Source organism: Dipteris shenzhenensis, chromosome 33, assembly GCF_047967505.1.
Source record: "Dipteris shenzhenensis isolate YYH24624 ecotype China chromosome 33, Dip_SZ_1.0, whole genome shotgun sequence".
NCBI lineage: Eukaryota > Viridiplantae > Streptophyta > Polypodiopsida > Gleicheniales > Dipteridaceae > Dipteris > Dipteris shenzhenensis.
The window spans coordinates 14,384,090-14,456,178 of record NC_141628.1 but is presented as its reverse complement, the minus strand read 5'-3'; the positions used below and the strand labels follow the sequence as shown (position 1 = coordinate 14,456,178).

At 44.3% G+C, this 72,089-nt stretch overlaps 1 protein-coding gene across 1 annotated transcript; it reads right to left on the bottom strand.

Annotated features, from left to right (window-relative positions):
• Positions 1–29,216: 29,216 nt before the first annotated feature.
• LOC147879729 (putative methionine--tRNA ligase) lies at positions 29,217–64,711 on the bottom strand. The gene is made up of 17 exons (XM_087371580.1): positions 64,512–64,711; positions 64,113–64,257; positions 63,869–64,022; positions 63,570–63,725; positions 47,182–47,412; positions 44,875–45,018; positions 40,321–40,411; positions 39,957–40,063; positions 39,264–39,378; positions 34,177–34,295; positions 33,893–33,958; positions 33,297–33,425; positions 33,027–33,167; positions 32,819–32,939; positions 32,491–32,732; positions 30,122–30,223; positions 29,217–30,013 (listed from the first exon to the last, which is right to left on the bottom strand). Exons 1-17 carry the CDS (start codon positions 64,618–64,620, stop codon positions 29,783–29,785), a joined length of 2,403 nt encoding a protein of 800 aa, XP_087227706.1. The 5' UTR covers positions 64,621–64,711; the 3' UTR covers positions 29,217–29,782.
• Between the last annotated feature and the right edge of the window lie 7,378 nt (positions 64,712–72,089).

Sequence of the window (72,089 nt, the reverse complement as noted above, 5' to 3'; positions counted from 1 at the left end):
CTTTAAAGAGAGTCGCTAGATAGCGACACTTACTAGACTTGTGAATGGTCATTGTATAGCGACACTGAGATAGTTTCCTATAGTGACATTTTACAAAGAGTGTTTTTTCCCATACCGACCTTTAAAGATAGTTTTTCCCAATGACAAATTTTTTTTCCTTTTCATACATGTTTGATCCTTTGAGAATAAAAGTACAATAGCATGTACATCAAGTTTGAAACTCATATATTCATGTCCAAGTTTGAGATGAAAAAAGTCAATGAAGAGCATTTACATCAATGGCTTCATCATGAGCCAAGTCTAACATGCCAAACAAGTCTATCTCTAACTCTATATCGAGTTTATCTCCTATATCATCATCGTACTCCAGCATCATACATTCACCTAAGACTTGATCATCTTCTTCAATAAAGTGTGGTGATTCTCGATCGTCATCTTCTTCCTCAATATCATGATCTCCATCTTCCTCCTGTATGATGTCATTATGCGCATCTTCCTCTTGGCTCATACTGTAATCTTCATCTTCTTCGCTAGATCCATTTGGATCAATTGGATCCGGCATCGATAGTGGCATATCCATATCCACATCTCTATCTTTAAAAATTTGCTTACTTGGTGGTGCAACTTGGATCACATACCACCATCTTGGATCAGAACGATCCGGATGGAAAACCACCTATATTGAAGATGGATGCCAAATGCCATCAATTATATACATGAAATTATGCTTCAGTACATGTATCAATGGATCTTTAAAAATGAAACCTTCAATTAATTAAATCATTAGTATGCACATGCTCACAATGCTTGGGAAGAACAAAAGTATCACCTTCATTGGTCCAAAGTTTGGTGGAGTCTATTGCAAAGAAACTGCTACCATCTTTTCTCACTATTGCATGGGGACCATTGTAAATAGCTCTAAACCATTTTACATCAAGAATGAAAATACTAAATCATCTGAAATCAATTTCATAGATTTCACGTATGGTCCCACAATAATCCAACTACGAGGAGAGAAGATTGGTATCCGAAGCACTTGCTCGGCTATCTTTTGTGAAGTTAGCCACCCGGGGGGTCCACTAGGGTTTATCATATGGTACCATGTGAGTCTAAGGGAGGGGGGTTATATAAGGAAAGGAAGGTACATTTTATAAGGTAAGGTCTCGTAAATAGGGGGTAGATAAGGAGAATTTTCATATATTTATTGCACGCAGGTGATGTCTTCTTATTACTACTAGTGAATCCCCTGTGGTTAGCCATGACTCCACAATCATACATGACTCTCTTTGAATCGATGCGTTCCACGTGAAAATGTCATCCATATGATCATATGCATTGTACTTTTTGTACTGCAAAAGAGCATCATTAAAACAATGAAGATGCATCTATTTTATAGCGTATATTGCCACAAATAATTACTTAATTAAGTCAAGAGGTAAGAAACTTACATGCATCATACATCCAGATGATAACTCTCACTCGCACTTGTTTATTGTCTCTCCATCACGTTCGGCTTTATGTAGAGCCAATTGTAGCCAATCAAGTGACATGTGAGTGGGGAGAAGAGCGAGATCCCATGGATATGGTTGCAATCACCTATAATTTACTCTAAATCTCTTTCTTGCAACTATTCTTTCTTCTTTGGCTGCTTCATATCTCTCAATCCACTTCTACATCTCCTTGCTATTGAGGATACAAAACTTATTGAATTTCTCCATTTGCTCTTCGCTCATCTTTCTTTCAATCCCTTTTCCTTGGGGAACCTCACCAATGATGCAATCATCATCCTTGTTATGCCAAGCCTGCAGCATATCGGGTGTTGTGGATGCAAGAAACTCCGTGATATATACTAATGACTCTTACACAAGCCATCCCTTTGCCATGCTTGCTTCTGGTCTTGCTCTTTGCCTTACAAATCCCTTCAAAGTTTTCATAAACTGTTCAAGAAAAAATATCCACCGACAATGAATGGTACTTGCAATGGCCACCTCATTAACTATGTGCACAAGCAAGTGCACTTGAGTTGTCATAATGCTCGAGGGAAAGTGCTTCTCAAGCAAGCATACATCTTCGATGTTGCTTTTGGGAGGACAACTTTTCTCGAAGCACGCACTTGGGGCCACAAAAACGACATCCTATTCATATCACGCAAGTTTTCTCGCACTCCTCTCGAGTCTTTGGAACCAACCAAATGTGCCCAAATAGTAGCCCCCACATTCTTAAAGATATGCATGGGATCCAAGAGATGATTGATTTGTAACTGACCCCAATAAGGAAGCTCATGAAAGATAGATAGCCTCTTCATACCATGAGGAGGTTCCTCTCCATTCTCCCTCTAAGCCTGAATCCAGTCACTTGCCTTCAAATATGGTGGTGCTGGATTGAGTTGACCTCCATGCGTGAGATGGTCCAATGGAAGGTATCGAGCATGACCTTCATAAACATTTTTCCTCATATATTTGGAGTATCATGCAAGCGGTTTTTGGTCCACAAATAGGACAAGCATAGTACCCACTTGTAACAAGTCCTGTACTTGTGCATGAATGTGTTAGTATAAGACATGCGTGCAAAAGAGAGTCATAAAATCATAATCCTATATTATACATGTAAAGACACAACCACGTACCTATGCACTCTATATATCCTGGGTAGTCATGCATGGTCCACATCAAGATACCCCTAACCAAAATACCATTGGTATGTCTAAGCTCTTGAAATATCAAAGACCCGGACTCCTCTCCATAAGATCTGTAACTCCTCTATCAAAGGTGCCATGTACACGTCCATATTTTTTGCCTTGTACTTCCATGGCACAAGTAGTGCAAGCATGAGGTGTCCCTTCTTTATTGTTAGCCATGGTGGGATATTGTAATTCACCAAGTCTATGGGCCATGTCGACCAAGATGTCAAGCGTAACCTGAAAGGATTCATGCTATCCAAGCCCCAGATGTAAGTTGTGTGGCTCCCTCGCAAAGTCTGACCATTGATTGTCTATGTGCTTCCAAGCTACACAATTTGTGGGAATCCTCAATGTGTCATCAATGGACCAATGAGATGCATGCGAAGTCATCATCTCCGCTATGGATTTGCATCGGAATATGTAATGTATTCCTGCAATGATGGGAAAGTGTCTCAAGACCTTTACCAGGATCTGGTTACCCTACAAGTCATCTCTATATCATTGTTCCCCACACTTCGAACAACTAGCCAAATGTCCATGCTCATGACCAAAGAGAATACAGTCATTACGACAAGCATGGGTGGTATTATAATCCATACCCACCGTTGTTAGCATCTTCTTCACTTCATCTCTTGATGAGGGCATGGTATTTGGTGCATGCAACATCTTCTGGAGCAACCTCATTAAGGCCAAGACACTTGTATTTGACCACCCATACTTTCCTTGCAGATTCAAGATTGAGAGACAAGCCCGTAGTTTAGACATCCTAGCACCCTCGTACAATTGTGTTGATTGCAAATCTCATATATTAACCTCAGACTCGGACATCACGTGTCCATGTGATGTAGTGCCCCTAAAAATAGAATCCATCATGTCCACCATACCCTCGTCATTATCTGGAACATCCGGGAGACTATAGTCTTGCTCAAAGTGTGAAGGTATATGCACACCCTCGCCACCCTCCTCATCCCATCTCAAGATTTTGGTAAAATAAGATCTTGTCTCAAGGTTTCGTGTCATAATGGTATGCAATATTAATCACAAACTCAAATAGCATTGACTTACCGATGATCCATTACCATGTACAACACCAATGGTGGGTACTGGTTCGGGTTCCTCCCCATACATCCGCAAGTGGCACATGACAATATGATGATGTTGTACTTCTCGCTTTTAATGAGTGCAATGACAATTCAACCTCTTTGTAAGCCACTCTGCGCTCCTAAGCATTGGCGCATCATCTAATGAGCTTCCACTCGCCCTTCCATCTATACATCTCCAAAATCACAACATGAGCTACAAGGAAATCTATTAAGATCCAAAAAATAGCCACCTATGAGCTCCTTTCCTCCCTTCTAGCAATAAGTGCCTTGAATGGTCTAGTGACGCTTTATCCTACTCCTTCACTATATAGTGACGATTTTAGGATATAAATGTCACTATATAGTGACTGACCAATGTCGCTATATAGCGACGCTGGGGGGCTAAAAATCAAAACCCCGTGCGATGCTTGTTGAGATATCGAGTTCCACTCGTGATATACCAGGGTGACCATTGTGCATTTATGTCTTGACTTGTTATCTACAGATGTGGTTGGTACACTGCCCACGAATAATAGCTGGATGATAGCAATCCTTATGTACTCTAGTTCGTGGCTCAGTTAGTATGCCACCTTAGTTAGTTGAGTTTGGTTTGAGACCCACATATAGGATTATTCTATTTCTTTGTATTAGAGTTCTTTTGTCTTACACAACTAAGAAGAGGAAAACTATTTTCAGCCTCTACCTTTGTGTGTATTCCCCCATTATGTATGTGAGAAAGCCGCAAGTGAGACTCCTTCCCTCTCTCCCACTATCTTCACATGGTATCAGAGCCTGGTTCGTGGTAAGGAGCTCAAGAAAGCAAACCAAGTTCGCAGTGTCCTGGTAAGAGGACCAGTGTTGCTTTTCTTTTTTGAGTTTGGGAGCAAATCTCTGTAGGTAGCACAGTCGGGAGTGCAAGAGTGCACTATCTCAGATTGAGATGCCCTTCGCGATATGGTGAGAGGGCAGTATGATTTCAGGGCCCGTTTTGAAGGCGGAAGTTCTTCACAAGCACTCAGAAAAAGGCCTTGTTTTTGCTGTGCGACCACTGCTCTGCAGGTCAGTGAAAAGTTGCTGCAGAAATTGCATCGTATGCCTGTGCATAAAGGTAGACCCTTCCATTTTCCAATTGAGGTCTATGATTAGACTACTAACATCTGGAGTGGTGCATTTGCTAAGTTGAATTTCCCTTCAAATGCAAGGTAGGAGGTAGCCCAAAAAAAATAGGGCTACTACTAGAGCAAAAATTTGGATAGGATACAGATCACTCATAAGGAAGATGAATCAAAAGATGGGCAAGGGGATGTGGATGCAGAAGAAGCACTCACTACTAGAGCCAAAAGGAAATTTAGGATACAAGACTGGATCATGCTAAGAAGACAAACTCTACTTCAAAGAATGGTGGACATGGAAACTTGATAAACCTTCCAAGGATACATTTAAACTCATCAAGAGAAAGAGGGCAAAGGAAAAAATCCCCCTCCTCATAAAAGAGGACAACACTTATGTAGTATTTATTAAGGAAACCTAAAGACGCGCTCCCATTTTATAGAGATTATTGTCTACCTCTATTGAGGTTAATGAGGAGGTGCTACAAGAAGGAAGTGCCAACAAGCTAGGGAAAGGACTATAATTTTTTTTTGTCCAAGCCTTTTTAGAAAAACCCCTCACCATTGAGGAGCTAAATGATGCTGTAAATGCAATGGCTAATGGCTAAACCCCACGTGAAGATAGACTTTCAATTGAATTTCATAAATCCTTTTGGAATTTTGTGGGCCTTGCCTTGCTTAAAGTTTGGCATGAAAATTTATGTCAATACACTTAGTTTACAGGTAGCTATATCGTGTGCACTCCTCTCTCTCTCCCTCTCTCACGTCTGCTATCATGGTAGGTGCTCCCACTCCTTCGTGAGTGTCAAGCCCTCTTTTGCGGGAGACATCTTCCATTGAGAGAGATTTCGGTGAGAGATAGTGAAAGCCCTTGCTTCATCAAGGTGTAAGCCCTTACTTCATCAAGGCATAAGCCCTTCCTTCCATCAAGGCATAAACCCTCCTTTCAAGGCATCTTCTTCACTTATTCTCCTCTTTGTGAGCTCATTATCATCTTTGATTTGAGATGGAAAGCTTAGAATTTTACTTCCTAGAGCCCAAGATATGCTCTTTTGAGTGTGCTCATATGTTTTTGTGTTGAGTGTTTAAGGCTATTTGAGAGATTTATTCCTTGTCCTTGTAAGAGTTTGAGAGACTAGTTCTCCCTCGACTATCTTGCTGTTGGTTGCCATCTTCTTTCTCTCAATTTGACAAAGACCTCCTAGAATCTAGGCGTCACAAGAAGCAACTCTATGACCGCAACCACTGGTTCCTTCACCTCCAAAGTCTCAACCAATGCAGTTGCACAATCTGGACCTATAGAGAACACTTCAACACTGGTGGAAGCTAGTCAAGGCATTTTGTTGTGATGCCAGGCAACTTTCTGTCTCCGTCAATGTACTGGGCAAGCATCTATGTTTCCCTCGTTGCCACGGAGGAGTAATATACATGGATTTGCGCATCATCCCTCTGCCCCTAAGGGCACTGAAGAAGCTGTCAGCCACGACGTTTGATGGGAAAGGAGGAAGGGGATGAGCTAGAGGTGAGGGAGGGGACTACTGATTGGAGAAGACACATACAAATGATGCAAAGGCCTACTCCTTCATCAAGCCCCTCCACACGTAGATAGTGCCGAAGACATGGCCAGCATAAACGACCAACCGCACAACTCCCAAGCAATCCTACAACCGAACTAGTAGCAACAAGCAATAGAGATACTCCATGCCTTCTTCTACAAGCCAATGAGACAAGCCCCTGAGAGCTTCTCCTACACTCTACATGCAGCCGATCATCAAGCAGAGCTCCTCAGCTGACCAATGTGCAACCAACGAACTACAGCCGCCATCTACAACAAAGAGCCCTAGCTCCCACAGCTTTGGCACTTCAGGGAACCTCCAAGGCCATTCCCTACATTTTGCCAGCGAGCTCTTCATCCCAACTGAATGATCTGTAGTCTCGAGCTCTTGAAGCCATACGAAGATCCAAAGACCCTGCACAACAAAATATGAAGGCAACACGAATCCAAAGCCAGAGTTGCCTCAAGCAATGGCTGGCTCCCCAGCACCAGCAACTCCGAGACTCCAGCAACAAGGCTCCTACAAGATGTTGAGAGTTCACGCTCAACATCATGTGATCATGTGTGCATAGCACCATCATGTGATCATATGTGCATAGCACTAACCTTATAGAGTGCTATAAAGGAAAGGGTTAGATCCCCTAACCCTAACCCTAAATGGGTTTGTATATATTCTATTTTTTCAACTAAATCTAGTGGAGTTAGTCATTTGTGGTGTGCCCTCTCTCCTCATCTCCACTCTTCTCCTCTCCCCTCTTCATATTTTTTCTTGGTATCAGAGCTCCCTTGCCTTCCGCTAAGGCATTGTGATTCTTGAGAGTGTGAGAGAGTGTGAGAGAGAGATCGAGCATTTCCATCCTTTCACTTTCGTAGAGTGATAGAGAAAATCCATCCGTTTGAGAGATATTTCCGTTCGTGTGAGATTGAAAGGTTTCCTTCTTTGAGAGACATATTATGTGTGTGAGAGAGAGTATTGCTTCTTCACTTCTTGAGTGTTTGTGAGATATAGCATTCTTTGAGCTTGAAAGATTCTTGAGAGATTTCTGCTGTGAGAGAGAGAGACTTCACTTTGAGAGAGTCTTTGAGACAGACAGAGAGTCTCTTTGCAAGTCCTATCCTGCACTATGACCTCTAGCATCTATGATTCCTACTCCAAGCAATACACAGCCGGCCGACTCGACCTTCTATTGCAGGCTCCATATAGTGGGTTCAACGAATGGCTCCAACAAAGCTCTAAGGCTTCATATAGCTTCTGCTTTCAACTACGCGACCTGCATGATGACTGGCTTGCTGTCTAGAGTATGCACATAGGACCCTCCATCAACAAAGGACTTCAAGGAATGCTCCATAGCTAACAGCAACTACTCTGCACCACCAAATGACCACCGACCAGCAAAGACTCTCCGCAATCAACACCTTCACATGAGTCTCCTTCCATGCCCATGACCTGCAACAGCTCATTAATCCTCTCTAGCAAGACCTCAGCTCCAGCATGGCCAGTGCCTCCATCATTGAACTACTCTTGAGCTCCCTCTCCAGCATAGTGCCAAGGCACATGAGACTCCTTCAACACATCTCACAGCCTCTCCAACAACTGCACACCAGCATCCATGGGCGACCAACGTGCTCAACCACCAAAGCTCCAAAACGGCCGCCTTGCCAACAACGAGCTCCAAGCCTCATGCCTCCAACAAGTCTCCTTCAACAACCCAACCGGCTCCTCACACGGTGCCCCATACAAGCAAGTGCAGTCGCCAACACTGACTAGAAGCAGCCCACGACCCTTCAACAATAGACCTCTATGACATAGTCATCTCCAATGATCTACAACCACTCTCCATGGCAGTCTTCAATGCTCTAAAACTGGTGATGAGTTGCAACAAAGCTCACAGCTCCTTATACAACCGACCAATGGATAGGGTTAGTTAACCTAATTGACATGTGGTAATCTAGTTACCCACAAGATTGGTTAAACACATGGCAGATAACACCTAGCCAGGGTTAAGTGAGCATACCATTGCTTAAGTCTATGGTCACACCACTATTAGGTCAAGCTTACTTGGGTTTGGTCAATGGTCATATTGTTGCCATGTGGTAGCCTCATCCACAACTGCCATATCATCTCTATCTACCCAATCAACATCCACCTCAGCATGCCACATGTCACACCCTCCTACTAGGCACACCTATCTCTCCACAAGCACACAACATGTGACCCTCAGTTTGCCACATCACCCTCCATGCCACATCATCATTTTTTATCACCCACGGGATCAAAATTTGGCCATCCTTCTAGGAGCCATAACTTTTGATCCAATGGGAATTTGGAGATGATCCAAAAAGGAAAAATGATCACCAGATCACATCTACATGTCGAGAGCCTTAGATCTGTCATATGACTTTTCCACAAACCAAAATAATCAAAAAATTATCATCGAAACCACCTCTTGATCCTTTTTAGGGTACCCAACACATAACATGAATCTAAGATGAAATTCATTTGCTGCATTTTGCGATTCGACATGTAGTATAGCTGTAGACTAGCACCACCATAGAGGAGATCCAACTCCACCAACCCAAGTCAGCCACCATTGCCACATTACATAGTTAGTTCCCCGTGGCACCAATCCCATTAGATCTATCTCATCGGTGTACACATTCACATATCTGACACCCGTTTAGTACCATTGGCATTTGGCACTTCAGCACCTTAGTGTGACACATGGCAAAGTGATCTTCCTCTCAGATTCAGGATGGTTGCATTCTTCTTGCATGCACATATGCCACCCATGTACAATCACATTTGTTGGCATTGGCTCCTACACACATACATCAGCCTTGTACAGCCTCTTGGCTATGCCCAACATGCAGTTGTCATCTTTATGTTATAGGCTTGATCCTTGGCACATTGCAATTCTTCCATCACATGACTTGGTTTTGACAGTTCAATGTAAGCCCCCCAGTGGTAGCTGTTCTTTTACAGTGTTCTCATGGGTAGACACTCTCACTGGTACACGGGTAATCCTCTTGCACAGAGCACTAGAACACCTCTTGCATGGAGTTATTCTCATCACATAGTTGATGATACACTGATCATGACTCCAAACAAGATCTGTGAGTGGAAAGAGAACCTCCTTGACCATTTATTGCCATAGGGTATGTTCTAGTTTATGATGTCTGCGAACTCGAGCCTCATTACCAATTGGCCTTGACAGATCAAATGCAAACGCAAATGCTTTAGATGTTAGCATGGATGAGCCTCTGTAGTTTCTAATCATGCACATTCCTCGGTAAGCCCTCAACATGAGGCAAACTTTTTGGTAAGCCCTCAACATGAGGCACATCTTCTAGTAAGCCCTTAGCATGAGGCATATTAGATAGTAAGTCCTCACTACTAAGGTAGTCCCATCGGCATCAGCTATCTTGTGTGGTAGCATATTTAGAGTATTCTAAACATGCATTAATCTTTGAAACAATGTGGTGAACTGGAAGCATGAACATCTTCAAACCAATGCAAAGTTTGGAAGGATGCATTTTTTATTTAAAGGCTATCATTTCAAAATTGCATTCCCAAAAAAACCTTCAATCATTGATATTCAAACCAATGCAATGATTAGAAGCATGTCTTCAAAGCATCTTTTTGGTCATGCATAAAAAGCATCATGTATGACAAGCATTCCAAACTTGCATTCGACACAAGCACTACAACCAATGCACACACCCCAATAATATAATAGATCCTTATCTTAAAGACATTTCATGTGTCTTTAATCACAAGGGTTGATGGCAATATATGTAATCCTCAAACCATGTCACAAGACAATTATGAAGATACTATTTGGGTCTCTTAAGGTTGATGAAAGCCTTTATGCCAACAACGAGTCCTAGCCCACCTAGCTCTTTAAACCATCTCACAAGACAATTATATAGATACTCTTTGAGGTCTCTATGGATAAGAAGCTAATAAGGCCTCCTAGTTCTAGTTAAAAACTACCAATTATAAGTGTTCAATAGAAAAAATAAACCAAAACTTTTTAATTATGTATAATTTTGACACTCTAACACAAGCAATGGCTTTGTTCATATTACACCGATCATTCTGACTATAAACATGACCATGTTTGGAGTTTTATTGACTAAGTTATGGCCAAAATAAGACTCATTGTCCAAGCCTTCGAAGCACTTGAGGGGCTGCATGCAGTGGGCTTGGGAGGCTTGGACAACCAATATTATTTTGGCCATAACTTGGTCAATATGACTCCAAATATGGTCATGTTTGTAGGAGGTTTGTAGTCAAAATGAACGGTGTGATATGAACAAGTCCATTTCTCATGTTATAGTTTCAAAATTCTACATATTTAAAAAGTTTTTTCTGTTTCATAAGAGCTTGAACTTATCATGCTACACATGGACATAATGTTTTTCCAACCATCATTGTATATCAATAGTTTGAACATATATACTTAGTAGTTATTAATAATCAATAATTTCAACAAAATCATAATCAATGATACTAAAAGGGCATCATTATTAGCTCCACGTGAAGATGAAGATTGTCCTAAACAAAGATAAAAAAAGCAGCCCCAGACCAACACAATCCCTAGCTGAGCTCTAGGGGCTCCATCACACAAGTTTATTCTTGCTCATGGTGACATGAAGATGATCCATAATTGGTGTCCGTAATGGTTATAAGGTGATCAATGATTTATTGGTTGTATTATTACATGTTTTACTCATGTGCATTAATTATCCTTACTATCATATTAATTAGTCGTTCCTTGATCATATGGATAGCAAAAATTTAGCGAGCTATAGAAAGTTGTTTTAGAGGGAATTCAGTAGAAGGTGCTTCGTGGGTCCCCCAATTTCATTTCTTTTTTGTTCAGTACATGAAATCCTTACTTTAAGGCTCAAATAAAGATAGAAAGAAAACCCTTAAGGTCACAAATTTGTATTTTTTAGTGTTCCTTTTCATGTCTTTTCCATTCACAACTCAAAAGAAGCTCACAAAAAAAATGCGAAAGCTCGCAAAAAAAATCCCCTACGAGTGATGCAGTTTTTCAATAGGTAAGTCCTCAGTATGAGGCACTCACATCTTCTGTCATATGCAAAAAAATATGCGACAGTTCATTTAACTCTTCAGTTGATTCCATTCCAACATCCATCACTAATTATTTCACCTTTGACACACATAGGATACCTTGGGCTTAGTTCCCTTCAATAGTATAGATTTGCAGATCAGCCTTCAGGACATTCTAGCATTGGCTCAATCATGCCGCATTGCACCACCCTTGGATCTAGTAATCATCACCACCTGTATTGATCAACAGATCATTCCTTAGCACAAGGATACCTATGCATCAGTGCATTCTTGCCCCAATGTAGTGGACATCATCAGGTTCAGCCATAGCACAACCTGGGGAGACTCAATGTTTCATCATGCACTTATGGCTATCGTATAGAGTCCATACTTCATGTAGATCAGGGGTTGGATCCATGCCTTTAGATTGGTCCCTACATCAACATTCGGCACCTCATATGACTCCGGGTCATCTTATGCAGTTTCAATTGTATTTTAGGCTTTTAGGCCTTTATACTGTTAGCTCTTTCTCGATGAGCCTTTGACAGATGCTACATCTCATGTCGATGGATGTTTATCTATGCACACATCAGATGACCTTCAGATCATGAAAATTGAGGATACAAGTTTGATAGGTTGCCATACCTTGTCATTTGTACGGGCCTCTTCATCAACAGAGAAGTGCATCACACTTGCACCTTCTCGATCACTCTGTCCACACCAATTATGCATTCTTCTTTGATCCCGCATCATTCGATAGAGATTATACTTCTATTATAGCATACCTCACACATTGCCTGCTACTGCTATCAGTTCTTTTGGGTTTGTGACTCCCTCGTAGGTCACAATTTATCGGATTTGTTCTCCATGGCTAAATTGACGAGCTTCACATCTGGATGCCTCTTCTTCAAAGAAGCTGCACAATCCATGGTGACTTATGACATGCTCAGCACGCAACCATACACATAGTTCTCCACACAGTCACCTTACAATTGACTAGTCTTTGATCTAGGTGGACTTTGTTTTCTACATATTTCCTTCATCTCCCTTTCGGCCTATCTTTTGGGTTTTATTCCCAAAGGTGAAGGATGACCCACAACTTAAGAGGGGGGAACACACATCTTGTACAGGACCACATAAGTTGTACTCATTGTATATCCTTCCACTACATAGTCACTATGCTTGCATATGCACATACTACTCTGATTTCTTTCAATTTTGGATGCTATCATATGAGCCAAACAAAATCCATAAACAGGTCTTGTACATGCACCCTCTACCAGTGCAATTCAAGATGGGGTGCTGAGGATGGTGTAAATTACACCATCTACAAAGGGCATAGGGGCAAACCCTAGCCCTAACTCTAAGGGGTTAACATGTATATCTTCACGTTCATTGTCAATACACTCAGTGTACAAGTAGCTATATCATGTGCACTCTTCTCTCTCTCCCTCTCTCACTTCCACTATCATGGGGCTAGGTGATGATTTTGTATCTTCAATTAAATTATTGCTAAGCATTGTTTCAACTAAAGTTTGTCCTAATGGTGAAACGATAGAACCTTGAAGATGTCTATCAGGCATGGATGCCCTCTTGCACCTTTACTTTTTGCCATTGTTTTGCTAATGCTTTAGGCTAGCTTCTCCAAGACCACATTGACAAAGTGTAGATCAAAGGCATAGAGCTCCCTTTAGGTTAAAAACTACTATCTGAACACTTTTTAGATCAAAGGCATAGAGCTCCCTTTAGGTAAAAAACTACTATCCCAACAATTTTAGATGATACAATCTTACCCTCGAGACACTGAACAAGAGATCAAAGGAGTGCTTCAATGCCTTTAAATTTCTATGAAGCATTTGGGTCTCTAATTAATTACTCCAATCAGGATTTTGTACATTAAAAGGGAGGGGCTCTAAGACTCTGAAATAGTTAGGATGCCTCAAAATATGCAAGGGCACTATTTTTAAACTCCTTGGCATAACAATGGGATTTGAAGTATCCATGATTTAGAATAGGTGGGACTGGTTCTTCAAATGATTCAAGAAGAAGCTAAAAAAGTGGAGAGGTTTGTAAGCAAATCTGGCTAGGAGAAGACTTATGCTCAACCATTGCATCTATCTACTACTGAGCATATTCTATCTTTCTTACTAGTCTCCTACTAAATATAGCCTAAACAAGTTCATCAAGCTATGTAGATAAGGTTCCTTTGGGGTGAACTCCAACAAGAAGGATCTCTACAGTCAAGTGGTCCTTTTGTACTAGAGTTAAAGAAGAAGGTGGACTTAGAGTGGTTGACATTTTCGAGCAGACTTCGCAGGGCCTTCGGTGGCGCTACTCACCACCCCAATGGCTGTTCATTCACACTCGCCTTATCCCTCCGTGAGAGAGAGATTTACTTTTTTGTTACCTTTTAGGGCTGTTTCCGATTTGTGAACGCAGCCCGTCAGCTACAAGCTGACCTTTTGTATCTTGCTCTCGAAGTAATATAATTAGCACTGTTTTTTCGGCAAAAAAAAGGGTGGTTGACATTGAATAGTCATCCTATAAGCTAGTTGCTAGATGGATAATAAAGGCCTAAGGAAAAGGCTAACAAGTAAGAACAAGGAAACTCGATGAAAATGAATGAGAGAAAGGAGATCTTCTATTCCATTCCTTGAAAGTACACAATTAAGACCAAAGTCAAACATTTGGTCTTTTATACAAGTCACCTTTTGAAGAGAGGGCCAACCCCATTCCATGTACACAATGAAGACCAAAGTCAAACATTTGGCCTTTTATAAAAGTCACCTTTTGAAGAGAGGGCCAACCCTACTCCATGTACCCTCTCTCTCTCTCTCTCTCTCTCTCTCTCTCTCTCTCTCTCTCTCTCTCTCTCTCTCTCTCTCTCTCTCTCTCTCTCTCTCTTGTTACAACCACTTGGGCCCATCTGGAACTAGGGCATATGCTAATCCTTTCCATAGTTCTTTATCTCAAAATCACTCTTGTGTTATCCATACACGATATCCAAATGGCTCTTGTGTTATCCTAGCCAATTTGGGCAGTCCTGATGACTGCTTCAAAACAAAGCCATTTGTGGTTCAAAACCCATAGGGTTTGGATAGATTAGCTAGATTTGTTAACATGGCCAATGGTTGTTAAAATGCCCCCCTTCCTATTCACAATCCACCTGTGGATTGTGTCCAGTGCATGATGTCATACTTGAGGGTATTGTCCATGATGTAGTAGTGGTCGAATGTCCTGTAGGAGATGTGGCAAAAGGGATGAAGAGGCTTCCAAAAATGTGTCTCGAACATATCTTCAAATGTCTAGATATGATGTCCATGAAGAGTTCAAGTGCATGCATAGAGCCGCATGACTTGAGGGAATGAAGGGCCCTTGTTTAGATTGAAGATGATCTCCACTTGTTGTTGTTGATGGTGGTGCTCCTCTACTGGTGGTGGCAAGGCTTGGTATGACATATCTCTGAGTAAAATGATCAGTAGGTGGAAATTATGCATTGTGGCTACAACGGCTGGATCTGGTACACTAATGCGAATGTTGAGTTGAACTCTTCCATCTGGGTGTCCAGAGCCAAGGAAGAGCCAATAATAGGAAAATTAAAGTGCAAAAAATTGTATGCAATATTTGGATCTGCATCGTGTATCTTTTCAAAATCGGGCCAACTCTAGCGGTGGCATAGGGGCATAAATGTCGGGTCAATTTTCCATTCAGGTTCATGCAGCAATATGTTATACAAAAAGTTGCATGATTTAAAAATTATATTCGCCATTGAGTTTGGAGTCTGGCATCAGTATCTTCCTAGGGTACTAGCATATAATTCGACCAAGTGTAGCCTCCCTGAGTATGCCTGGCACGTTCTTGCCACCACTTGCAAAAGTTGCACTAAATGAGTTTTGTTAGGGCCCTCATCTCCATGATGTCTTTCTAGGATAAATCTATAGCTTCCCTTTCCACTTGTTAACATCTGCCACATCCTCGACTGATCGAAAGGAAGTGATGGCTTCATACCATGTCTCATGGTCAGGTGTGGAGTCTTGCAGTTGCTCTTGGCGACCGCTGTCCGACTTCTTCTTTTGGTTCTTCTTCATAGGGCCCTTCAATATTTGAGAACATCATGGGTGTGAGAACATTATACCAGTGCTTGGTACCCATATCTTCATGTCATTCTCCATCAACAGGATTCCCTTGCATGTCTCGTGCTTCATGTTGTGAGATGGAAGGCTGAGTGGTGGTGCCCATGCTTGTGTGAGTGCCTGTGATGGTGGATCTTGGGCCTGCACCCGCCCAGTGCAGTGTCTAGGTGTGAGGGAGAAGGTGGAGGTGGGGTCGATGAAAAAAGATTCCAATTCAAGTCCATATCTTGGTCCTAGACTTCAGTGGGGTAGGCTACGTGAGAGTCATCAAATTGGCCCAAGGAATCTAAAGCATATTGTAGAGCATTCATAATATTGTTGCACAAAACTATGATGCTGGTCGGTGGAGTGGGGGAGAAGTGTAGTCCTGAGTGTGTGCAGGAAATAACTGTAAATGTCGAGAATGGTGCATGGTGTGAAGCAGAGGGTGGAAGATCAGGACCACATCTTGTGTAGCCTATCATGGACGTGAACCTAGTCTTGTACCAGAGGAAAAGAAGCCAATGCTTTTTTAAGGTCTTCCTACAATGCTTGGACTTAGTTCTCTCTTTGTTGGGTAGCCACATTGAGTTGTGAAATTAGGGTACTCTAGTGCTTGTTTTTCCTCCAATACTCGAGCATGTTGCTATTATTCAAGATCTACATGTTGCTACAATGCATCGTAGTTGGCGATCTGTCATTGACCTTTCTATTGCCAGTTATTCTTGTGTCTAGAAGAGCGTTTTTTGAGCTTTTCCTCCACTTCAATTGCTTGTAGCCTATTGGCTTCTATGCATAGTCATTCTCCATGTTCCTTTTGGAGTGTTGTGGTCATTTGGTTGAGCCGCTATGAGACGTGTAGAATTTCCTCATGTTATAGCCAAAAGTCTTGCTATCGCCTATGTAGCACATTTTGGGCTACCAAACTAATTGCCAAGATTGATTGGAGGAAGGTTAGATCTTTTATGTCAATGCTGTGGTCCCTTCTTATTAAGTCCTTGTACCCTTTGGGGGAGTTGTACAAGGTGGAGGTATAGTACTCCAAAGCTTATTGGTACAAATTTGGGATGAAGGGTGCTTGGAGGGGATTAAGCTCTTGAGCTGCTCTTTGTCGTAGAGTAGGTGGCGATGGACTTGGCTCCAATGGGTCTTGAGTCAAATCTTTGATTTCATCGCCTGGACCAATGGGCTTCTTGAGTCTATATTCCCCCTCTCTGCATTCTCATGACTCTGCCACCTTTTTTTGTTCTCCCTCTGCTTGGCTATTCTCTTATTCCTCTCTATCTTGTATAATCATAGCAGAAGGTGTGGGGGTTAAAGGCCACTGTACCTTAACCCCGGTTATGTAAAATACTCAAACACATATATATATGGATGACATAGAAGATTAGGGTGTTCTGGACCCACCAAAACGTGTGTGGCTCTCTCTTCTGGCTCTCCGTGTCTCTCAACTGGTATCAGAGCATGGGTGTGAGCTTGGAGCTTGAAGTCTAATGGTACAGTCCTATGGGAAGCTCCATTGGGTGACTTTGCCTACATCCTGGTGTGTAGAGACCTTGCAGAAACCTTTGGAAAGTTCTCTAAGTGGTTTTGGAGAAAAAGACATTTTTTGATGATTCCATTGTTTCTTTTGACATGACTGAGAGTCCAGAATGACTTACATGTAGAATCCCGTAGGATAGAATAGATGCATCTTGCAAGAGGTGTGAGAGCACAATGAAAGAAAGATGGTAGTTCTTTCTATTATGGATTGTGAGAGAGATGACTCTCTCTTATAGAAAGGGGGAGAAGGTAATACCTTCCCTACATAAGTGGCAATCAGCCCCTACATCAGTGGGTATCAATCCCTACATCAGTGGGATTGCCTTTGTCTTACATCATCACTTAGGTCACACACTAGACACATCATAGCACTTGATGTGCCTTTACAACACACACAGACACACATGTGACTCCCCTAGATGCACACATGCACCATAGAGCAAGCCCTTGATCATACTTATCCCAACATACCCCCCCTCAAGGATACATCTAGTCTCATAGTTTCTCATGCCATCTCATGGTGGTCAAGGATAAATCTATGGCTAGGATCTCATGCTAGCAAGGGTTCCCAAGGGTGTGAGGTTCACAAAAATGGGATAGACAAAACACATATCACATGGTCTACATCATATGGTGACCAGAGGTGATTTACATAACATATTCTTTTTGGAGTACTACTCCAGGTAGAGAACCTTAAAATTTGACCAAGTGATGATAAACAAAAAAGTGCTTAAAAAGTATAGTCTTCCTAGGAGGCCTCATCTTGTGGAGGCACATCAATTGAAAGTAGATTGGCAGTTTCTGGCTTTGTAGTTACTTCCTTTTTGGCTTTACAATACTTTTCATGGTGATTGTTTTTGCCACAATGTTTGCAAGGATTGATCTTGAAGCAATCTTTTGAGAGGTGATTAGTCTTCCCACAATGTCTGTAAGGTGAAAACTTGCCCTTTTGAATTTTTATGGCATAGGCTATGTCATTGCCTCTCCAGAGTTTCATGTACCTTTCTTCTTCTTGAAGAGTAGTAATAAGACCTTCAAGAGTAGGATTAGGAAGATTTTTCAAAGTGGTAACAACATGATCATAATCTTCAGGCATACTTTTGAGCAACACTGCCATTGCATCATCTGTAGTGATTGGAGAGTTGATAGAAGCAAGTTGAGTCATGAGACTCCACATGTGATTGACATGGGTAGCCAAAGGAGTGCCACTAGCCATCTTCAATTCAAAGAAAGCAATCTTAAGTGACAATTTTGATATGTGAGTGCTAGCACCAAAAATAATATCAAGCTTCTGCCAAGCTTTAGAAGGAGACTCCAAATCAAAAATGTGATGAATATAGTCATCTCCTAAGCCAAGAGCAATGATGCCATAGGCTTTCTCCTCTCTAGCAGGATCTCGTGCCGGGCGTGTTAGAGCTGAGGATTCTCCAACATTAGAGGCTATTGAAGAAGAATTTGAAGCAGGTTTGATAAGCCCCCAGAGGTTTTCCCTCATCAATGCAAACTTAACTTTCATCTGCCATGTGTGAAAGCCTTTACCATTGAACTTATCCATATTTAAGAAGGTAGCCATGAGAGGGTCTAACCCAAAATGGGCAGTGTCTTCTCTCTTACAAGGCTAGAAAGAGTTGAAAAACTTCAAAGTACAAGCATTTAGTGTAGCAAAGACTTGTAACCAAATTCCATACTACAAATCATAATGGAAATGATGCTTCAACTTGCATGCTTCATAGAGGTGGCTAAATGAAAGTATTCCAAGAAAATCCAAGTATAGCAACTTAAAGGAAAGCTGTAGCCATAGTTGTACTAATGCTATTCAACACTTTAAAACATCAGAAATGCTAAAGTAGCATCTAATGTAGCATCAAACTCACAACATTATCAAAACTGTCTAAAATAGAGGCCTAAACTTGGAGGGTGCAATTCTCACATCCCATAGCTCTATTCAAGGGGATTTTTATGCAAGAAGAAAGGCTTATACCACAGAAGGGCTACCAGCAAGAAAGGGCAAAATGTTGCACCAGGTCGCCCTGTAGATGCTTGAGAAAGCTAACTAGTTTTTTGTCTCTTGCGCCTCCATCTCTTGACCAAATGAGCTTAGATTTCAACAGCAGCTTGCCTTCAGTGTTGTGCAGCTCGGGCTCATAGGAATTTGCAAAAGGATAAGCACAGAGGCAGCATTGCGTGAAAGTTCATCGAGGAGTCTGAGTGTTGGCATTACGCGTACATTCAAAATTTCCTTAAATGCTTACAGCTAGAAGTTTGCTCATACATGAGGAGTCTGCAGCTCAAAGGGTTTGAGCAATGGTCATTTGTAGGCAGAGAACAAAGCTCTCAAAGATTTGGGGAAGGAGGAGGAAAATGGAGAAGATAAAGAAGCTTTGAGAAACTAGTAGTTTATGCTAGAGAAAGCATCTAATGCTAGGCTAGGCTAGATCTAGAACCTAAAGCTCTGATACCAAGTGTAGAATCCCATAGGATAGAATAGATGCATCTTGCAAGAGGTGTGAGAGCACAATGAAAGAAAGATGGTAGTTCTCTATTATGGATTGTGAGAGAGATGACTCTCTCTTATAGAAAGGGGGAGAAGGTAATACCTTCCCTACATAAGTGGAAATCAGCCCCTACATCAGTGGGAATCAATCCCTACATCAGTGGGATTGCCTTTGTCTTACATCATCACTTAGGTCACACACTAGACACATCATAGCACTTGTGCCTTTACAACACACATGTGACTCCCCTAGATGCACACATGCACCATAGAGCAAGCCCTTGATCATACTTATCCCAACACTACAGAGGCAACCATTGTCTTTTTTTGGTGTCCATTGCTCTTTGGGAGTTAAAAAAACCCTTCATTTTTTAATTTGGGATCATTTCATTGGATTTCTAACTCACTGTTTTTGCATCAACTTTTTTCTGCCAGTGTGTTGGAACTCAAGTTTGAAGCAACCGTTCATAGATCTATCAGTTTCAATGGATGCAAGAGGTCCTAAAACTTCTATGTTGCTCATCATTAGAACTCCAGTGGTGTTTACAAATAGGCTTGTTTGCAAAAACGTTTTTTGGTTTGTGTGTTAGTCCCGATGATTGGGACCATGGTTTATAAAACCGTCTATTCCATTGCATTTCAAGGCCCAAAAAACCCTACTTGTCAGCTCTTGCATGATTCCGTGGATATTCAGAGAAGTAATGTCTCTCTGAGATGCCAAATCATTCTCTATCGAAAATCCATTCAAAGGTTCAAACCTTTCATTTTTTATTACAGATCAATTGCAAGGGTTGACTCCCCATTTCCCATTCATCAGGGTTGGGATTTTGGAATTCCAGTAAAAGAGAGATATTTGTAGATTTTCTTGTTGGGTTCAATTATGCAGTGACACCCATGTTTTGAGGCATCTTAGGTTCTATTTTCAATAGCGGTCCTTGCCATGGGGCTGTGATTTTTAGGACATACCTTATGCAGATCACTCTAGTTGCAGTTTGAGCCATGTGCGCTCATTTGTGGTCTATATTGGGTTGCAATGGGTGCTTTATAGGCCATTTGGATGCATTGCAATCCTTGTTGGATGCACTGATAGGCACAGATTTCCTTATGGGATGCTTTGTTGATGGACGTTTAGCACACAGATGCCATTTTATGTTGAGGGACATCTTTGACACATTAGACTTGATGCACTGAAAGTGCTATCTCTTGGATGATACAATATTAATGCTTGTGCCCATGGATGTTGTTTATGCTTGAGGTGTTTGGCTCTTATTGGCATTAGGTTTGCCATTGTTTTGTCATTGCACGTTGACATTTTCTTTTGGGCCAAATTTGCTCATATGGATGCATAGTATATGCACACAAGTGAGACGCATTTTGATGCTTTGAGCTTTGAGTTTTTGGTGATATTACCCTCCATTGTAGCATCATATTTGGGTGAACCTCATATTTGGTATGATTCTTTCTTGCAAGCACTAGTATTTGGAATTTTGCTTTATTCGCATAATGTCATCATCTTCCATGTCTGAAAAGGACTCGAAAAGGAACTTTTCAACATTAAAAAGAATGATGGGACAAACTTTTCTTTGTGGAAATAATAGATAAGGGATATGCTTATTCAAAAGAAGCAGATTAAACCCTTGGTAGGGATTGAAGCTAAGCTTGTAGATATGTCTGAGGATGATTGGAATGAGTTGGATGCATTAGCAACGTCTATTGTTAGATTCATCTTACAGAGTTAGTTTATTTCATAGTAGTAAATGGGAAGACTACGGAAGATTTGTGGAAGAAATTATGTGCCACTTATGAGAAGGAAACTGCCTCTAATAAAGTTTACCTCATGAAGAGGTTGTTTGAGCTACAAATGAAGAAAGGGGTCTCCATTACTTCTCACTTGAATGAATTCTATATTATTTTCAGCTAGCTTTAGTCTTAGAAGCTGAATTTTGATGTAGAGACTAAGGTAATATTTCTCGTGTTTATTGCCATCCTCATGGGTTACCTTCTGTATAGCTACCAGTAACACTGCCATGGTGGAGTACTGAAGTTTGATGATGTTGTGGGTAGATTGTTGGCCAAGGTACTTGCAGAGTTTCTTACCACTTTTGGTTATGCATATTACCAGGATTGGATTTTAAATTCTGGTGCTTCATCCCATGTTACTCCCCATAGGGGTTGGTTCTCCACTTATGACAGTGGAAAGATAGGTTGTGTGCATCTTGGAAATAGCTATGCATGTGACATAGTGGGAGCAAGTGACATAAAGTTTTCTTTTGCAAATGGGTCTGCATTTGTTTTGAAAAATGTGAGACATCTTCCTAAGCTGACCAAGAGTCTCATTTCAGTGGGTCAGCTAGATGATGTTGGTTTTTAGACCACATTTGGCTTTAGAGTTGGAAAATTCAAAAGGGCTCTATGGTTTTGGCAAGGGGTCCCAAGTGTGGGACATGGTATCCCTTACATGTATCAAGGGTGTCTGATCATGTTGTTTCAATAACCGAGCAACAAAGTACTTCTTTGTGGCATTGTCGATTGGGGCACATGAGCTAGAATGGAATGAAACTCTTATACCATTTGGGTTATGTACTGCATTGGAGTTTCTTTTACTTCAAATTTTGTGAGCATTATATCTATGGGAATCAGACTAAATCAGCCCATAAAAGAAAGGGAAAGAAAGAGCTTGAAAATATTGATTTGGTGCATTCATACATATGTGGTCCTATGCCTACACTATGATTAGGTGGGGCTGAATACTATGTGACATTCATTGATGATGCAACTAGGAAAGTGTGGGCTTATGCTATATCTTGGAAGAGCGATGTGTTCTAGGTATTTCATAAATGACTAGATTTGGTTGAAAATCAGCTAGGTAGAATGCTTAAATGCCTATGGACTGACAATGGTGGAGAGTATCTCTCTCATGACTTTCAACATTTTTGTGATACACGTGGGATCAAGAGGGAGCTCACATCCCCTCATAGTCCAAAGCAAAATCTAGTTGCAGAAAACATGAACTGCACCATTCAGGAAAGGTTGCAATGTGTGCTTTCCAATGCAAGATTTTTTGTGGTTTTTGGGATGAGGCAATGAATACTGCAATGCATGTGACCAATAGATCACCTAGTAAGAGTTTGAATGGTGGTAATCCTGAAGAGGCATGGAGTGGCAAGAATCCATCTTACTCTCATTTGCGTATATTTGGGTGTGAGGCATATGCACATGTGCCAAAAGAGCTTCAAAAGAAGCTAAAGTCTAGGAAATGCATCTTTCTGGGTTATGGTGAAACTCGAGAGATGGGCTATCATCGTTGGGATCCAGAAGCAAAGAAGATCATACAAAGCCATGATGTGGGCTTCAATGAGAAGAAGATGCATAAGACACCCATGAGGGATGTGCAAATGAGGAGAATCACTTTCCAAATTGTAGGAAATTGTGCCACCAGGTACTCCCACTAGTACTCAATCAAGGGCAGATGATGGATCATCTATTGATGGAAATAATTAGCCAAATGAGGTTGATATGAAAATGGGACAACAAGCTAAAATTCCCTTGAGAAGATCAGCTAGAGTGTCTAGACCACCTGAGAGACTTGTTCCAGGGGCAGACTATGTGATGATTACTGATTGCAGGGAGTGGCCTTCTTGCTATAGAGAGGCTATGATGCGCAAGGATCAGTGCAAGTGGGAGTATGCTATGCAATTAGAGATAGAGTTCACTCATGACGAATAAGGCTTGGGACTTGGTTTCTTTGCCACATGGAAAGAAAGCATTGCCATGTAAATGGGTCCACGAGATGAAGGTCACAGGTGATGATGTGCCTAAGTATAAGGCCCATTTGGTTGCTAAAAAGTTCAAGCAAGAGAATTTTGTGGTGTTTGATAAGATATTCTCTTTAGCTGTGAATATGACCACACTTAGATGTGTACTTGGCCTTGTGGCAATAAAGGGTATGGAGCTTATGCAGATGGATGCCAAGACAAATTTCTTGCATGGGGATCTGCATGAGTAAATTTACATGGTATAGCCGAAAGGCTTTGAAGAAAAGGGCAAAGAACATTTGGTTTGCAAGCTGAAAATGAGTCTCTGTGACCTTAATCAAGCACCTAGAGAATGGTATCAGAAGTTTGATGCTTTCATTTGATCCCAAGTTTTCAGAAGAAGTGAGATTGATCACTGCCTCTACACTAATAAAAGGGCTAAGGATAATAGCCTAATACTCCTAGCACTTTATGTGGATGATATGCTATTGGCTAGCAAGAAAACTTATGACCTGGATGTGTTGAAGGCCAAGTTGAATGAGGCCTCTGACATGAAGGATTTGGGACCTTCAGGTCAGACACTTCGTATGTGCATCATGCATGACTAGAGTAGGAAACTCCTTTGGCTTTCATAGGAGTATGTTACATAAGTGTTGCATCATTTCAATCTGGAGGGGGGGAAGACAGTAAGCACTCCATTGCCTCCATATGTGAAACTGAGTCAAGTAGATAGCCCCAAATTAGATGAGAAGGCCATGATGGCCAAGGTTCCTTATGCATCAATAGTTGGGAGTCTTATGTATGCTATGATAGCTACTAGATCGGACATTGCATTTGTAGTGGGAGTTGTTAGCCGGTATATGGCTTCTTCAAGAAAGAGGCATTAGGGTATGAGGTACATGAAGGGTACCAAGGAGATGTGTATCTGCTTTGGTAGAGGAGAGATGCATGTACTTGGGTACACAGATTGAGACTATGCAGGGCATGTGGATAGTAGGAGATCCACTTCTAGTTATGTGTTCACCATCATAGGTGGTGCAGTGTCATGGATGTCTCATGCTTTGCTACCAATGTCTACAATCTGATAGCTCTTAGATATGGCTCCACTTTAGGGTCCTGCAGGGCCATGTAGGCTACCACGTTGTGGTAAAAAAATATATAATCTTTAAGATTATGCCAAAACTGTGAGTACAAGATGTCCCCTTGTAACTGATCTAGCCATTCTTGTCCCAGTTGGTGGTGAGAATCTTGTGACTTGGACTTCAAGTTCTGAAAGTTTTGCACTTCCACAGTGTCATGTATCCACCTTTTTTGATGGGTACATGTGATAGATTGTTGGGCAGACAATTTCGACTCTTGCTACTGCTCTTGTTCCATTTGTCTGGGTAGGGAAATAGATATTATGTGGGAGGATGAGGGGGTAACTGAGTGTTGGAGAGTGGAAGTGACTTCAATGAGCTTGTTGATGGAGAAGAGATCATGAGAAGATACAATGTGGGAGGGGGAGGAGATGGTGGACATGTATGAAAATGGCGAGCGGGGTCGGTTTTGAAGGCTTTTGGTAGCTGTGAGAATTTGAAGAAAATTTTGGCAGAGTTTTGGTACGATAGAACGTCTCCTAAAAAAGAGATAGGTTGTTTATATAGGGCACCTGGTAAAGCAACAAGTTGATTTAGCAAATAGCACAACTGACTGGCATTAATCTAGTGTCGCTACATTAGAGGTGGGTGGTTTATCCATAGCACAACATGTGGCATTATTTATGGCAGTGACTCATGTTTTTTTTAATAGTAGTGGGTGGCGTTATTTATGGTAGTGGGTGGAATTTTTTTTTAATAGCATTGGGTGGCATTATTTATGGCAGCAATTGGCATCATTTTTTATAGCAATAGGTGGGGATAGCCTAGTACTGCATTATCCAGTAGTGTTAAGGTTATAGCAGCAACTCAGGTTTAAAGACCCTGGTGATGATTCTAACTATGAAATCTTTTGTTGGACTTCACCTTGGTGAATGCAATGTACATATGATGTGGTGTGGACAATCATGATGGAAGAAAAGTGAGCAGTATGTATGTTGCCATGTGTTGGCATGTGACTGACTTAATGATTGAAGTGCAAGTGGACAAATGAAGTCTAGTCACCTAGCCATGATGTGATGGCTATTACAGAGTGGTGGATTAAAAGTTGAAGATTGACTTGACCTTGCTATATTCTCACCTACTAATACTTGGACTTGTTATCTTCACATGGACCCTTATGCATGGATGGTGGACTAGGAGCGTTAAGTCTGGAAACCCTCTAGGTGGTATGGTGAAAATCTCTTGACAAAATTTTAATGAAATGGCATCACACTTTGTTTTTTACTTGGGATTGCATAACGTGCCTTATACTCTCCCCATTCACATACATACATAGATGTGTGTTTGCACATGTACACGCACGTGTGTGTGTGTGTGTGTGTCTGTGTCTGTGTCTGTGTCTGTGTCTGTGTCTGTGTGTGGAAGACTTGACAACACCCCTTTGCATAGTGAAAAGACAAAAGAGCGAAGCTAGACAATGGAATAGGAATAATTGCATTAACGATAACGTTTGTACAAGTCGGTGAATCCCTGTTTATAAAGGAAACCAGCAGTGGGTCATTTAGTAGAAATGACTTTGTGGAAACTGTATAGAAGTTGAGCTTGGATAAGTCTTGGCAAGCATCACTTTTATTGAAGAGGGGAGTCTACCTACCTGCCACCATCCAACAAGCAAAATAGTAAGAACTAGTTTTAACTTTAGTTGGGAAGACAGGTGTCATAAACACCCCTCCCTTGTTATCAGAGTCAATAAAAACTAACACTTAGCCATATGCTTATCAAGCTTAATGTAAATACAAGAATGTCTGGGAAGAAAAGTGGGTTTAGAGGGTATAGAGAGGAATATTGAACCATTGTAGAAGGGGGGTAGATGAGAAGAGTGTAGAATGGGAGAGGTTTATGGAAGAAGTGTGGGAAATGTTGAGGGCTTGGATGTGATTTATGGGATCTAGAAGTATACCGTATCTTCGTTGCAAGTGCATGAGACTTCATCTACCGAGCCTCCCCTTGCCAACCCCCTACTTTCTCTAATGTCTCCACTCCATAGTATATATATCAGTGGGCTTTGTGCTGCAATGCTAGCTCCTCTATGGCCTCTTTCCAAGAGGACACATGGTAATACCTCTTCTGCAAGGCCCACTTCTCTACAAGTTTCTTGGGTGCGATGCTTCAAGCAAGAGGTAGAGGATGCAGAATTATAGTTTTTCTTTTCTTGCAATCTCTCTTTTAATGTGTCAAGGACTCCTACATATAAGAAACTCTATAATGCACCTATAGTCGCAGCTAAAGTAGGAGCTCCTCTGTTACCGGCTAGGTCTGACGCTCTCCGTACCACACGCTTGAGGAGACAAGTCGAGTTAATCAAGAAGGCTTCAAGGAGGCTTAAGCTTGGTATTGATACATCAATGTGTTCAATGGATGGAGGGAAATCAAGAGGAGGCATATGATCAACATGTTGGTGAATTATTGTGTTGGAACCAACTTTCTCAAAGTGGTTGATGGATCTATTGCTCACCTCCATATCAAAGGAGAGTGGTTTGGAACCACATAGAGATAGCCAAAAATGAGTTTGAGGAAGATAATGTGGTGCGAGTCATTCACTAATAGAGTATGCAATTGTAAAACAATGGAAGCACTGCTTGACTAGAAGTATCCAAAGATTTTGTGGACTGCTTCTGCCTCACATTCTTTTTTAATCTTCTAATGGAGCCTACCATGGGTGTCTTATGTGGTTGAATCACGCAATGCAAATATTCACTTTTCTCTTTACAAATTAGTGTTAGTGGGAGTTCATTATGCTAACAAAGACACAGTCTAGCTACACTTGCTTGATACTCAACAGGTAATCATTTATTTTTAAGTTATATATTGCAAATTTCAAATTATGCAATAGTGTAACACATTATGACTTATGTAAGCTTTGTAAATTTGCAAGCACAATCAAATATGTACTTTACCACTCAATCTTCTTAGGTTGATGAAGACAAAAGAAATCTTGCATCGCATAATGACTTTTTGGTGATTGGATGAACTGGAGTGACTCGAAGAAACCAAAGGCATTGCACAATGGCCCTTTTAAATGAGTTCATGTAGAACTCTCAAAAGTCAACAGACAATTGCCCTATCCTTGACCATAGCAAGTAACTTCCTCATTTCTTAAATACCAATCTCCAAAATCCATTTGTTTAAGTTTCAATGTTGCCTTCTCACTTCTCAGTAAGAGGGAAATCTTGAGTATTTGGAGAAAGAGTTCTTAAGGCCAGTGCACACTATTGCCCACATGCTTCATTACTTGAAGAAGGATCCTATGAAATGGAATGATCACCTACTTGTCATTGGTTGGACCTTACCAATGGAGAAGAATAGGTGAGCAATGAGCAATAAGTCTTTGATCCTTCACATTTGCGTTTGTCATTGATAATTTAGTATCTATTATTTGCACATGTAGCATGATCCATCATCCACAAATTGATTGTAATTTGTTATGACTAATGAGTCATGACTCATAAGTTATGCTTATGCAACTATCAATATCATTCCTTGGATGACATGGGTCATTTCTTCCAAGCTATTACCAAGATAAGAGACAACATGAAAGTGAGCCTATAATTTGAAAATTATTATTATGAACTTTGTAGTCTTGTGACGTTGCAGCCTCAACAATTGACTCTGTGACTTGTCACAAATTAAGCATGAACCAAATCAATAACCTATATATGTCAATGCAACCTACACCTTCTTTAGAAGTATAGAGCTATTAATTACTTTGGTAGCATTGAGTGGAAGTCAATGCAAGTGAATCTTGATGTGTTGAAGCTAAAGCCGCTGGACATGTTCATCATTTGCGGAGGAGAATGACGACATGTACAACTTTCTTAGAAACGATGTGCTCCAATTTTAAAACTTGATGGCTTGAACTTGTGTCCGTGGAGTAAGAGCAATTCAAGCTATACAAAATACATGTGCACATAATACTGAGTTAGACATATAGTGTGGCATGCAAGAGTTACCAAGCCTTCATAATCACAACATTGAGGCAAAGTTGAGAGAGCAACAACCCACAGAGTAAGAGCGAGTGCATTTCTAGATTAAATTTTCTTAGATTTTCAAAACATAAAACCTTGAAACTGGTTTCTCGGAATGTTTATGGTGACGCCGATGCAAGCAAGAGAAAGATGCAAGGCCAAAGATTCAAGCTAACATACGTTAAGATAGTTCCTCGCGACAGAGTTGCACTAGAGATTGAGACACTTCTATCTCTAGTGACGCATTCTTAGAGGATGAGGATAAGCAACTAGATAATAGATATCCAAAAGAGTATGACAATGATGGTAATATCTACAAATTTTGCATCCACATCGTGCGTGCGTGCGTGCGTGCGTGCGTGTAATGATTCACTTATGTTAGACTTGATCTTTTAACTTCATTTTTGCAAGATGTGGGTTTAAAGTTTAAACTGTGTTTATGTCACATGCACTACAATGATAGATCTGTGGGTTTAAATTTGATATTCTCTCGCTGCCCCCCCCTTTCTCTCTCCCTCTTTTTTGGGGAAAAAATATAATAATTTACAAAGCCGGCATACCTTACTGACCTTAAAAAATTTTCCATATGGTAGAACATACGGATACTAGTGCCATACATACCTTGGGAATAGCATAGTTTAACTAACACTGTTTGTGGAAACACCTCCTACAATACCAACAACCTTAGACATCACTCAGTGTGTTCCAACCTAGCAAGGTCTCCTTAATCTTTTCATAGAATATAAATCCAATAGAATGGCCATTGATCAATCCGAAGTTGAAAGTGGCTATAAATTTCAATAACAATGGAGAAAGGGCATGCACTGCATAGCTAATACTACAGAAACATCCCTTAATATTATCTGCTTCAATCCTGTTCATGGAAGCGCTGATCATCCCACCATGATATAGCTTCAAGATGAAGTTCAATCTGAGGCCCATGTGATGCTTGAGATGAAATATGTTTACATCGGGAAGCATACAAGGGTCACATGGCCTTCATCACATTGCTGAAACAAATCAATTGGGGGGATGATATGAAGTATCTGTAGGTTTTGGATTGGATTCTCTTCTAGGTAAATTCCTTATTGGATCTATCATAAATTGCAGTCTTATGATGCTTTCCGTCGAGCAAAAAACTCACTATCCTATCATGAATCAGGTGACAATGACAATTGGGAATTCATCCCAGTACCAATATTGCTGTTATTGGGAAGATGATGACTGACAATAGACCATTACCACGTGAAAGTAACACCTTCCCTTATACTACCTGATGGAGCCATTCATGATAGAAGACACAGTGCAGACTCCAGCTGAAGTTGAGAATGTTGCATCCTTGTAGCAAGCAACTAGGTTCTCATTTGTATGCAAATCCAACTTCACAGTCTCCCATATCTTCTTTTTTGGGTTCAGTAGATCATCTGGCTCACCCACGTATCCTGGAAAGATTACTCGCTCTCCCACACAAGCACCCTTAGGTGGAGTGACAAGCTCTACCTGTTTCAAAACAAAGATCAAAGGAAGGTATGAGAGTGGAACTTGAAAAGAGCCAGCTAATATTTAAAGGCCAAAGACAAGCTTCAAAACAATGGTTAGCAGTTTTACACTAGTTTCCTCAGCATTTGAGGCAGCAAGGACCATGGCTTCAGACTTTATTCCTCTCATTGTGGCTGACTTCAGATTGCAAAGCACACACACTCTTTGATCCTGCATCCAGTTTGAGAATACGTATGAATTGAATTTCACGAGTTCACTTAAATCTACTTCAAAAGCCATTCAATTAACCCACACCCATTTTAAAATCACGAATCTGGAACAAGCTCCTGTATTATCCCCATTTTATAAACAGAATAAAGTGAGTGCCAGGAAAGAATACAGTAAGCCGTGCAATCAAAGAGAAAAGCATTGGTTGGAGATGTACTCCTGAAATCACATAACAGGGAGTTTGGATATAGAATGGTTTTATTTCTTATTATACTTTTATCATTCCTTCATTCCTTAAACAGGATGTTTCACTGAAGAGCCAAACAGCCAGCTCACTCTGGACTCCTTCCTAATTTCAACCTTCCATGTGCATTTGGTGTATGGCAAATGGAACCAGCTTATGATTGCACAAAACAGATAGGCAGCCAAGCACTGTGGCACAAATAATGCATGATGAAATAAACACGAGAGCTACATTACAAAGAGAGGAGTGTAAAAGAGTTTGGACAGTGAGTATTCAAAGGCTGGATGAACTCAACCCTATTCCCAGCGGATACCTAGAGCATATAATATTGAATGCAGAAAACATCTAGAGCTTCCACATTCTTGAAAGCGTTGTTCGAATCTGCTTGTCTAGAAGTATCTATCTAGAAGGTACATTAGCAGTGTACATTAAAACTGAATGTTTCCAGAAATATCGTCCCGAGTCCTCCAAGATTTTGCAGAAGGATGACAATTTGTGCTTACCTGGCATTCTAATGAGACCCACCACACACCATTATTAAGATCTGGACAAATGCAACATGGGAACATTCATGACATCCCTAGATATGGAGAGAACTCATATTCAATTTTTAATTTATGTGATTTGTTTACGAATGCAATTAATTATGGATGAGTCATAAAATTTTGAGTGTGTAGGATTTTTATACAAGTGGATACCCTGCATGTCCTATTTGTGGTGATCAATTGGCAGCACAATACCTGCTACTCAGTTACATCTACATAGCAGAAAAATATTGCAACATGAGTACAAAATAGAGATTATAGTTTCCAACAGCCTCCTCAAGCTATTACATTGGCTCAACTCCAAGGTAACCTTTCAATTCTCTTTGCATTGTGCCTTAGCGACACTGCTTGCAATTTGATCGCTCTGTTTTACACAAACCTAGATCAATCTGGACACTCTGTTCCATAGGATATATTGATAAAGCGCTCACGAAGGCTGAAGGAAGAGTGGGCTGAGAAGGGGATGCAAGAAGGGAAAGAGACAGCTGAAGGAAGGGGGCTGAGGATGGAGAGTGGAGGATGGGGAGACCTGGTTGCTGAAGAGATAGCCTTGGCAGGGGAGAGCTGAAGAAAGGGAGTGGATTGGTCTTAGTGGAGAGCCTTGCAAGAGGAGAGGAGAGGAAAGCTAGGGAGAGGAGATGCACAGACACCAGCGCAAACATGAAAAACTGTGAACCTTAAAATTGGTGTGGATATATGGCAGTGTATGGTACGAGTGCCATACAGTATCCAGAACGACCCAAGAACTATTGTGGTACCACCCTCCATTTGCACACTACATCGTTTGCTTTGTCAGATGATATGCATCTCCATTCTTCTTATCCTAATATGCTTGCTCCTTGGCAACATGCTTTGACAAATTTTCAAGAAGAAGGATTGCCTCCATTTTATGTTTCTAGGTACCATAATTTTTGTTGTCAAGCTTCATCGATGTTTTCACGTTGATGCTGCTTAATGCCGTCAACTGGATATTTGTCCGAATCATGTTGAGTTCAAATTGATGACGAGAAGTGTATCAACATTCTTACAAATGCTGCTCTTGGCCTTCTAAACTTGTCGATGTAAACTAAACTAAATTATGGTCAAATTTTGACTTCAATTGCTTCAAACCATCTGAGAAATGCATCAACATTCTCCAAATGTCTTTATAAATGCCGCTTTTAGTCTGATGAATTCTCGATGAAGTCTACACTAGATTATGGTCAAATTTTGACTTCAATCGCTTCAAAAACCTTTGTGAAGTGCTTATAAATAGTTCATGAGCTGACTTTTGTAAAATGTGTTTTGACACGGTGTCAATGTCTTGTTTTATCTATGCTTGAGACCTAGGCTAAATCTAGGTCGAATTAGGACTCAATTTAGCAAGAATTTGGAGTCAATTTTGTACCACCTCTTCTATTCAGTTGAATTTTTATGCTTTCAATTTATATCCAACAGGCCTAGATAAATGGGAAAACAGTCTACTAACAAGGAAGCACTACCTTCATCGCTTCAAGAGGGATATATTTGACCAAACCACTCACAACAGTTCTGGGAGTTGGTTCTCCCACATCAATTTCCTCAACGTATAGGGAATCTGCATCTGGATGCTTTTGCACTTTCCTTATCACTCCCACGCGGATATCAAGCCTCGACACATCAACCGGTAAGTCCTTGGGGGCCTTTGTAGCAACTTTCTTCTTTGCTTCAACTGGCATTTTTTTTGCCTGTGCTCCATTGGCCCCTGAAATTGTACCAGACTTTCATCAATGAACATGAGGCAATCATCACAATTTAATTTCTTCAGAGTCCATGCATCCTTCAGCTCACCAGAAATGGCAGTCTCTTTCAATTTTGCTGAAAGGCCAGCCACCTCCACAGCTGCTCTCTCTGCACGATCAGCTTGGCTTCCAGCAAACTTCTTTCTGTACTGTTCAACCACTTCATCGCTCTACTACACAGAACAGCATCACATAAGAATAGTGGCCAAGAATTGAATGCAAACTAGCATGTCAAACTTCTATCAAACCTGACTTACAAGTTCAAAGAACAAGGGTTCTGGATTTCCAATTTTATGGCCACCAGGAACCAACTCCCATGGTTTCATTAGTCTTTCAAGGCCTCCTGTCTCTTCACATAGAGAAATTGTTGATGGGGGGAGATTGAGCTGAGCAAGAACCTGAAATCAATCCATCAGAAGATAAAGAATGTGAGATGCAATGTATGTTCATCATCGGTGCAGTTGAAACAACTGACTGGAGGAAAGCAAGACATGAACACAGGGTACATGAGACTCCCAAGAAAGCACCTTCCGGGAGAAAGAAGGCATGAAGGGCTCCAAGAGAGTTGCAAGCAGAAAAACAAGCCCTGCAGCAGTCTTTATTACCACAGCACAAGTTGCTGGATCATCCTTGTAAAGCTTCCAGAACTTGCTGTCCTGTTGAAGGAAGTCAGTAGGTATACATACATATCTAGATGAATCCAGGAACATGCCAGTGTGCATTTTCAATCTCATGACAGTCACTCACAAGGTTGAAATCCATAAACTCAATCATGCTTAACAGGGATAGCAGGGACTAGCTACTATGACATCCCCATCGACATCATCAGCACCTGAAGGTGGGTCTAGACCATAGTATAAGCAAATGCCCTCAGACATACATATCCACACACCCACGCATAGTTGAGCATCCATTTATTCAAAGGTCTTTGTACTGAGTTTTGGTCAGCACTCCTGAGGTGAAGGCAGACTCAGCCGTGACGAAGGCCAGCACTAAAGGAGAAGGCTAATCAAAAATTAATCTTCATTCAAGCTACAATAGGTATACGTGGAAAGTAAACAAAATGTGAAAAATGGCATATAAGATATCTGAGATGTAAACGAACATCATGATACAATATTACCTGCAAGTACAGGTTGCCAAGGCTGGAAATATTCATGGCAACTTTGAGGCCTTTCTTTAGGGAAACCTGCATGATTGAGAAAAAAACCTCAGATACCAATCTACTTTGTAACAAATTACAATTGCCATCATGACAGATGCATTTAATTGACACTTAAGAGCATCCTGACGGGCAGAACACAGTTTGCAAGGACAAGTAGAAGCGCATTGCAGACTTCAAAATATGTGAGCCTCAACATCGACTTTTCAGCACTCAAGGAGACAAACCAGAACTATTGTCTTCACCTTTTCCATGGCTTCCAAATATTGCTTGATATTATCTTCTACCTTCGACACCAAATCTATCGTTAGGCTATGCAACTCTGCTCCTTTGGCTTCTGGAATAACTCCATCATATCCTTCACCTGAAAAAAGATGTATAATAAACACAAAGTATGCCTCAACATCAGTTACACTCACGGCTAGCCACACTAGTATGTCCAAAATCAATTTATGTATATATGCATGCGTACACATGTATATACGATTGTGTGTGTGTCTCTCTCTTGAGTTCAGGTTCAGTCAACTCAATGAACAATGGGACATGCCCAAATTCATCCTCCAAAAACACAACACATGATTTCCCACCGATGTCATGAGCACCCAACAGTGGGTAGCACCCAACAATGGGTGTAGACCATAGTATAAACATATTCTCTCTCTCTCTCTCTCTCTCTCTCTCTCTCTCTCACAAACACACGTATGTATGCATGTATGTATGTATGTATTTACACATAAATAAATAGACATAAGCGATGTGTGTGTGTGTGTGTGTTTTCACATCATTTTTTGTAATGAAGGCCAAAAGTGGGTCAAGTTAGTGCGGGTTAGGATAATTAGTATTTAGGGTGTTTGCAAGATAGAGGGGTCTAAAGGGCCAAGGAGGTACTATATAAGTACCATCCTCTCATGTACAAGGGACCTTTTTAATGTGACATCTAATCCTATCTACTCTCCCTCCATCCTGTTACCTGCTGCCTATGCTCACACACTCTCTCCTCCCTCTCTCTATCTCTCTACCCCCTCATCCTTCTCTCTCGTCCTCTCTCTTTCCCCTTCTCCTCTCTTCTCCTCCCTTCCTTCTGCTATTCTCTCCCCATCTCCAAATCTGCCCCTTCCCCCTTGTCTACATTGGTATCAGAGCCTCCGACTCTGGTACCCGTGCTTTTCCTTTCACTCAGTACACCAATCTGCTGGTGAACCCGACGTGACAAATATGACTCTCTCTGTTCCCAAGTAGCGAGGGAAAGCCCTTTCAGTGCTGCCTTGTTCTGCGTTCACCCAGGAAACAGACGAAGTTGGAGAATGGACCACAGAGGAACACCGTACAAGCTTGAGTGGTGATCCTGAATCAGCTGTGAGCAGCGCACAAGTCCTTTGCCAAAACAAAAAGTCAGCAAATCAGCATCCCGAATCCCGTTGCCCCTTTCCATCATTGATTGCCTCTCCATCTAGTTCAAAGCGTCAGAACAATGCTCTCATGGCTTCTTGCATTGAGCTTAAACGGAACGACCTTTGATGGGGGAGAAGAAGCCTGGGTGATGGAGGGTAATACCTGCACCGTGCTCATCCCGCTCTTGCTGCGTGATCACCACAAGACCCTACCAATCACCATCTGCTGAGCCGTGCCGTCCATCGCTTGTGCAACCCCGCCCACACCATGCCACCGTCCACGCAAGCCATGCCACACCCCGTGCTCATCGTGTTCTCTCCGCCTTCGCCGTGCTGTCGCTGACCTTCCCGCTTGCAAAGAAAACCTTAGTCTGTATTTTTCCTAGGTTAAGTTAGCCAAGGTTAGGTTGGTCGGGTTAGGTCAGCTAGGTCTAGCTAGGTTAGGTTAGCTTTAGTCAATTAGGTTTACTTAGTTTGGCTCTAGGTTAGGTTAGTACTAACTAAGGTTAAAGGCAGAAGATTACCATACATTAGATTTCAAGTGGTCTCCATGCTAGGATACACTTTGTCTCACAGGCTAGTGCATTGCAAGCACGTAACATCTTGCAAGGTCGGGATATATATGATGGTTGTTGTACCTTACATATTCAGGTGTTTGAACGGACACAGAGGTTATTCTATGCTAAAATTGGAGATACGAATGCCATCAACCAGCCAACTATTGTTGAAGCTATAAAGCCTAGAGCAGTTATGACACACACTCAAATAGCCTATGAAAATAGTTGCCAAACTACTAAGGAAAATGCATTTCTGTCAATGCTTGTAAGGCAGTCCAGCCATGTTATGCCACTCCCTGGCACGCACCACCATGTTTCAGAGCCATTGATGATGCCTGTGGATGCAAGACCAAAATATGGTGGTTTTCAAGTGATTCCAGCTGCAACTACTGAAGGATTTTGTGGGGATGGGTGTTCTAATAAAAATCGCATTATCAATTGGCAGGAAGGAATATGGACAGCAAGTACCAGATGCTGGCATTTTGGGAGCACCCAAGAGCTTGGCAATGCACACGTTTGATGGCTCAAGGGCTAAATTCATGGATGCTTTTTCGGCGATGCTTCAGTGCATGACCCAAGCTGAGGCAATGAAGCAAATGGGCCAGCAAATTGGCCAACAAGTTTGCGAGAAGATCGGAGAGGTTGTGCACACTGCAATGCAAGAGCCCATGCTTTCCCCTATGGACCAAAACGAAGGGGATGGCAAGGATACCTATTCCAGGAATCTCAGGACAGACGATGACCCCATTTTTAGGGAATCCAGGGAAGAGGCTAGGAGGTCTTTTGTTAGCAAGGATGATGCTCCTACTTTGACCAGCCACCAAGTTGGAGCTATGATGCTGAAGCCAGCGCAGCCCAGCCATGCTATGCCTCTCCCTAGCATGCAGTCAAATCACGTTTTAAAGCCATTGAAGATGCATCAATATGCAGGACAAAAATCTGGTTGTCTCCAGGCAATTACAACTGTAAATACTAAAAGATTCTGTGGGGATAGCTGCTCAAATACAACCAACAGCCCACATGATGGGAACAAAAGTGGATAGCAAGAGAATGGCTGCTTTATCAGTGGACAGCAAGACATGGACTGTTATTGCAGTTTGCAGGAACAATATAATGCCCTAGATGGTGCTCTTACAGTTCAGCATACTAATGGAGGAAATGCATGTATGCAGGGTGATGGAATAAGCCAACATAACAATGTCAATGAAGGCTTGATCAGTGAAAAGATTGTTGAGGAATCAAATGAGGGTGAGCGAAATCAAGATGGATATGTTGACCAGCAAGGTAAGGATGTGGATGTGCTTACAACTGCTACTTTTAGGCATGCAAACTTTGAGGAGGTGAGTATGGAGCATTGTCTGGTCTCTACGAAGGAAGAAAGAATAGAAGACCATGCAGGTGATAATGCAAATATGCAAGATGCAAGATGCTTTTGGGAACGCCCATCCCTCTAGCATTTATTTCTCAGATATGTTTCAGCAGAATGTGTATGAGAGAAGTTGGCCTCAATCTCAGGCAGACATGAGGCTCTACAAGGAGTCTAGTCCACAGCAAATGCAGCCTGGACAAATTTATGGGGATGGATGCTATATTCCCAACACACACATTGGGTTGCGGGACGAGTGTGACACTTGTCGAACCTGTAGTATGCTTACATGGGCCTACCTAGATAATTTGTCTTCAATGCATCATGGCAGGGTGGCTGAACAAACCTATGTGGGTGATATCTGGAAAATCATTTTCAGATTGACGGATATTGGCATGCATATATCAGTAGCCAATGAGCTGGAAATTCAGAAATACACGAACACATTCTTTGTCCAGCAAGTGGCAGAGATGAGTCAGCAAGTGAACCCCCAAGATTCAGTTGCTATGATTGCAGCCCTAATGCAGCGTGATGCCGTGGGTTTTGGGCCAATGTTGACATATTTATTTTCGGGGCATCATGATGCTTTATATTGAATGCAGTTATTCCAGATGTTGGTATCACAGGAAGACAACCCATTTGCTTGCCAGTCCACTCATGGCCACCTGCAAAATGCCATCACAGATGGGAATCATGTTATTGAAATAATTTGTCGCTTGACAGATAGATTTTCAGGCTTGGATACCAATGGGTCCACTTTACTGTCAGATTTGAGCATTTCGGCTATGGAACTGAAATTTTTGATGCAATCATCTTTAAAGGGCAATGTATTACACAACCTTATGTACATGCCACTATTTCAGTCCATTCACAATGAGGATTTATGGAACCTCATTTATCAGCTGATTGGAAACCCTACAATGATATCAATCTTGGGAATTGTCCCTTGTATGGAGATCTTAAGCAGAGGCAGCTTTGCAAGAGAACTACCTGAGCTTGAAGGAGCCACTTGGAACAGAATGATTGCACGAGTGCTAGACGTACCATCTTTCAGCACATACAGTTTCTCGGGAAGACATTTGACGGATATGTATTCCAGCATCCAAGTATTACAGCCCTATGCTGTCCTATATGTGAACCCATGGCATGCTGAAGCATTAGAGACAATTTTAAAGCTGTTTGAACCCAAATACAGCAGCTATGATGGTGAATTCCAGTCCTTCCCATTTGGTAAGGATAGCATGATTAAAGATGCAATGCCAAGACAGTTCATTGAAGCTATCAAATGGGGTATATGGCATAGCCATGAATGCTTCCCATGTGGAGACGAGTGGGCAGCAAGGCACAATGGGTTCTGGAGTTGCCACAACACTCAAGGCACAAGGAAATATCACTTTCCCTTTTGAGCCTGGTGGTTTCCATGGAGTATGCTTCGTTTTACCAGCATGGGGCCTTGGGGTCTTACCATCACCTGCAATTTTGAGGACAAAATTATTTTCTGAGGAGGGATGGTTGTAATGAAGGCCAAAAGTGGGTCAAGTTAGTGGGGGTTAGGATAATTAGTATTTGGGGTGTTTGCAAGATAGAGGGGTCTAAAGGGCCAAGGAGGTACTATATAAGTACCATCCTCTAATGTACAAGGGACCTTTTTGATGTGATATCTAATCCTATCTACTCTCCCTCCTCTTCCTGCTACCTGCTTCCTACGCTCACACTCTCTCTCCTCTCTCTCTCTATCTCTCTAACCCCCTCATCCTTCTCTCTCATCCTCTCTCTTTCCCCTTCTCTCTTCTCCTCCCTTCCTTCTGCTATTCTCTTCCCAACTCCAAATCTGCCCCTTCCCCCTTCTCTACATTTTTCTTTTGACTGCAATTTAAATTTATATGTTTAAAAATTGAAGTTAATTAAAAGTCCCAGCATACAATGTACCCAAAATATTCAAGATACACAATGCAAAGAAAGCCTCAAATGCAGAACAAAGAATGCTACATGTGCAAGCATGCATCTATGATCCTTACCTGCTGGCTTTGCAAGGAAGGATAATGATCTATGCACAAAGTTTCCCAGATTTTTCAAGAGCTCATTGTTCTGCTTGGCCTGGAGGTCGGACCATGTGAACAAAGTATCAGAAATCTGCACAAAAACACCGATTAGAAGTTCACAGTTAGCTGTAATACCACAGACAAAGATGAATTCCGGAAACTGTGTAAAGTCCCCTACTCTCAGAAAGGAATAAATAAATTTGAGTACTGAATTAACTCAAATGGTCATTACATTTCCACTTGATTCAATGTCTATAACCCAAGATTTTCTTCACATTTGACTAATTTTTCTCATTTGAAGTATGCATCAACCTAAATGTACCAATCCCTTGAAGCTTATTTATCCATAAGTGCCTTCTTCAATTTGCATACTCTATAAGTTCTTTTCATTTGTCTCCAAATCAGAAGTTATTGAATGTAAACCTCTCCTCTGTAGATCTCCACTGAGAAAAGCTGACTTGATATCAGCCTATATAAAACTGAAAAAAGTGCACTTCTAGAACCACCTTCAAGTAAAATTATGTAGATAGGCTTGAAAAATCAAACTCAATGCAGATAGAACATAGATGCCAAGCACATTCGGTCCTATAAGATAAGATTCAAGAGCTATATCATGATTATAACGACAAAAGGTGCACAATTTGTCTAGTTCTCCTTTCAATCTACTACCTCAGGGCGGTTCGTCAACAAATAGTAACGCCACACTTCAACTGGAATAATCGTGGATTTAGCATCATTCCCGAAAACCCCCACACCTTTTGATTTGGAGAACTTTCCTGCACAATAATTACAACTACATGGATTTCAAGAATAACCAGGTAAGAAGAGAAAGCTGAGTAGCCCCTTCAGGCAAAAAAGGATGTACAAGCACATATTTGAACTTCACCAAGAGATGATTCCACAAAAAAACACCTCCTATGCATTATTCCTTAAAAAGGGAGCCATATAAAGCTCATGGAAGTTAATTAATCTCTAGCACATGATGGACACAAAAATTTGCATGGAACAAAAGCATACTAGTGATAGGAAAAACCTGATTCATAATTCAAATACTCTGTGACACTTATAGTTCTCATCAATGTCCATGGGTCACCTGTGCCAATAAGGGTACATGGAAAGATGACCTGATCACATCCATTTAGGCCAACGAAGAAACATCAGAACTAAGTAATAAAAAGAAATAGGAACAAAATAATAAGAAAAATCAGAAATGAGTATCACATTAAAAGGAGACAAAAGATTTTGTAGCTATTTGAATGAAGAGAGTGCATAGGATCATCTTTTTTAAAGTATATGCATTTCCATCTCCACCCCCTCCAATTGTTGGCACCTATTGGCAGAAAATCTATTGGTCATTTTCAAGTAAATCACAATGCTAGATACAGCTAGATACAATCAATGGATCTAGCCTAGGCAAGCACTTATGTTCAGAAATGCTCATTTGAACATATGCTCATTTCCACCTGATGGCTTATAGAACTAGATAAGACCTGCCTAACTAGGCTATATTAGTTGAAGTTAGCCCCTGTTAGAACCAGTTCTCGTGCGATTTGTAAAAAGGGGGTAATAAGGCTAGACTGCAAGGGGTTGGCATGAAAAATACTAAAAGGTGTCTGATGATAGAGAGGGCTAAAAAGGCATTGTAGCAGGGGGCATTGTCCCTCTCTCTCTCTCTCTCTCTCTCTCTCTCTCTCTCTCTCTCTCTAGTGTGCATGAAAGTCAAGGTCTCCTGCAGCTCCACCCCCTCCTCTCCGCCCCCTCCTCTCCTAGCCTCCTGCCCTGCCCCTCCCGCTCCGCTCCCTAGCCTCACCGCTCCCCTAGCCTCTCCGCTCCGCTCCCCTAGCCTCACCGCTCCCCTAGCCTCTCCGTTCCCCTAGCCTCACCACCCACCTAGCCTCCCCCCTCCCGTAGCCGCTCCGCTCAGCCTCCTCCCCTCCTGCTCCGCCCCTGCAGCTCCCCCCGCCTCCTGCAGCACCGGCTCCTCCCATCCTGCTCCGCCTCTGCTGCCCCTCCTCCCCTCTCTCCTGCTCTGCCTCCTCCCTTCTTGCTCCGCCCCTCCTACTTCGCCTGCTACTGCTCCCCTGCCGGCTGCAGCTCCCTCCTGCCTTGCCTCCCGTCTGCTGCAGCCCCCCCCGCTCCACTCCAGCCACCTGCTGCTGTTCCCCCCGCCTGCTGCAGCTCCCTCTGCTGCACCCCCTCCTCCCCTTCTACTCCGCCTCCTCCACTCCAGCCACCCGCCACCCTTCAGCTCCCCGCCATCCTTCACCCACCCCCTCGCGACCCCTCAGCTACTCCCTCTACCCCTCAGTCACCCCCCCTTCCCTACTAGCCCCCCCGCCACCCCTCAATCTCTTTTCAACCCCCCTCGGGGTACCTCCCATCATGGAGAGGGAGCTCATGCTCATGCTCCCACTCCCGCTCCTGCACTAAGACCTGCACCGAACACGGGTCAATCAAACGAAATGGGAAAAGGTGACAAGGATACAGACAAAGCCACCAAGAAAAAACAGACACAACTGAAACTCGAAGATGTGAACACACGATACAACTGTAGTGGACTTGGAGTTGACAGCAAAGCAAAGGCGGGACCCACTTCTGCCTCAACTTCAGCCATAGCCTCAGCTTCAATCTTTGCTTCGGTCTCAGCCACATCCTCATACTCAGCCTCAGCCTCAGCCTCAGCCTCAACACCAGCACCAGCACCAGCCTCAGCCTCAGCCTCAGCCTCAGCCTCAGCCTCAGCCTCAGCCTCAGCCTCAGCACCAGCCTCAATGTCAGCTCTAGTTCCAATTCCAGCTCCTCTTTCAGCTCCACTTCCGACCACGGCCTCTACTGTTACAGCTACTGGCTCTGATATACCCCTACCCATGACATCGATTGTCCCATCCTCCCCTAGGATAGAGAAGTTGTCACTGACACCATCTCTTCCATCTCTCCCTTATTCTCCCTCTACAGTTCTCTCTCCGATTATGACACCTACTTTGGAGGGGTCATACACTGTTCCGCACTACTACACCTTTCTCTCTCCTCTGCCTCTCAATCAACCCACACTCCCTCACCCTGCTGGGATCACCTCATCATCCCCATACCGCCCATCTTACCTAGTCATCACCCAATCTCCAATGTCTTACTCATACCTTCAGGCCACATTCCTATCAGTTTCCGTTAGAGCACGAACGAGCTGACCCATCAGAGACTTGGGAGTATTTGCTGATGGGGGTCCAAAGCATTCGAGAGCGCGAGAGGGAGTTGTCACGCTTCGCACAAGAGCAGACACGTTTCACCCAAGAGCAGGCACGACTCATACAGGAGCAATCTCAAGCTATTCGAGTCCAGGCTGATCTTATTCAGGGGCTCAGACAAGAGATCTCACAACTCCGACAGGAGGTCACTGCCATACGTACAATCCCAGGGAGCACCCCAGTTGTGGAGACACAGATTGCGAGCATGCAATCTACCATCGAGGAGACGTCTAAATGGGTCGACGTAGCCAAACGGAAACCTGCAAGGGTAACCATTTTGGCTACCCTTGTGGAGCAGCAGTAGAGAGCCAACAAGGCTCTCAACATCAGAGTACGTGGGATTCCCTGCACTGAGGCTACCTCAATGGCCTTTGCATGTGGGTTATCTCCTTTGGACGATGTCCATGTGGCAATCTAACAATGGCTTGCCACATCATATGCTTCAACAAGAGTGTGGGTGTGGGTGTGGGTGTGGGTGTGGGTGTGGGTGTGGGTAGTGTGTGTCCATGTTACATACATACATACATATATCTACACACACACACACAACATACATGCATACATTTATTTAGATACACACATAGTGTGTGTGTGTGTACATACATCGATAAATATGTATGTATGTGTACATATCCACACATAAATATGTGTGCATGTGTATAATGGGGGTTGTGTGCAAGTGCGTGCGCACACCCTCCACCCCCGCCCCCCTCCCCCCCTCTCTGTCTATAAGCATTATATACATAGTTACAAGTTTGTGTACATAAACGCATATAATTTATCCATATGGCTGTGTGTGTTTATGGGCAAATGTATGTGCACACATACATGCATACATATTAGAATGTACAGCTGTCCATACACACAGATTATATGAATAAATGTATATAATGCTTGTAATTATGTATATATGTACACATGTGTGTGCAACCACACACTTGTGCACCTATGCTTGTCCACACCCCGACATCCCCACGAGTCCACTTCCCAAGACAATTGTTGGAGGAAGCCATAATTTGGGAAGAGGTTGTCCAGACATGAAACAAGTGTCCAATGACTAAAAAATAAGACACCGTGAAAAAAAAAAATTTAGACATAAGAAAATATATTACATTAAAATACATATAAGCATGTAACTACATATATCAATTAAAATGCATACATAGTGCATACAATCTACTTGAATATGAATTTTGAATTAACTCAAAACTAAAACATCCTGCATTGTTAAAAGTGTAAATGTTCAAATAACATTAAACCGTGATGATGAATAGTGACAACTTGCAATTTGTCATGCACAAAAACTAACACTAAATAATGAAAAGACCTAGTCCAAACAATATTATAGTATCTAGGCAGCCAAACCAATATACATTTTTTAAAAGTCAAAAATCGGATGCCGATGCAGATTAGCTTAGCAAAGTCAGCAAGACGCACATATAAAGAATACATAGAATATAGGAATGCTGAGCCCGGCCCTCTAAATATCGAGAAATAAGAAAATGTAAAGCTGGCCTAAACTCAGCTTTCCTATTATAAATAGCTGTCTCAAAAATTTATCCTATCAGCACCATATATCTAGATGCATCTAGGAAATGCCCAAACTCATCCTCTAAAACAAATTTCAAAACAATTACTGCAGTTTTAACCTAATAGTAACCCACAAGATTGAAACTAAACATATTCTCACACAGCGCAGATATCCACACACATACACACCCATGAGCAGCACTCCGGAGGTGACGGGCAGACTCAGCCAAGAAAAAGGCTAGCACTACATTATCTTCATCCCTAGGAAGACAAAACAGTTATTTATAAGCAAAAAAAGATTAGACAAGACAGTTGATATGGCAACACAATGCTACAAATAGAAAGTTCGAAGACAGCAAAAAAGCTTAGACAAGAGAGCTGATAGGGCAACACACGCTACAAATAGAAAGCTTGCCAAGACAGCTGATAAGGCAACACACTGCTACAAATAGAAAGTTAAAAGGAATATCACCTTATCGTGCAACTGCAGCATAAACAGATAGACGTAGCCTTGGAAAAAATGTATAGTTTGGGATAAAATTATGTGGATTTAAGGGTTCATCAACCGTAAAGGTGAGGTTTCCTCGTGCTACAGGCAAAGGATGGCCATCTTACTATTTACCAGGTTCACTCCACAAATGCATTTTGCCAGAACAACAGTTTGGATTATTGTTTTTTTGCAGTTTATCAAGACTCCTTGATGCTCGCACAGACGCTTGCAAAATAAGAATCTATTTATAGAAGCAGCTTCAATTCTAGTAGGCCACTTGGGATCTGAAATAATTGCATAAAAGTGTATGGTAGAAGATTCTCACTGTGTGAAAAGGGACATTGTCCTTCCCCATGAATTGAACAAGCTCTACATTCTCGTCAGCTTGCCACCACTTTTCCCAATCAGGTGTATATGCTGCAGTAATCGATATATAGCCAATGGGAGCATCAAACCAAACATAAAATACCTGCATAATTGCGCCAGCACCAAGGAAAATTGTCATGCAAGGATTTTTCCTGTGCTACATAATCACATCTCTCTCTCTCTCTCTCTCTCTCTCTCTCTCTCTCTCTCTCTCTCGGATTTTTCCTGTGCTACATAATCACATCTCTCTCTCTCTCTCTCTCTCTCTCTCTCTCTCTCTCTCTCTCTTATCTTGGGGTTGTCTTTTCCGGGCCCATCTTCACTGAGACCCGCAATGCAAGCATGCTTGAGCAGAGGATATGCTTCATCGGCCAGACTAGGGAGGCAGTGCTTCCGCTCACACTTTCAGGATCCATGGACCAAAGGGTTGCTTTGACTCCTTGGTTCGTCCAGCGGGGATGTAGGGCAGCCCATGTTGGGGGCCAGACTTATCGGATACAAAGTGGACCCGTGTGGAGCGGCTACAGGTTCTCATGTTATCACGGGTGATTCGTGTGGTAAGCCATTCATTCCTCACCAGATCATTCAGGCTCACTTTGGGTCACCCCCATTACAGCTAGATGCTGCATTTCAGATCCTCACGTATCTGTACCGAGTCAAGGAGTATGGGGATTACACCTCTAGGCATAGCAGGCTACCATGGCTAGCACTGTCCACTTCTATGGCACTTCCAACAAGAGGGGACCAGAGGTGCTGGTATGCACGCACAGAGAGATGGTTTGAGCGACTGTGGCTCCACGTGGATAGACTTCCAGTACAGCATGGATGCCCCGTTTTCTCCCCTCCTATCACACGAGGTCAACCAGGTTATCCCTGAGGATCTATTACAGCTACACACATTTCAGACCTGGTTGGGACCGAGTGAACTCCCGATGAAGCTTAGCTTCTACAGAGATCACTTCTTACATCACAGCGGAGGGTTTCATTGACCCACCAACATACACGTAGATTTACTTACCCCACTCACTAAGGATCTCTCTTGGGTAGTTCTAGGTCTATTCACATAGACTTCGTACCAAGAGCGACAAAGCAGAGCGACTATCCAGGGAGAGGCGCATATGCACATTGTGTGACATGCAAGAGGTTGAGACAGAGGAGCACTTTATCTTCAAGTGTCCTGTTTACTATGAGATCCGAGCGTTTCTACTACCTCTTCAAAGATAGCTATGGGATTTTGGCCCGATTCCTCTCCTACCCAGACCAACGATGTTTGGCAAGTTTCATTCATGAGGTACTCAGACACCACGAGAGGATACTTCAAGCGCGGAGACAAAAGCAGACTTTTTCCTTGGTTGATCCCTCTCAGAGCTCTATCACGGAGTTTTTTCAACCATATCACATGGACCCCCACAAGTCGAGGCCTCGACAAGACCGTGACTCGGAGCCTGTGACCTGAGAGCTCAGACAGAAGGTTGACACACAGATCACACTTAAGGACATCCCCTCCCTGTTTAGAGTCAATGCCCAACCAACGAGGGTCACAGTAGCCCTGGTTAGACACAAAGCTATGACCAGGAGACGTGCCAGGGCTGCACCTTTGAGTGGCCGACAACACTCTATCGCCGATTTCATGCCCCCATTGCCTCATCCAGATGATGATGATGATGATGAGATTGATATATAGTCAACCACCGACATGACTATGTTGTACTTAGGACTTAGTACTACCATTCAGCATTTTTTGCATTTGCATTGGCGTGGATGCTCGTTTAGTAGCTCCATCACCACAAATCATTTGTACCAAGTTTTTCACAGTCTCATAGGCCCATCGGTCTTCCGAAGACTTTAATAAACTCTCTCTCTCTCTCTCTCTCTCTCTCTCTCTCTCTCTCGATCAGAATTGATGAAAATCTTGAATCACAGGTGATAGCTCAAAAGCCCTTCATACATCTCCCAAGTGTAACCCAAAGACTACTTCCAAACTCAATCACTTACATTCTCCCATGAAAAAATAGTGGAGGCAAATGCCAATATAAACATGATATTGCCAAGAAAAACATATAGTGACTAACTCTAATAATTGCAGTCAAAAGGCAAGCCAAAGATGCTCCCAGTAATGTATATATAGAATTGACTGGTTGTAATAACTTCAAAGGAAATAATAATAAAAAGCATCAAGCCATCAAAAAATAAAAAATGCACCTGCTTCATCGGGGACGACTACTAAAATGCACAATAATCAAAATAGAAAAAAGGAATCCAGTACCTTATCTCTATATTTCTCCAAGGGTACAGGCACCCCCCACTTTAAGTCCCGAGTAATACATCGAGGCTTCAATCCATCTCTAAGCCAAGCATTGGTTGTTTGGATAGAATTTGCACTCCAACCACCTACTATAGAAGTTCTATTCACATAATCTTCCAGTTCATCTTTAAGTTTTGGAAGATTTAAAAACAAATGTTCAGTTTCTCGTATGCGAGGAGAATTACTGCAGACCTGCAATGTCAAGATTTGCAATCATTAAACCTCTCTCTCTCTCTCTCTCTCTCTCTCTCTCTCTATATATATATATATATATATAATTGGAATGTTACAAAGAAGAAAATATGCATGGCCCCCCCCCTCTCTCTCTCTCTCTCCCTCCAAATAAAATCGGAATGTTACAATGAAGAAAATATGCATGGCCCCCTCACAAGTTTGACACACACAATCAAAACATGGTCCACACTTTTGCCTCCAATGGTATTCGACCTCCCCTTGACATTAATACAATCATCATCTTCTTCTTCTCTCTTGCACAAAATGGCTGCAGGTAATTGGATATTTACATAGTCATCATCATCACCTCTCTTCGAACCAGTTCACGGTTGTCACACTTCTGAAGCATTTATTCTATACAAAACGAAGATTGGGCATCTCAAAATTTTTGAAAGCATAGCCTATGCACACATACACGATGATCACATGAAAAAGGTAGATCTAAAATCAAGAAAATGCATTATGTTTGAATACAACAAACACAACAAAGCTTACCAATTGTATGCTCCAATCAACTTGAAAACAATTATCTCAAGAGATGCACTGTTTAATGAAGATTCAGAGTAGACAACATCAACTTCACAAGAGATGATTGTAACAAGAAGCCCAAAATACACAGACAAGCCGACTACAATGTGGAGGCCTATTTTGTTGCTTCATTGATTTTAGAAAAAGCCTTTGATACAGTCCCAAGACTTAATGTCTAGCAGAGAATGCAAAACATTGGAGTACCTCAAGACTGTATGCAAGCAGTTGTAAAACTTTATGAGCATGTTCGGTGTCGTGTCAGGATAAGAGGGCACTACCTAAGACCTTTTACAGCAGTGTTGACTCTCACCCACATTGTTTGGGCTTTGCATTGAAGAGCTGGAGGAATTGGTTACAAAGTATACAGCCCAAGGGGGTAAATGGGACCTCAAATTGATACACAAGTCATTCTCTTACATTTGTATGCAGATGACATTGTCCTAACAGAAAAACATAAGGAGATAGATGCATGTAGGATATCTTCTGCCTAAATAGTGGGTTGCAAGTAAGCACAGACAAAACAAAGATTATGTTGCTTCCTGGGATTACATCTATGGCATGGTCCTCAGGTCGTCATGGAGGTAATTCCTGGGGTAGGGAATCGGAAAAGCAATCTTTCAACTGAAGGAAAAAAAGAAAATCTGTCCGCTCTTTTTCCAGCTTAGAAAAATTAGAGCTTTCTACAAGTGGCTGTTTTTTCCTGTGCAAAAACTGATATGCTGAAAGATGCTTTTTCATTGCTGAGGCCGATACAACCAGAATAGACTCCCTTTTGAGTTTTGCATCCAATACATGGGTTTTCCCTCTGTGAGTCAAGGTCAACGTTTTGTTTCTGGCATCCAAAAGAGTCCCCACCCTCTAGTGCCAAGGTATACCCAGCAGAACATCACATCTATTCAGGGACATAATATATAACCCTTCAGTGTCCACCTAACTCTAAATGTGATGCGTAGCTTGCCAATTATCGGAGTGACTGTCTGAAACCCAAACCAGGCCTCAAGAACAACTTTTAGCCCTGATTAGCATCAAGGCAACACCTTCTAGATGAAATCGCAATTCACTTTTGGGCAACAAGTTTTGACACTACGTACTCAGGAACCCCTTAATTCTAGGGCCTTTTTTGCACTCCTCTTGGTCCTACACAAAACAAATACCAACACTTTAACCCATTAGAGGTTAGTCTAATGCATGCATTCTAGTTCTTGGACTATTTCTAGTCCCTTGTGGGCATCCCCATAGTTCTCTTTTTACCAATGCAAGGCAAAAGTAAAAACAATAAAACTTATTCTTGGTTAACCAATTTCACCATTCTTTGACCGAAGTCAATTCTAATAAAGATTACTCTTTATTTTCTTCTTAGAAATCCCAAATGGTGACACTCCCTCACTGTGCCCCTTGTCTTCTACTTTGATGCCCAGTTTTCCAGCCAGCTTTGGAGAAATGAAATTGGCACAGGCCCCTGGATTAAAGAAGAACAAAGCTGTCTGGTCACGGATTGGCCCCATGCTCTCCATAGCTCCGTGGCATCCACATCCTGTAAGGCTCCAATCACATCCGGCATAAGATCAGCAGTGGGCTTGAGCTTCTTACCCTTCTGGTCATCCTTCTTTTCTTCCCTTTTCTCAATCTGCTCCAACGAGAAAAACTTCCTCTTTCTATTCGGGCGAGCTTCTTGGTTGCTGCTCTTGAACCCTGAAGTCTTTCCTTGCAAGAGGACATATGCTGTAGTGGCACTTTCAATAAGCTGAGACACATAAGAAACTTTTGTTTTGGTACAGAAGTCCCAGATTTCCTTTGGCAGCCCACAACAATACTTCTCAATCTATTTTGGCGATTCCACACTCCTGTAAGAACTCACAGGGGACCGTGAGCTGCTCCTGCTCCTGCGAGCTCCCCTTCCTCCCCCGCCGTACCTCTACCTCCCCCTCCGCCGTTACTCCTTCCGCTCACCCCCGCCCCCGCTATCCCCTTCGCTCACCCCCGCCCCGCTACCCCCTCCGTTCACCCTCGCTTTCCCGCCCGCTACCCCCGCTATTCCGCCGCTATCCCGCCCCGCTACCCCGCTTCACTACCCCTTCGCTCACCCCCGCCCCGCTACCCCCCTCCGCCCCAGCCCGCTACCCCCCCGCCCCGCTACGTCCGCCACGCTACCCCCCGTCCCGCTACCGTCCTACCGCCCGCTACGCTACCGCCCTAACCGCTACCGCCCCATCCCGCCCCGCTACCGCCCCACCCCAGCCCGCCACCCCCTCGCTCCTCTCCGCTCACCCCCGCCGCCAGCCCGTCCACTCACCTTTTTTTTTTTTTTTTAAACCCCGACCCCCCCCGGTTCACTCGCCCCACCTCGCCCCCTCCGCCTCTCCATTCCTCCCCACCCCCCGTCCGCCACCTCGTGCGCCACCTCCGTTCCCGTCACACCCAGGCTCCACCCTCCCGCTTCTACCCCCCCCGTTTTTAGGGTGACAGCCTCTTCCTCATCGGAAGCCTCGCAGTTTGTCTTGGCGGTATGGCAGCTCCCTGCCCGGAACCGCGGAGGCCCAGACGGTCCCTCCCTCTCCAGATGCCTACCGCGTCATCCTGACTGAGCAGCAGTCATCTCGGGTTCAGGAGGTGGCCAATGACTTTGCTCTTACATCAGTCTACGGCAGAGTCATTGGACATTCCCCCTCCAGATCAGCCATCAGGGACTGGCTCCAGTCCACTCTCATGTTAGAGGACGGCCAGATCTTGCAAACGCAGCTGGAGGTGCACGCGGAGTCCAGGCGAGACGCACGGAGATCGACGGTGCGATCCCAGCCGCTTGGTTGGCTCCACCTGAGCCTCAGGTCCTCATGCCTGGAGACACCCACTGGCTGGGACAGTTCACCCCCCGTGGCATCCCACTGGTGGTCGCAGGACGTTTGGATGACTCCTCTATCGCCTTCTTCGCGGTTTCAGGGGATGGACGACTCAGGAGAGAGGATGCGCTCATCGACCCCCTACTCCCGTGGCAGAGGGTTAGGGTCGTAGGCCTTCTGGGGAAGGTCTGGCATACCGACCCTAGTATCGAGCAGGACCAGTTGCAGCTTTGGCGTCTTTGGCTCTGGGAGGGGCGGGCCTTGTCAGAGCTTGAGTGGGACCCAGGAGAGTGGTGGTGGCCAGAGATTGTGACAGGACAGGGGCCGACTTCCTTCTTCGCTTACAGCACGACTCTGGGCAGGCGAGTTCTCGGGAGGATGCAGAGCCGCCCCCCCACCCAGCGTCCTAGCTGGTACGCACAGGGTATTTCCAGGTTCTTTTTGCAGGCATTCTGGAAGGCCTTGTGGGAGAGCTGGCGGCCGCGGAAGATCTCATACTTCCTGTGGCTTCTTACCCACAAAGGTCTTCCAGTGGGGAGCTGGTTGAGGCAGATAGGCCAGGACGGTTGCTGTCAGATTTGCCATGCGGATGAGGAGTCACCAAAACACTGCCTGTGGAGCTGCACGCGCGCCCAGGAAGTGTGGAGGTGGACTTTCGGGCTTCTTACTCGTGCAGCACCAGAGCTAGGAGTGATCACTTGGGGCGCGTTCAGTTGGTGCAGCACCGCACCTGGTCTTCATCACTTGTTCGAGGCATGCCAGCAGGACCCCACTTTCCTTATCACACAGGGGACGTGGGGGCCGCTCGAGGGTATCCCACAGCACCTAGCAGAGGCTGATACAGGAGTTCGGGAGAGGCAGCCAGTCTGGGAGATTATCAGCAGCATTACAGGATGGCACATCTGGACCTCGCGCTGCGCGCAGATCCTCGGTGGCACCTCCTTATCGACTGCCCAGATCATGGCGGAGATTTGGAGTGAGATTATTCATACCCTCAGAGGCCAGTGGGACCAGATTCAGGGAGACTCCCGGGCTGGTCAGGAGAAGCGGAGACGCTTCCTCCAGGCTTGGGACACACAGAGCCTCTTCTTCGAGCAGACTACGCAGGGCCTTCGGTGGCACTACTCACCACCCCGATGGCTGTTCATTCACACTCAGCATATCCCTCCGTGAGAGTATGATTTATTATGCTACCTTTTGGGCTGCGTCCAGTTTGTGAACGCAGCCCGTCAGCTATAAGCTGACCTCTTGTATCTTGTTCTCGAAGTAATATAATTAGCACTGTTTTTTCGGCAAAAAATGTTAGAGGACGGCCATATTGTGGAGGTGGCCCTTATGGGAAGGGGCATCTTCTGGCTCAAACTCTCCAGTGCGAAAGCTGCGAGCAACCTGATTGCTGGCTCCCCCACGTCAGTGGACGGGAAGATTATCATGATAGTCCCGTGGTACCGTGGGTTCAGCGCAGCAGATTTTGATGCCCGATTCCGTATACCTCGCCATCCAGTGACGCTGGTTTTTCCTGGTCTTGCTGCTGAGCTGTGGCCGATGTTAGGGACCTTGGTTCCCACTTCGGCTGGGTTATGCACGATACCTTCGCCGATGCGGTGACTACGGCAGGAGCCCCCCGAGTCCGTGTGGCTGTGGCGGATCCTGCGACTCTCCCGGCAGTGATCGAGATAGTGACAGGTGCCGGCAGCATCACCCAGAGCATGGTAGTCACCGGACAGCCAGGACAGTGTCTGAGGTGTCACGGCTTTGGACACCTGGCGGCTGCCTGCCCACGTTTCGCCAGCTCTTCTCGGCCCTCCCCGCCTCCCCCCGCTCCGCCCCCTCCTCCCCCCTCCGGACAGCCACGCCAGAAGGAGCAGAGGCAGCCGGAGCCCGGACCAGAGCTAGCTGGCGGCTGGATTGAGGTTAGAAGAAAAAAGGGAAAGAACAAGAAGATTTCTGACAAAGGCAAGGAGGCAGAGGTTACCCCACTTGTAGCTGCACCCCAGAGACCCGATAGGCAGCCGCCCTAGGGACTTGGGAGAGCATCTTCCTCGACGGTAGCCCGCCCTCCACAGCCTCAAGTCCCCCTTTCTCCCTCTCCCCAGCCTCCCCCCCTCCAGCCCCAGCCCGTCCCCCAACGGCACCCCCTGCCTCCCGACCCGCAGCTTCAGCCCCTGCGTCCTCCTCAATCTTCTTCCCCTCCTTTTCAGCCCCAGTTTCAGTTGCAGCCCCATCCCTCCCCCCCCCGCCTCTTTCAGTTCTCCCGCAGAGCAAGCTGCTCCATCGGTTCCCCAGCCGAGGGCAGTTCCCGCTCCCCCTCCTCCTTCTCCACCGCCAGCCGCCCCTGAGGAGTCTGAGCTGCTTTTTCCCCAGCCTCCTCCCCCTCCCCCTCCCCCTCCGCTGATAGGACACCCGGAGTCTCCACCACCTCCGGTGCAGGCTTCTCCGTCCGCTAGCCCCTCAGTGGCAGACTCGATGGGCCTCAGCCTCAGGAGAGAGAGCTCCCCCGCAACTTTTACAGATCTGGCCCCTGGGACTACTTGGACGTGGCCGACCTCGGGACCTTTCCTGCTTGCCTCGACATCAGTATCTTCCTGCTCCGCAAAGGGGCGGATGGGAAGATAGCCGCCTTGGCCCCTAGGGATGGCCCTAGTTTTGCTTTCACGTTCCTCAGTGACGGCTCCGAGACCTGGACAGACGACTCGGTTTGGGAGGCTCTCAGGGAGCAGACGCATGCTCAGATTTGTTCCTGGATAGGCCCGTCCGGTGGGCACCTTCTCGAGACTCAGTGGTCCGAGGGTGACGTGCGCCTGCGGTGGCGTTGCGCTGCCAAACGATTCAGACTGATTGTGATCCTCACGCCCCCCCTGTCTTGGCCCCTCCCCCAAGATGTCAGAGCCTGGACGCCTCAGAAACTCCGTGCTTTCTACGGGATGTCCACCTCAGAGATCTCAAGCTGGCTCGAGAAAGCCTTTGTTCATGGTACCAAAGGCCTCTCGCCTTTGCTGAAGGTGTTGAAGGACGGGCAGGACGACCCCGCCTCCCCCTCCAAACCTTCCCATAAGCGCCAGCGCCTCTCCTCCGAAGTGTCAGCTTCTTCTTCGACCTCGACCGCGAGCAGACAGTTGTTCGCTGCCTCCCAGTCCTCACCATGAGCCTACACCTCGTATCCTGGAATGTGAACGGGTTTCACTCTTCTGGCACCCGTGGTCCCAGGAAGCTCATTCTGAGACAGGAACTTCAGCCAGCAGTGATAGGACGTGTGGATGTACTTCTGCTACAGGAACACAAGCTTTCGGCGGCTCACTCCCGTAGATGTGGGAAGATCCTCACTGGTCGCTCTCACACTTATTGGGAGCCCTCGATCGGCGCACTGGGGAGGAGTGGTGGTGTCTGTACTTCCGTGGGAGAGCAGCTAGCCCAGGGAGTTTTCGATCATGGCACGTTGATTCCAGGTCGTGCCCTTTGGGTAGGCCTCGAATTAGAGGGCTCCAGAGTTGGAATCCTCAACATTTATGCCCCCACAGATCTCCGTTGTAGAGCCACCTTCTGGAGGACACTTACAGGGATTCTCCCAGACATGGATTCCTGGATTGTTGGAGGTGACTTCAACAATTTGGAGACCTTGGAGGACCAGTAGGGCAGAGGACCGGAGTTTACAGGTATGGCTCAGGCAGAGCAGTCCGCTTGGGACTCTTTTATCTTTGCGACAGGAGGAAGGGACTGTTGGCGAGACCCGTCCTTCCGGCGTTGGCACGGGAGCTTGGACTTCTCGTGGGGTTTCCGCAGGGAAGGAGGCAGACTCCTGGAGAGGTTGGACAGATTCTATGTTAGTGATTGGGCCATCAGCAGAGGCGGTCAGGCCGGTATAGTTCCAGGGACGACACTCTCCGACCATGCGCCGGTGCTCTTATCATTAGATTCGGCAGCTCAGACCCTTCCCCCCCGCTCATGCCGGATTCCCGATTCCATTTTCTCGAGGGAGGACGTGCGCAGCAGTATTTGCGATCTTTGGGACAGAGACTAGGGCGAGTGCGAGGACTTGGTTGATTCGGTGGCGCAGGCGTTGCAGGAGTCCAGCCAGATCTGCCAGCTCGCAGCCCTACAGGTTCGACAGGAGTGGTGGGGTAGAGAGAGAGCCCTTCGGAGAGACCTCGCCTCCATTCAGCGGCTCCAGCAGGCATCCCCGAGCTCGAAGGAGCTTCGGATCCAGGCCCTTCGAGCCAGAGCCCTTCTTGAGGAGACACTCCAGCGTCGCTCAGAGTTTTCCTATCACGCCTCTCTCTCCTTCTGGGCTCGGAAGGGTGACCGGATGTGCAGGGAGTTCTTCAGGACACATGGCCAGAGAGCTGCAGGTGATCAGCTTCGGAGTCTCAGGACAGCGTCGAGACACATTGTCACGGATCCGGGAGAGGTCTTGGGACTGGCCACCGACTTTTATAGGACCCTTTTTCAGCAGGAGCCACTTGCTCCTCGCACTCGTCGTGCCCGCGAGGAGGTGTGGAGACACACTCCTTCCTTGGTCCAGCCTAGCATGCAGGCGACGCTGTTGGCACCGTTTACCACGGATGTGATGCTGGAGGCCTTGATGGCCATCGATGGACAGAGATGCCCAGGTGAGGATGGGCTATCCCGGGCATTCTTCACCTCCTTCTGGGACCAGATCCATCAGCCCCTCTTAGCAGCTTTTTAGAGGATTTTCAGCAGCGGTTATATGCCAGAGAGCCTCTCCTCGGGACTGATTTGCCTCATCCCGAAGGGAGGAGATAGACAGGAGATCCGTCAATGGCGCCCGATCACTCTCCTTACCACTGCCTACAAAATCCTAGCCAAGATGATCAGCGCCAGAGTCCGGCCTCTACTTCCAGACATCATTCACGACACTCAGACAGGCTTTGTTCAGGATCGCAGTATTCTGGACAATGTCTTCACCTTTTCAGAGGCGGCAGAGTGGGCTCAGCACAGCGGATCACACCTAGCCATCCTACTTCTCGACTTTGAGAAGGCCTACAATCGGGTGGACTGGTCCTTTCTGGAGGGGACTCTGGAGCGGCTAGGTTTCCCAGCAGGTTGGATTCAGGGCATTTCAGCTTTGTACAGGACAGCCTCTAGCAGAGTCATCATTGGAGGCAGGTTGGGAGAGCGTTTTGGCTTGGAGAGATCAGTGCGTCAGGGCTGCCCCCTTGCCCCTTACCTGTTTCTCTTCTTCGCCAAGGCTATGACTTACTATCTCCGGGCGAGGTCTACAGGGATCAGGGGTGTTCGCCTCCCCCTCCGGGAGGACACGGAGCTCTTGGACTCGGAGTACGCGGATGACACAGCCCTGTATGTCCAGGACGACGAGTTGATGCTGGAGAGGGTGAGGTTGGCCCTGGAGGTCTTCTGTTCGGCTGCTGGTGCGAAAATCAACTAGAACAAATCAGTTGGTTTCCTCACAGACCCCGGGGCGCGTTCTCAGTGGGGGAGGTTTTTGGGTTTCAGGTGGATCCCGCGGGGAGACGGAAGCTGGCTTTCTGGAGTACTGCTAAGCTTTCCCTTGCAGGTCGTGCCTTGGTAGTCAACCAAGTCCTCCTTGCCACGGCTTGGTATGTGGCTTCCTGTTGGTGTTTCTCGAGATCCAGTGTGGCACAGCTTAGGAGGCTGGTTCGGAACTTCCTTTGGTCCGGGGAGGATGGCCTCAGAGATACCAGAGCCAGGGTTGCTTAGCAGACAGTTATTCTTCCGCAGGCTGAGGGAGGCCTGGGAGTCATCGATCCAGAGCTGCAGAGTCAGGCCTTGCTAGGCAAGTTAGTCATCCGTGGTTTGACCCCGGGGGGGCAGACATGGAAGATGCTATTTCAGCAGGGGGTCGGTTCTTGTGTCCCGCGACGAGGTGGAGAGTGGCTCCCGTCCCTCAGGTGGATCTTCACTTCCGCCCCACTTACTCAACCCCGTTCCCCACTCGTTCGTAGCCTCCTCATGGTTTGGAGGCGGCTCTGCCTCAGTCTCATTCAGTCCCCTCCCCGCTGTCAGGAGGAGATTGATCGCCAGCCGCTCATCTGGAACGATCAGGTCAGAGATGCCGAGGGCCTTCAGTTGGGGGAGAGATCACACATCAGGTGGGATGGTTGGATGAGGGGGCCAGCCCGGTCCCTTCGAGTTTGGAGGGACACGTACAGATATTTGGAGACGGCTGATCTAGCAGACGCCGCTGGAGGTGTTCGTGGAGCCCAGGCGAGACGCACGGAGATCGACGGCGCGATCCCAGCTGATTGGTTGGTTCCACCGGAGCCTCAGATCCTCATGCCTGGTGACGACCGTTGGCTGGGACAGTTCACCCCCCGCGGCATCCCACTGGTGGTCGCAGGACGTATGGTCGACTCCTCTATTTCTTTCTTCGCGGTTATGGGGGATGGACGACTCAGGAGAGAGGATGCACTCATCGACCCCCTACTCCCATGGCAGAGGGTTCGGATCGTAGGCCTTTTGGGGAAGGTCTGGCGTACCGACCCTAGCATTGAGCAAGATCAACTGCAGCTTTGGCGACTCTAGCTCTGGGAGGGGCGGGCCTTGTCAGAGCTTGAGTGGGACCCAGGAGAGTGGAGCTGGCCAGAGGTTGTGACAGGACAGGGACCGACCTCCTTCTTCGCCTACAGCACGACTTTGGGCAGGCGAGTTCTTGGGAGGATGCAAAGTCGCCCCCCACCCAGCGGCCTAGCTGGTATGCACAGGGTATCTCCAGATTCTTTTTGCAGGCCTTCTGGAAGGCCTTGTGGGAGAGCTGGCGGCCGCGGAAGATCTCCTACTTCCTGTGGCTTCTCGCCCACAAAGGTCTTCCGGTGGGGAGCTGGTTGAGACAGATAGGCCAGGACGGACGATGTCAGATCTGCCGTGTGGTTGAGGAGTCACCAAAGCACTGCCTGTGGAGCTGCACTCGCGCCCAGGAAGTGTGGAGGTGGACTTTCGGGATTCTCACTCGCGCAGCACCAGAGCTAGGCTTGATCACGTGGGGCGCGTTCTGTTGGTGCAGCACCGCACCTGGTCTACATCACTTCTTTGAGGCATGCCAGCAGGACCCCACTTTCCTTATCACACACGGTACATGGGGGCTGCTCGAGGGTATCCCGCAGCACCTAGAAGAGGCGGATACAGGAGTTCAGGAGAGGCAGCCAGTCTGGGAGATTATCAGCAGCATAGCAGGGTGGCACATTTGGACCTCGCGTTGCGCGCAGATCCTCGGTGGCACCTCCTTATCGATTGCCCAGGTCATGACTGATATTTGGTGCGAGATTATTCATACCCTCAGAGGCCAGTGGGACCAGATTCAGGGAGATTCCCGGTCCGGTCAAGAGAAGCGGAGACGCTTCCTTCGGGCTTGGAACACTCAGGGCCTCTTCTTCGAGCAGACCTCGCAGGGCCTTCGGTGGTGCTACTCACCACCCCGATGGCTGTTCATTCACACTCGCTTTATCCCAACGTGAGAGAGTGATTTATTGTGTTACCTTTTAGGGCTGTGTCCGATTTGTGTACGCAGCCCATCAGCTACAAGCTGACTTTTTGTATCTTGTTCTTGAAGTAATATAATTAGCACTGTTTTTTCGGCAAGTAAGAACTCACAGGTAGCGATGCTTTCCAAACTTCTTATTGTATTCTTCCAAGTTCCTGTAATTTGCTGCATCTAGCTTGTGCGAAGCTGTCAAATATCCGTGGTGGTGAGCCAAGCAGCTGAAAACACTTGCTTGAACTCCACCCATGTGGTAGGAGCTCTACCTTGTAAAAGCAAGTCGGTCCACCACTAAAGTGCATTGCCTTTGAGAAAGGTGGCTGCCTTTCTTATTTTTGACGATTCGGTGAAGTTGCCACCGGCATATGCTGCATCAAACTGCTGGACAAAGGTCAAGGCCTTCAGCATGTCCTGCATTCCGTTAAAAGTTTCGAACTTTACTGCAGCCCCACCTTCTTTGAAGTCCTTCAACTTGCCCTTGGATGCAACATTGTCATACACAAAAATGAGGTGCCATTGTCTGTCCCATGCTCTGTGCATTACCGCCAATTCCCATGACTAGGTTGACCACTCCAGGTCACGTTCCCTGCATCTGAGGCATGTTCTTTGAACCACTCCTCATTCCAGGCATTCCGTGCTGCATCCACTGTTGGCATACATCATGTTTGCATTACCTGCTTGCATACCTCCCATCATAGGTTGCTGAAAATTCTGCCTGCCAGGTTGCACACTTGCCAAGTAAGTTCCAGGCATACCCATCCCCTCTGTAACCTTGTCCTTGATTAACGGACTGAAAATTGTTGGCTTCTTGGGGGTTTCCCATCCTAGGACCACCCTTGCAAGGTGAGGAGAGGCACACTCTGATGTGACAGCGGGATCAAGCTCGCAAGGATGGGAAGTGGGCAGTGGTACGAGATGGGCGACTCCTTACAGGCCCCCGTTGGGTACCCACCCCTTCTCCCACATAGGGGGCGGGATCTATGAGACTTAGGAAAACGAGACCCTATCCTGTACCATTTGGAACTGTAATGGGACCTTATGGTCAAAACCAGGGAATTTCTTGGAATCCTATACAAGTCATGACATATATTCTTTTTATATAGAGACACACCAGAGTCTAGAGCACCCACTACCAATAGTCAGTGAGTACATCTGGGAGATAAGACCAAGGACACATGCAGGGTACGAAGTTCAATAGTAGTAGCAATGCTTTACAGGTCCTCTCTTTTTGGGACCATCTCAGTAGAGAGGAGAGGCGCACATTCCAAATTTCTCTGGATCGGGATCCGATGCATAGACACAAGATTTGTTCGTTGCAGTATGATCTATTCTCCCTGGGACCTCCCACTTTGCCCGAGATATCCGAGAGGAGACTGAGACGTCACCGTATGTTCTCTATCCTGACATTTTTGATTCCTCAAGCTACAGGGAAGTCCTCCTTGTTGGAGATTTCAACGTGAGGACAAGCATGCGTCAGGTACCACTCCTTGACTTCAAAGATGATTATGTCTACTGCCAGACATTGACTTAGAGGACACATGTATGATACAAGTCTCAGCTAATAGGCGGCCCTCAGCCACATCTTATGGGCACGCATTGTTAGATCTAGGCAAGATGCACGATCTTATTATCCATAACGATCTTGATAGATGGCCCTCCTCGAGTAGTTTTACTTGCTTCCCCCAAGAGAGGGGCTCTAGCGTGGTCGACTACATGGGATCCTCTGCCTTCGCCTCTCATATCACTAACTTCATTGTTGCACCACCTCCTCCCGGGGCCGACCACACATATCTCTTCTTTCGTATCTCCCCACCAAATCTCGCAATACCACTCACACCACCAATCACTCATGCCACCTATCATGATATACACTTCGACCGTAGTCTTTAACCTAGGTATTCAGCCCGCCTGTATACACGTCTCACAAACATTGATGTCATACCCCTACTAGAGGACCGCAAGGCTCGCTCCACTCATTCACCGCCACTTGGGACCATCGGATGGTATGATGATGAGTGCAAGGCTCTACGCTGTCACCTCAAATTTGAAACAAAACACAACCTTCCAAGCAAGCCAGAGAGGATAGGTGAGTATCATCGATTGGTGCATAGAAAGAAACAAGATTTTGTTACTGAAATGAGAAGGAACTACTGAACATCCTGTTTAGTAGCAACTCCAAGGACCTTAGAGGAGATTTTTGGAGCAGGGTCCCCTTCACCCCTCACAAACACTCAGGTTTGGTATGATTATGCACGCACACTATATGACATTCCACATCAACCTACTCCTGACCTGTCACACACCTCGCCCCACCTCTTACGCACTCTTCACTGAGGGGGGTGTTAAAGATGCCATGATGAAGCTTCATAATGGCCGAGCGAGAGATCATGAGGGACTATGCACTAAATTCATTGCATATGGGATTAACATCCAGCCCCGATCCTAGCGAAGCTCTTTAATGAAGTTGTTTGCCTTGGCTTCCCATGCACCTAGACTCTCAATACCATTTCACCCATTCACAAGGCAAGGGATCCTATGAGCCGAGAGCCCGGAGAACTACAGGACTATTATGATCAGGCATGTCACGTCCAATATTTATGCATCAGTGCTTGATTCTAAGGTCGGTCGATTCGCAGAGATACTAAGTATAGAGCAGGAGGGGCAAGCCGGGTTCCGAAAGGATCACAGGACCATGGATCACATTCTCACACTCAGGTTATCATTGAGGAGACGAGGGCGCAGAAGCCGAGGGCCTATTGCTGCTTTAGGTGAGGGGACCGAAGCAGAGGGCCTATTGCTGCTCTGTGGATTTCCACAAAGAGTACCAAGAGCCCACCTCATCAGAGGTTTGCAAGAGTTGGATTACAACCAAGAGATGGGCGGTCATGGCACTTTATAAGAGAGCCTCGAGTAGAGTTCCGACCGGAGCTGGATGGATTGAGCGGATTATGGGTACTATTGGGATCAAACAAGGGTATACTCTTTCACCAACCCTATTTGGCCTCTACATCGATGAGCTTGAGACATTTATGCAAACACTCGGGGGATCCAACTAGTGCTTTGATTCAGATTTTATTGTACGCAAATGATGTGGTACTCCTATGCAGAGGATCTCAAGAGACACTTAACTTGTGTGAGTCGCATGATTTGAAGGTCAATCTTGGTAAGACCAAGGTCAAGAACTTCAATCCATCCCGGGCAGCCATACATAGAGAGCAGTTCACCTTCGATGGATCATCTTATCTTACACATACTTTGGGGTTCTTTTTCCTGGCCCTATTTTACGATGAGACCGGCGATGCAAGCATGTCTAAGCAGATGATATGCTTCGCTCACCAAGCTAGAGAGACAGTGCTTCCACTCACACTTCCAAGACCCACGGACCAAAGCCTCATGTTTGACTCCTTTGTCCGACCAGCGGGGATGTATGGCAGCCCTTGTTGGGGGCTAGATCTCTTAGATACAAAGGGGGCTCGTGTGGAGCACCTACATGTTTTCATGCTATCATAGATGATTCACAATAAGCCGTCAATTCCTCACCAAATCATCCAAGCTGAGTTTGGGTCATCTCCACTGCAACTTGATGTGGCATTACAAGTCATCACATATCTATATCGAGTCAATGATATAGGGACTGCACTTCTGGAAGTCGCAGACTACCGTGGCTGGCATTATCCTCCTCTATGGCCCTAGCAGCTACAGGTGACCAAAGATACTATCCACACACAAGCAAGTGGTTCGAGCGACTAGGGCTCCACATGGATAGACTTCCTTCCTTCCAATACAGCATTGACACGCCATTTCTCCCAACAAGTATCACGAGGCTAACCAGGTCATACATGAGGATCTTCTACAGCTAAACACATTCCGGACCTAGTTGGAACAAAGTAGGCTCCAGTGAAGCTCAACTTCAACAGAGATCATTGCCTACGCATTTCAAAGGGCTTTGTTGACCCTCCAAGATATATCTAGATTCACCTACCCCATTCACTGAGGATCTCTATTGAGCAATTCCAAAGCCCAGTGTACTATAAGATTCTAGGGCACTTCTATTGTCTCTTCATAGATAGGTGTGGGCTGGTATCCCACTTCCTCTCTTTTCCAGACTAGAGATGCTTGGCCACCTTCATTCACAAAGCAATCACACACCAAGAGCACCTACTTAGATCACAGAGACGAGCAAAGCACTCTGGTAGACTCTTCGCATAGTTTTTCCATCCGGACCATACTGACTCACACCCCACGAGCCTCCGGCACGATCGTGACCCAGAGCCAACGGACGCGACAAATCCTGCAGAGGATGCACAAATTACACATGGATGCATCCCCTCCTTGTTTAGAGTTTGAGCACAACCGACAAGGTCACCATAGCCCCTGTCAGACGCAGAGCCATGGCCAACAGACTACACAGGACTGCATCCACAGGCAGTCGGCAGCATTCTATCTCTGAATTCATGCTACTTAGATCATAGAGACGAGCAAAGCACTCTGGTAGACTCTTCTCATAGTTTTTCCATCCGGACAATATTGACTCGCACCCCACGAGCCTCCGGCACGATCGTGACCCAAAGCCAACGGACGCGACAGATCCTGCAGAGGATGCACAGATTACACGTGGGTGCATCCCCTCCTTGTTTAGAGTTTGAGCACAACCGACAAGGTCACCGTAGCCCCTGTCAGACGCAGAGCCATGGCCAACAGACTACACAGGACTGCATCCACAGGCAGTCGGCAGCATTCTATCTCTGACTTCATGCTACCACTCCCCCATCGTCCTGATGGGGGAGGGGAGAGGGGACTGTAGCCACGATACTAGATCGGATTTCACATTGTACTCTGATGAAAACAAGTTTATAAGTTAAAACAATGAAACTACACTTATGTTCTCACATGTACCCAATTGACAACTATGATCAGGGTTTTGCAAGATTCGGGGAAATCCAATGCTTAATAAGATATAAAACCCACTTAATAATAAGAGAGAAAGAGAGAGAGAGAGAGAGAGAGAGAGAGAGTTTATTAAAGTCTTTGGAAGACCGATGGGTTTATGAGACCGAGAAACCCGGTACGAACAAGCTGAAGGGTGGAGCTACTAAACGAGCATCAACACCCATGCTAAATGCTAAATGCTACATAGTCATAATAATATCAGTGATACCATCGTAAACATCAATATCGGGATGATCAGATATCTACAGCACACTACACACAAACGGCCTGGATAATATATATGCACACTCATGTCGTTCGACAGAATAGAAGAAAATTGGTGATACCTTGCATCTGGGATTAATAAGTTCTGTAGGATTGAGAAGGTTGCCACAGTTTTCACATTGATCGCCTCTTGCACCATCATAGTTACACCCAGGTCTGGGACAAGTGCCCACAACAAGTCTGTCTGCTAAAAAACGTTCGCACGTGTCACAGTAAAGCTGCACCAACATAATCACATGTTATTTGCATTGTTAAGAGATCTCGACCTGTTCTTTGTAACAGTGGATTAGCTCAATCCTCTATAAGGAGCTATCATCTAAACAAAGTATTATTCAAGTTTCAATCAATGGAAACTTCTCACTTGCTCGATTTTGTCTTCGATAAGTTGACCTCGCTCCAGCAACCTCCAGAAAATTTGCTGAGAAATGTCAGTCTGCTCTGCTGTAGAGGTCCTACCAAATTCATCGAAATCTATATCGAACCAATCGTAGATTTCCTTGTGGATTGCATGATACCTGATAGTTTTGAAAGCTCGTGAGGGCGGAAAATACATGGTACGATTGCAAAGGTGATGTACGCATAGAATGGGAAGCAGAGAGTCCTACTTATCACAAATTTCTCTTGGCGTAGTTTTCTCCTCCATGGCCTTCGTTTCCGTGGCAGTGCCATATTCATCGTTGCCGCAGATGTAGACTATGTTGTAATCTCTTAATCTGCAATACCGTGCAAACGTATCTGCACTCAAAACGGCTGCAACAGAGCAAAACAGGAAAGATGAGGACTGAAGTGGTGATCGCTTTCAATAGAGGACAAAAACCCTCGAGCACAAAGACCTGGGCGGACATGAAAGCATGCAAACTGCCACTAATCACTCCCTGTTCTTCTTCAGCTGGAGAACGTTAGATATAAAAAATACACAAGGAATAGATTCAAAACTGTGGTAGAAATCAGGCAGTAAAAGATGCAGAAAAAGCAAGTGCGTGCAAGGGAAGGAGAGGGATTACAGCCAATGATGTTGCCAAGGTGGGGGACATTGTTAACGTAAGGAAGAGCGCTGGTGATGAGGATGTTCCTCTTCCCGGGGAGGGGGGATTTGAGCTCGCGGGCTGGCATTGTGAGAATTCAAGAAAGAAGCTTGAAGATGAAACACCAAAATATGAAAATGAAACCACTGATGAATGATGAAGATGATGAAGATGATGATGAATTCAAAAGGCCTAAACCCCAACGTGCTAATTGAATCTACCCTCCTTTGCGTAACTTGTACGTTGCTTTGTTGATATTATTATATTATTATGTCATTTGCTAATGCTAATGCTAAGAGAGCATTCCCACGACTTTGAGAATTTTGTGCATTCCCAGACTACAGGGGAACAGCGCGAAGGTCGATCTGGAGAAAATTGTAGCGACTTTCATGCACGGTTCAAACGCTCTTCACAGCTTGAAGGCTCCATCGATTGGATCCAACGTACCCGAAAATCGCTAACTTCACCGAAATGTCAGATTTTAATGGGAGCCTAGATACAACCGATGAAGAAGGCGCATTGGGTGGAGAATTTCTATTCTTTGGCTTGCCAGCAAAATAGCTCATAGAATTTCCCTACGTGCGAATGCCCTCTAAAGTCATGCATTACACATAGGCTCACCCTGCCGAGGCGCCCATGAGAATGAATACGACAAGGCGTCAGGTGTGATCATTCACACCACCCCGCGGTTATCTCTTTAATAGCACTCCCTCCATAGATGCACTGTTATACGAAGGATTGAACTCTTTTATGAATTTTCACATGTCATTTTAAAGCGGCAAGCAGCCTTTTTGTTATCGAGTACGTAACTACTGACTCGAAATTACACTTGTATCCTAGCATTTTTGTCAAATTTTTCAAAGAAAAAAGTGAATGAGTAAAAATGTGGACATGAGACACGACACAGGGTCCGTTAAGACTCGATCCTGCCTATAAATGTAAGGGGTGGTAATCTATTATTGACTTGGCCATATTGTTTGTGCGTTTTGGGAGTTGAAGCCCAAAACATACATGAATAAGGTGACACTCACAAGACAACATAAATGATCCTCATTATAGTCTATACAATATTGTCACATGGACGAATAAAGGTGTCGATATCTTTTACTCTTACATCCAGCTTGGATTTCCTTGCTCCCTCACATTGAGAACATGCATCAAAAGAGAGCAATGTTGTAAGAATTCAGATTGAAAACAATCAATTTTGAATGGACGAGCAATTGAAAATATTTGTATGATAACATATAATATAAAATATAATTATTATAACCACACAATGTGTGGGCGGGGAGGCAGTGCGCTTCCTTCCCCAACGAGTTATAATCCAAGGGAATGGGTCTTTCCTCATGCACCGAGAATATAAGCACTTGAGAATATAAACGCCAAGAATATTAGCGCCAAGAATAAGTCTCACAAATGGATAAAATGCTGGCATATTACCTGAATGTCAATAGTTGTAATCATAGTCCAATGCCGGTCAAATCACCACGAGCAATGCACTAGGCAAAATTCAAATTCTCATCATCTTTTGAAATATAAAGCTCATCTAAACGCCTTATTCTCTTCATGATGAGATTTTTTGACCTATCTTTGCGACTCCACTGATCATCCTCCTATGGCAAAGCCGCCCATCCAAACACCGCTCGTGAAACCCCATAATCCGTTTGAGTGGGGATCTTAAAGGTATTCTTGAAACTCTTGCCAAAAGCTCTTTTGAGCTTTAAAATCATTTTGAGGTTGATTTTCAAGCTTTGTAGAGTTATACATTGTCGATGGTTGCTAGAGATCAACCTGTTGGGATTCTAGATAAAAACTATGGATCCAACACAACTAATATTGAATCTAAGACAATTAGCCACCATCGCTAGCTACAAAGGAAGAGCTCAAATGGCAAAGCCACTACATAAAATTGCACAAGTAGAGATATAAAAGATAAAAAACTAAGGCCCCTACAAAATGTATATACTACCAACTCGTGGCTACTTCTTCAATACAACCACTCCTACATGAACTAGAACACATTATTTATACTCAAAAACCCACAAAACTAATAGAACCAAGCAATTCTAGTAGCAATGTAGCCAAGCAACATGGTTCATCTCCTAAAATTTACCTAGTACAATGCTTAGCGATTGCACCAAGTAGTCAACTAGTCCAAACGCACATGTATAGACGAGAAAGTTGACCATACAAACCACTAATCCTAAATGACTTGCACACTCAAACTAGACCTTTCTAAAAATGAGTGAGAGTTTTTCAAGTTTTCAAGGCAACCATTACGCAAAACCTAAAACTTTGCTAATCCCATGACTCACAAGCAGAATTCCAATAAGCAAAAATACACAATAGATCTAAGAGGCAGACTAGATAGGCCAACAAGAATGAAAGAACCTCACTCTTGCTCACAACATTCATACCTCACACTCATAGCCTCCAACCCTTTCTTTAAAAAACCTTGAACCTTAATACATACCTCATACTCACAACCTCCAATCCTTACAAAAAAACTTGAAAAGTAATACATACCTCACACTCACAACCTTCAATCCTTACAAAAAATAGCCTTAAAGAATAATCCATCCAGTCAAATGAGAAACCTTATTGTCGAAACCCATAATTGTTTCACCACCACAAGATCTAGATTAAGAAGAACCTCTACTTAAGTCTTCAAGGAAATCAAAACCAAAAGCAATAAAACACAAGCAAGCAAAGCATCCTGCCACTCAACACCTAGAGCAACAAGTGCCCAAGAAGGTTATCAACACAATGCCGACACTAACCTACAAATACAAAACCATGTAAGGTTACCAACACAATCCCATGAATGTTATCAGCACAATCCCAACCCCCTACTAACATTGCACAACCTAACAAACAAAAAACCATGTAAGGAATATCTGCAAGATTTTGACAAAATGTAATATCATCATCATGCTTACAATACATGCAAAAGCATACTCCCTAATGGAATAAAAATTTAAGATGTTTTTTGACATTAAAATTTTGGAAGCCCACAAAACTTGCGCAGCACTTAATTCATGGTCTTTAGATTCACAACAAACTAAAGAAGATCAACAGAAGACCTAGACACTAAACAATGGTGTAATTGACCAATGGGAAGGCCCAAAGAGTGGTGCAAGGCCCTGCTAAACCTCTGAGAGTTTTTCCTCAGCTCTATACCCTAACTCCAACCAATGTCCTCATAGTCTCATCAAGCTTGATTTGGTGGCATTTGGTGTGAGAAAAGCGCGGAATTTGAGATAGAGTTGATGGGGAGAAAGAGTGAGAGTCACCTCCAATTTATCCTTCCCCAAAACTTAATAAGGGAAAAAGAACTACATGTTTTAATGTATTCTCTTATCCTTACCCTTGTTGCATATCCAAGTTTGTATGGATGATCTTCCTCAAGCCCACCATCCCATAGTTCATGATCCACACCCATCCTCAGAGTGCATGTGTTAATAAAAATTTTAAAAAGCCTAAATGAACATCCCATACATAGCCATATAGATTGCATCCATTTAATATTAATGGCTAACCCCCACACTCCTTGTCATATAGACTATATACCCTCCTATCAATCTTGATGTGCATTACAATTTTGTTCATGGTAATTGTCCATGTAACACTGTTACTGAACACCACCAATCAATGGACTAGATGATAGCCCTCAAGGAGGGTGATACAATGGCCCTTTGGATTATGGAATCTTTGATTTCTAAAAAGACTCTATGTAGAGATTATCTTTTTGGTTAAAGGGGACTTGTCGTTAATCCTCATGGACAGCAAATAGTTAGAAATTTGTAGTAGGCCTTTGGATTCTTTTGAATACTCTTTTATGCTATTTTTTGACAACTTTGAATCCCTACCAAGGTTTATAGAAGTAGACCACTATTGCTTTTGATCACTCTGAATATATTGATGGATTAATGTCTTGGAAAGTGTTTAATATAACAATTTTGGGCTTGAGACTTGGAAAGCGTTGTGAATATTTGGGACAATGAACCCCAATATTCTCCAACTAGACAATGCTTTGATTAATTAATAGAGACTATAGGATCCACAAATCGAAAAAGAGACAATAAATTATAAAGGAGAACTAAACTAGTTGAATTCCTTTATTGTACCACTATGCACTATGTGTTTTGTGAGGCATTAGCTCTACTGGAACATTTACTTGCATTGGGACAAGGGGGATAGTGCCATTAAACAATTAAATTAGACAAAGAATACATTGTAAAGATGGGATACAGCCTTGGATAAATATATATAAGATTTCTCATGTTAGGCCTTAAATTGACTTTGTGTTTTTCTCGCTTTAGCATAAAGACATTATACTTAAGGCAATTAGATACATGGTAGAATAAATGGTCATTATCATTAATTACACATATGATTGTTCAAAAGAGTGATGGGAGGCCATAGAGCCTTTATGACAAGGAGTGTGTAGGTTAGCCATTGATAAAAGAGGCAGTTGGACTCACCTGCATCCATCCACAAACATTGCATGTTAGGACATGTGCACCACGTAATGTGGGACAACAAGCTTTGCAGCCCAACCATGGTTGTTATTCTATCCATTTCAACATCCCAGCAAAGAGCAAAGGAATTCAAATAAACAGCTAACATCCCAGCAAAGAGCAAAGGAATTCTAATAAACAGCTAACATCACTATCATTCCCGGGTTATCATAAGCTCAATGTTTAAATAATTTCAATTTTCAAACATCTCATGGAGGAAAAATCAACTTATGGGATTTTGCCCTTCCTTTTTCTTTCAAAAAGGCAATAGGATAAATTATCATAGAGTTGAATAGCTACCCATAATTAATAACCTTCTTGTATGAATAGTATCCTTGACCAAGTGTCCCTCCTCCTTACTTTTCATAAATCATCCAAAAGAGAAACACAATGTAGGGTGTAAATATACTAATCTAAGATTCCTCAAATCCCAGCCAAACACAATACCACATAACCCTATGAAAAGGTGAGCAAAATCTTTCATGATCATATACATGGACTCAAATCTGTGAGGATTTTGCTGGGTGTGTGAGCTAAGGTTTGTTGAGCTCACGGGAGGCTTGCTGATTTCAGCAAAAGTGATGCTGAGAGAAAGATTTTGGGTCATCGTGGGTAGTTGATTTGCTGCAATTGAGGATGTCTCGAGTGGTTCATTTTTTAGTTTCAATGGTTCTTGAAGGAGCTCGCAGAGAGTTGAGAGCAAACAAGGAATGGTGGCCATATGGGAGAGATAGTGCACTAAAGAGGAAACTCAAAGTTTGTACACAACCGACTAAAGATCTTGAACACCCTAATAAGCAAACAACAAGTACCTTGCAACAAAAGAAACTCATAGAATAAGTAACTCATAGAAGGCAACGGCCACAAACAAAGAAATGGTGAAGGAGATTAAGTAGAAGGCAAATAAACAGCTAGCCAAGTAGTGTGACAAGCTACAAACAACAAATTTTGTAGAGTCGAGAGAAGCTCACAACTGCATAACGCGTCATACCTTACACAAACAAGCATGGAGCTTCTAGGAGGAAGTCGTTGGGTGATGACCATATCACCTAGGGAGAGTTGTGGGAGGATGAGGCTTGCAAAGGTTGCTTCTGATTGGTCAAGTAGTAGGGAGGTAGCCCACTTGGTTATTGAGAATCTATAAAGGGTAGCTGCATAAAGGTGCTTGCTAAAGAAGGCTTGAGAAGAGCTTACGACGCTCAAGCACCAGCTCATAAGGGAAGGTGTAGCAACTCAAGTAGCCAAGCTCAAGCACCAACTCAGGAATCTAGAAGAACAGTTTGTGCAGAGTTGTGCATTACCAACCATATACTAAGTACACATTTGAAACATCATGAAGGGGGTGCTCAGCATAAGGTTGGCCATGCAACAAAAATATACACAAGGCCGAAGAACAGCTACTATAGTGGGGGGGGGGTTGCAAGCTCGAAGAGCAACATTGCATAATGAATCAAGCGTAAGTAACCACCCCCTTGACCACACTCTGCAGGAGCCCTTGCAACAGATGGTAGAAAGTGAGTTGAGCTATGGGGGGTTAACTTAAGAAGAGGTGTGCTAGCCGAATATGAACCGTTGTGGTTGACGAGTGCTTGACGGCAATCAGCCAAGTTGACGAGTGCTTGACGGCCAAGTAGGGAATCCTAGAGCAAGTTAGCAACCACCAACCACAAGAGCTTAGCATGCCATCGTGCTAAGAGAGATTGTGCTAGCTGATACATGAGGTAAGATGTAGGAAGAGTTTGGTGGTATCATGGGCGAAGCGAGCATCATGCAGACCCATTGCAAGCACTGCTCTACTTCAAGCTTCCTTGATGCTTTGCATGCATCTTGGCCAGTAAGCTCATTGTCCCATGTTGTTCACCGAGGCAAACTGAAAGACTACAATGGAACAAAGGTAGAAGGAGATAGAAGTTGAGGAGGTGGGTTGGAGCCGCAAGAAGAGGCTTGACAGTAAAGGCCAAGCAGTAGGAAGCATTAAGCTAGAAGAAGGAGCTTGGGCTACAGCAAGGGATGAAGCCGTAACAAGGAGTTGAAACATTGTATTAGTGTAAACGAGTAGCATGACCCGTCATAGATGACGGGTAAAGTCTTGCTTCAAAGTCTTGCTTCGCTAGGTCTCAAAATTGGGATCATAGGTTACTTTTATGTTTTACTTATAAAACTAAAACTTTGAGAAACTTGAAGAATTTTTCAAATTGAATCTCGATTAAGAGTGCTTGGTTGGGAGAAATCTCTCTCTCTGTCTCTCTCTCTCTCTCTCTCTCTCTCTCTCTCTCTCTCTCTCTCTCTCTCTCTCTCTGGGAGAGACTAGGATATGCCCTTGTTGCACTATGGGGGAGGTGGAGACTGAGGAGCACTTTGTTTGCAGATGCCCTTTATATTATGAGATCCGTGGCAGATTTCACTGTTTATTTGGGCACGGATTTGGACCTCTCTCTCGCATTATGGAGTATGAGGATCAGTATTGCTTAGCGTTGTTCATCAGGGAGATCACCAGATACAGAGAGAGATTCCTCAGAGAGCACCGTCGCATCCCTGCCAGAGACCTGGTTATTCATGAGGAGCAGGATGCGAGGCACAGGACCATGAGCACAGAGATAGCCCATCTTGCCAGAGAGCACCAATGGTTCCACCCCGAGGATGTACATATGACATGATCCGGCAGCACCGCAGGATGATCTTACACAGAGGCCGTACCCGTCGCTTTATTTCTAGACGACGGAGGATGATGGCAGATTTTCGGAGGAGATTGCTCCATGGAGACTTGGCACCGCCAGCAGCCCATTTGACACTTGCCCAGATCTTCACACTCATGGCAGGAGGCATGGTCGATGGCCATGACTTCCATCATTTCTTTGGATCACAGACCCCTTAGGGAAGACGATGTTCCTCATAATTCATATTTTACATTTTGTATCTAGGCAATTTTGGTACTCTATTTCATTTCATTTTGTATCTAGGATTTTTGTAGCCATTTTTGGCATCTTAGCGGTATTACGATGAGGCCACCTAGTCGTTGATGATGTATTTTCCTTTC

What these genes read in the sequence shown, in the direction of transcription:
- LOC147879729 (XM_087371580.1), bottom strand. Translation starts at nt 64,620, where the DNA reads ATGCCAGCCCGCGAGCTCAAATCCCCCCTCCCCGGGAAGAGGAACATC. An exon ending in TCGAAGACAAAATCGAGCAA is followed by an intron (nt 63,726 to 63,868) that starts GTGAGAAGTTTC and finishes ATGTTGGTGCAG; the next exon opens with CTTTACTGTGACACGTGCGA. An exon ending in TGGAGAAATATAGAGATAAG is followed by an intron (nt 45,019 to 47,181) that starts GTACTGGATTCC and finishes GCAATTATGCAG; the next exon opens with GTATTTTATGTTTGGTTTGA.